Source organism: Peromyscus californicus, unplaced genomic scaffold (genome assembly GCF_007827085.1).
Source record: "Peromyscus californicus insignis strain IS unplaced genomic scaffold, ASM782708v3 Scaffold_14__1_contigs__length_90479793_seg_1, whole genome shotgun sequence".
NCBI lineage: Eukaryota > Metazoa > Chordata > Mammalia > Rodentia > Cricetidae > Peromyscus > Peromyscus californicus.
Genome location: NW_026294435.1, coordinates 758,521 through 830,609, shown reverse-complemented (window position 1 = coordinate 830,609; position 72,089 = coordinate 758,521). Strand labels below are relative to the sequence as shown.

The 72,089-nt window shown below is 37.0% G+C and overlaps 1 protein-coding gene across 6 annotated transcripts; it reads right to left on the bottom strand.

Moving 5' to 3' along the window:
* Window positions 1-37,455: 37,455 nt before the first annotated feature.
* Dsel (dermatan sulfate epimerase like) lies at window positions 37,456-65,308 on the bottom strand. 6 transcript variants are annotated; one of them, XR_008217776.1, is made up of 4 exons: window positions 65,195-65,308; window positions 59,933-64,407; window positions 49,680-49,760; window positions 37,456-41,372 (listed from the first exon to the last, which is right to left on the bottom strand). XR_008217776.1 is itself a non-coding variant. In XM_052736445.1 (3 exons), the coding sequence occupies exon 2, from the start codon at window positions 63,563-63,565 to the stop codon at window positions 59,942-59,944; it is 3,624 nt and encodes a 1,207-aa protein (XP_052592405.1). In that variant the 5' UTR covers window positions 63,566-64,407; window positions 65,195-65,308; the 3' UTR covers window positions 37,456-41,372; window positions 59,933-59,941. The 6 variants fall into 6 exon arrangements, 5 of the variants coding, with proteins under 5 accessions (XP_052592405.1, XP_052592404.1, XP_052592403.1 ...); XM_052736445.1 differs by lacking the exon at window positions 49,680-49,760; XM_052736444.1 differs by lacking the exon at window positions 37,456-41,372 and having other exon boundaries at window positions 41,379-49,760.
* Window positions 65,309-72,089: the final 6,781 nt, after the last annotated feature.

The window sequence follows — 72,089 nt, the reverse complement described above, 5'->3', positions numbered from 1 at the left end:
GTGTGTGTGTGTGTGTGTGTCTGTGTGTGTGTCTGTGTGTGTGTCTGTGTCTGTGTGTATGCACATGCATGCACATGCCATTTAGATAACTGGAAAAAAACTCAATTTAATAAAACTGTGGTCAGTGGTGAATGCAGAGACCTACAACTGGGCAAGGTGATGAGAATAAATGACAGTTGGATTCTCAACCCTAAACAAGGCATTTATACCATCCCCTATTTTGGGGGACTATGGGGATCCAGGAAGAATCCACAACCAGCTGATATTTTAAACTTTGATAATATGAAATGAATCTACATATACAAAACCCCTTAGTCCATACACTTTATTCTTCTGAGTCAGTTCTCTCTCTGCACCGCTTCTATTCTGCTGTCATGCCTAGCTTCTTTCTTGCCTGATTTCTATCTACATTTATCTGCTGTCCCCTCTAAATTCTACCTTAATTCTCTCATATTACTTCTGCCCCATCTAGGTTCTCATCCATCTAGTTCCTTCCCATCTTAGCTCCTCTCCCATTTCCCTCTTTCTCATCTTGTTCTTTCTCATCTTTATCTTCCCATCTGGCTCTTCCTCATCTTCCATCTTGTTCATCTAGTACTCTCTTTTAGTCCTTTAATTAATTCTTCCCATCTAGTTTGTTCCTCTCCAGTTCTTACTCATGTAGTTCTTCTGTTTTCTTTTCTCTTTTCTTTCTCATCCTCAAGTTCTCTCTTCAGAATCCTCCTCTCCTTCCTTATACCTCTCAGTCCATCCCAAGTCTATCAAGAATCTAGTTACAAATCCAAGAAATAGCAATCCTCTGGCAGAGGAAGGTCACCAGGCTTGAATTCTTACAGGGTCATAAAGGCAGATGTGTTTTCCTCAGGCAGTGACTACAAGGCTTTCTTTTACAACCCAAAGAAGGTCAATTGAGAGCTAATGAGTGGTTAGTATATCAAGAAGGGAATTTATGTGCTCAGTCTACATTCCTAGAAGTAGTTAGATAAGAAGTTAGGAGTTTATAATGTTAGTAATAGAAAAAGAGGGTCTCAGATTGTACAAGAGATAAAACTATCTGCTTGACCTAGGAAACAGATGTCATTTCCATAAGAGTTCAGGAGATTGTTTGACCTTGGAAGCTTGATAGGTATTTTAGATAAATACACTGTTAGGAGTTCTCAGAAGCACATATAGCAGTACAAGAAAATCATTGCAGGAACAAGCTAATATATATATACAAAAGCTAAAATATCACCAAGACTTCTTAAGCCATGGCTTGACCTTTGGAAAAGTCCTTGACTTTTCCAAGTAGTAGCCTTTGTGATAGTAGCTGAATTCCATTACATTTCCCTGCAACTTCCAGCACCCTGTAAGGTTAAGGTAACATTGCAGATGAGGTGAATGGAAAAATGCAAAAGCCTGAAGATAGATAGAAGGGCTATAAAGGCCATTTTATGGGCAAGACACAGACATTACAATAAAAATCTCACAGAATCTGTGGATATCTGTACTTTGTCAGTCAAAAATTGAATATGAAAAGCATTCAGGCACAATGGATATGTGGTCAGAGATCCTAGATTTCTCGGCATAACTATTATTTACTGATCTGTTCAGTGTGGGTATGCTGAGCACATGTCAGACTGCAAAAGCCAAAGATGGCCCTGAGAGGAAGTGAGCTGGGTAGGGAACCTAACTTGTTTACCAAAAATAATGATTGGCTCTTGGGATCAGGAAAGATGATGTAGGTGCATGGCCTCCTCCTGATCATCATGCTGAGCTATGCCAGGAGCGGCTCGGGGATACCTGACCTTTGTTGTGATTGGTAGAAGGAAAGCTGACTTGTGGTATGGTGATTTATAAAGGGTGTGCTGATGTTTAATAAATGAGTTCCTGCTTGACACGGCTCCCCACTGCATCTGATTGTCTCCGGGTACCAGGTACCGGGAGGCTGGGTGACAGGCTGGTGGCGTACTACCCCTCCTCAGTCAAGGTGTGCTGCGGGTGATGGGCCTAATTCTTTGGTGGGGTCAGGTGAACCCATAGTTCAGGAAGAGTGGGAATCACTACCTTCAGCTGTATACTTACTGATGCCTTCACCAGGCTTCAATGGCTAGACCAATCCAATGGTCTCATTGAAGGCCATGCTTAAACTAAATGGGTCACAAAACAAAACCTACAATTATGAATCTGGGAAGTGGAAAGGTAAAGGTAGAATGGAGAATTGATAGAGAGGAAAGAAGATAAGAGAGGGGGTAGGAAACAGAGTAAGCAGAATGCATTTTATACTTATATGAAACTGTCAAAGACAATAAAAAGGTAAACTTTTAAAAAGATACACAATAATATGGATATATTGATATTGAAAAACAATGAGAACATCCTATGAAGTTATTCATATGTATGTATATGTATAAGTCATTAAATATAAAAAGAAATTATCAACTCTATCAAATATTTAAAAATACATTCTACAATGTACTAGCTATAACTTGGATTGAAATAACCCCCACAACTAACTGCATCTGTGAGTCCATAGATGACTGGATAACTGAATGTGTGATTTTAAGGAAAAACATAGCTGGAGAATGTAGGTCACTGACATACACTGTATGTGTGGAGACTCCTGTTTTGGGTTTCAGGAGGTAAACATCCTCTTCTGTCACATGCATCTGGGATCATTATAATCTGCTGCACCACAAAACCATGTCCTGGAGTCAGCTGACCACAGATTAATATCTTTCAATTACAAACAAAACAAATACTTCTTTTGAATCATTTTCCTGAGGTTACTCAGTAACAGTGATAAAAAAGGACTAACAAAATCTTTAGCCTCTGATTGGTCATCACAATGTGGTCAATGACTGTCTCCCCAAACTCTCACTTGTGTTTGCATGGGTGTGCATATGTTTTTCTATGTGTGTGCTCACATGTGTGCACAAGAGAGAGAAAGAAAGGGGGCATAAAGTTGTATGGTCAATGTCACAATTCAAGTTTGACATCTGTCTATGGTTATAATGTGTAATAGATGTCACTGAAATGATGCTCATTCTGTTCATTCAATAGCCGTTTTCTGTCATAAAACATACAGCTATTATTACAGTTTATTAGCAGTGAATTTCCACTTTAAATTTTAACAGTTGCCAACAGGAAACTTCACATTAAACTAGTATCAATGAAACTCTTCCAGAAGTATAACTAAACTTCCTTCCATTATAATTCCCTTTTCCCACATATAAAAATAATGAGCAGCAAACTGCACCAGGAGAAAATTTTAGGATACTCTTAGATGACATCTGCTAGATAAGTATTTAAGGCACTAATATTTCTGGAAATACTTAACTGTGTTCTCAGATCTGTGAAATTCTGACTGCATAAAGGTTAGTGAAACTTCTGTTACAATATTTTTCTTTTCACAAAATGTTATATTTTTAATTATCCCTCGTTAAGACTGGCCAATGGTAGCTAGATGTGGTGGTGCAAGCCTTTAATCCCAGCACTCTGCCAGTAGAGGCAAGCAGATGTCTGTGAGTTTGAAGCCAGCCTGATCTACAAAGCAAGTTTCAAGACAGCCAAGGCTGTTACACACAGAAACCGTGTCTCAAAGCACCACCCCCCCAACACACACTCACTTACAAAGACTAACCAAAGGATAGCCCATATTTTGTAAGTAAGAAATCCACATAAATAACTATTACTAAATAAAACAAGAAATCAACATTAGGAAAACAGAAAAGACTTTGTCAATCAAGTACAGGACACTCAGACTTTTGGTCTGGATAGATAGAAAGAGCAAGTAGGTAACTAAACATCAAAGGATCTCCACTTACTATGATGCCTGGTAATCAGTGCAGCACTTTTACCACCTCAGCTCCCTAGTCAGATCAGATTCCTATTGAATTCTATGAATTCTAAAATGTTGATAATTAAAAAACATAACCAAGTTCCTTCCTCTCAATCTCTAAGATGCTTTTTTTTTTTTTTTTTTTTTTTTTCGAGACAGGGTTTCTCTGTGTAGATTTGCGCCTTTCCTGGAACTCACTTGGTAGTCCAGGCTGGCCTCGAACTCACAGAGATCCGCCTGGCTCTGCCTCCCGAGTGCTGGGATTAAAGGCGTGCGCCACCACCGCCCGGCTAAGATGCTTTTAATAAATAAAATGGAGTTGAAGTTTCCTTTTTTATCTTTTTATTTAAAAAGATTTCTAGCTGATTTGGTGACCCACACCTTTAATTCCAGCACTTGGATCAGAGGCAGGCAGATCTCTGTGAGTCTGAGGCCAGTCTGATATATATAAATCAGTTCTAGGAGAACTAAATCTTGTCTTTAGAGAGAGAGAATAGTTGTATTTGTATGGGTATTTTGCCTGGTGTATGCCTTGTGTTACATGTGTTCAGAGGCCAGAAGAGGAAATCAGATCCTGTGCTATGGGAGTTGCAGACAGTTGGTTGTTAGCCAGTATATGACTGCTGTGAACCAAACCTGTGTCCTCTGCAAGGGCAGCAAGTACTCTCAACCAATGAGCTATCTCTCCAGCTCTGGCATTTTATTTTCTTAGGCATTCATGTTTCTTTTATATTTTACCTGCATCAGATATTAGGAAGTGGAGGTATTTGGTAATCCATTGGTATGGAATGATGAATCACTTATTTTGAAAACTATAACATGTTTTGAAAATTAATATTACATGGTTGTTTTGTGATTTGTGTATGGGAACTTATTTATTTAGTTATTTTACTTTGCAGTGCAAGGCACTGAATCTAAGTTAAGCAATCCATCACTGAACTATATTCCAAGTTTTGACAAATGTAATTTTAAACATCACTATGAATAATGGGTAATACTAATTGTCAATTTAACAGAATCTAGATTCTAGTATAAAACCCTCTTGATATGTCTGGGAGGAGTTTATAGATTGAGTTAACTGAATCAAGAAGACTCACCCTAAATATGAGTAAGCCAATTTCATGGGCTACAGACACTGAATGAATAAAAAGGAGACCAAGTGTGGCACCAGAATTAATGTCTTAACTTTCTAAATGTGGATGCAATTGGAACAGGTCCATTGCTCTACTGTCTCCATGATTTCTCTGATAAAGACTAGACTTTCCTTCTTTAACTTTCATTTACCAGATATTTTGTGACTAGGGTGTGAATGATATATTACATCTTTAACAATACAAACTAAAATATCTAGGAAATTTTAGATATCCATAATTACATGGACTTATAGTGAGATAGAAACTCATTTACATTGTTTTTGTTCAGGAAATCATTTCTACTTCTGAGAACTGCCATCAAAACTGAAGAACAGAGTAAAAGAGAGACTTCAACATAATTAAGAATAGAAAGCGATATCCTAAGAATATGGAGACATTTACTCACAACCAGATATACCAAGATTATAGAATGTAAGAGCAGATAATTTAGATGATAAAAAGCATGGAGCTATAATCCCAAGATCTAACAAATGCATTTTTAAGGTTCACTAGGAATGATAGTTAATATTGATTGTCAATTGAACAGGATGTAGATTCACCTAGGATACAACCCCCTTTATATATCTGAGAGGACTTTCTAGATTGAGTTAACTGAGCTGAGAAGACTCAACCTAAATGTAATATTCAATTCTGATTTATTTTAGAAACTAGAAATATTTGAAGCTGTGATTAATTGAAATTGGTCAGTTTAGTTATTTTTAAGACAAATGTTTATTTAACTATTACTTCATAACCACTTACCTCCAGAGTTTCTACCAATTTATTTTTCTCATATATCTGAACCTGGGAGAGAACACAGTTGGTATGGCACATCTGTGTTCCACATAGCATTAGCAGAGGCAACTCAAGAATTCAGGCATGAAAGATAATTAGCCCACATAATGGAAAATATGGGACTGAACTGGAGCAATGGGCTACGGCCCTTATCCCAACTGAGCACCTCAAAGCATAGCAGTTGGGTTCCAAAAACAAAACTTGTAAGGAAGTAAATAAAAGATGCTGATTTGTGATCTAGATGTAGAACTCTCACAGCATGTTCCTGCTATATTCTATTTATTAAGGCCCTCTCAAAAGACCATTTAGGATTATGACATCAAGACTTTAAATAAGGATTTCAAGTTGAGAATACATGATGAGCATATGAAAAAAGAGTTATGGTGGTACCATATTTCCAAACATGATGCTAATCAACCTCTGATTTTTTCTTTCTTTTCCCTTTGTCTTCTTTCTTGCTGTATTTATCCCTTTTTCATTGTTACTTGCATTGTATATATATATACTATATATATATATATCTTTATTATTCATAGAAACATGACTGAAGAGCCAATTGATCTAGAGGTGTTACAGTTTATAAAATATCATTATTCCTACAAAATGATTGATAGGTCAAAAGCACCTGCTTTGCTTGATCTACACATACCCAAAATATCTCCCTGTGCTTCTGATCCAGTGTCTTTTTCTACATTTTCATAGGTTAGGATATTATCTGCTGTTCTTTTACATCCATTCAGACACCATAAAAAATACTGCACAACCTTTAGAAGTAGTTAATCGGATTTGGTGTTGACTCTGTTGTTCTTAGCACTATGAGGGGGTTTCTTGTTGTCTACTTTTGTTTTGTTTTTGATGAGTGGTTTAAATTTGCTTTGGCACCTATAAAATAATTATGGATAGACATTCTCCATGCATTAAATTAATTGTCATATGGGAAATAGTATTTTACCTGACATTTAACTTCCTGGGTAGGAATCAGGATAATCAATATTTTAATCAGTTGGCTAGTATTGTCCTATGGTTTACTGTGCTGTGATGACAGAGTTCTTTGTTGATGGCAATTTTGGCATTGCCAGAAACAGATCAAGGGTGATCTGGCAGGTAACTGTTAGAATTTAGTTGCTGGGCCTATGTATAATTTCTTAAATTACTCCACATATGCTACTTCATCCATGCACTTACTTGAACCTTCTCTTTCAGCTTTCACACATAGTCATCCATTTGTAGCAAGGCAGGATTTATTGTACTTTATTGGTAGGTCACATGAGGGTCTGACATAGACAGTTATAAACCATATTTTTGCCTATAAGTCCTGTTTTCATTTTTTTCCATATTTAACTGAGGTTAGCTGTGACTTGTTCTGTCTCTCTGATCTTCCAGTGTTCACCCCAATGCCTAGCTCAGGTTTGATTTTATTAATAAGAACTTTTAAGATTCATGCTACATCTGGTGCCCAACTTTCATGGTATGAATTCATGAAAAATCTGCTTGCCTGTGGCCTTGTGGGTCCCAGCTCAGACCCGAGCTACCCTCAGCCAGTTGTGGTGAAGCACACTGGTTGAATTTGCTAAAGGAGGCAGAGGCAGGAGGATCCTGAATTTGAGGGCGGCCTAGGAGGCTTGCTAAGGAGAAGCTTCGGCCAGGGCCCAGGCACAAACGGTGACAGCGGGACCATGGAGGCTGGTCCGAATTGCTGGCTTCTTCTCATCGTGTTGGTGACTGTGGTGATGCTGCTACCTGGGACAAATAGTTTACTGCTGTTTGTTCAGAGAAGAATTGCCAGGACCATCGTGTTACAAGAAAGCATTGGCAAAGGTCAGTTTGGAAAAGTTTGGCAAGACAAATGGTGGGGAGAAATTGCTGTGAAGATATTCTCTTCTAGGGAAGAACATGTGTGGTTCCAAGAGACAGACATTTATCAGACTGTGATTGCTCCAAACCACAGAGGAGGAAAAAAAATCTGCAGGGAACCATGACCACAACTAACAGTGACTTTGAAATCTTCAAAAAGATGATGGGACTCCACAAAGATGATTCCACATGGACTATGGTAAAACCATTAAGCTGATTAACACTACAGAAAGATTGACTCTGGACTACAAACTGTTTAGGATGATTTCAAGATGACTAGCTGAGATGATCCAGTCGAACAAGGACTTGTGACAAGCCCTGAACTTTCCTGTTATGCAAGGACAAATGATACAGGACTTGACAATTAACCCAAAAATTTTCTTTTCAGGATTCCCTAAAGATGTCTTCGCCCCTAGAAAGCAGGAAGTAATTTTAAGAAAACGACACCCACATCCCTAAGAGGGGGGATGGGAGGTTTTTGGTCATTTGAGTTATGGATATTGTCATTGTTTATGATGGTTAGTTACAAGTTGTTAATTGTTAATGGTCAGGAAAAACGCTAAACAAGGAGATTAGATTCAGAGGTTTTGTTTAAAAAAAAAGAGAGAATATAGATTTGAGGTAGATGATTAACTCTACTCTGAGAAAAAGTTAAAGAAATAACACTAAAAAGAAAAAGGGGAAGATATAAAAATGACAAAATGTATATTATTGAAACTTTTATGAAAAGAAAAAAGAGAGAATTTAAATATGATAAGAAAGCCAATTTTTAAATCTACTTTTAAAAAGAAACTAGTTTTAAATAAGATAAGTAATAAAATTTTTTTGTCTGAGTTTATGAAATGTTACTGGACTAGGCATTGTTATATATTAATGGAGATTTTTTATCTGAATCTGTCAAATGTTAATGGACTAGACATCATTAATGTAATTCTTGACTGTATATATTGTATATACTTATTGGATACAGTTTTTCTTGTATTAGTTTTAAGCTTTTTTTTAATTTTAGACAAAAAGAGAGGAAATGTGGTGGTATTGTGTTCCCCAAAATATTGTGTACCCTAATAAACTTATCTGAGGTCAGAGAACAGAAAAGCCACTAGATACTTAGGATAGGCAGTGGTAGCACATGCCTTTAATCCTAGCATTCCAGAGGCAGAAATCCATCTGTTCAAGGATACAGCCAAGCATGGTGACTCATGCCTTTAATCCCAGAAAGCGAGCCTTTAATCCCAGGGAGTGATGGTAGAAAGCAGAAAGGTATATAAGGCGTGAGGACCAGAAACTAGAAGCATTTGGCTGGTTAAGCTTTTAGGTTTTGAGCAGCACAGTTCAGCTGAGAGCCATTTAGATACGAGGACACAGAGGCTTCCAGTCTGAGGAAACAAGATCAGCTGAGAAGTTGGCCAGGTGAGGTTAGCTGTGGCTTGTTTAGTCTCTCTGATCTTCCAGTGTTCACCCCAATACCTAGCTCAGATTTGATTTTATTAATAAGAACTTTTAAGATTCATGCTACATTTAACAATGAAACTGTTGCCAGGTCTCTGCAAAAGTGTGCAAAGTAGTCTTGGGGAGACTCTATGATTGGCACTTTGCCTACATTGTCACTAGTATATTGTGATTAAAAGAAATCTTTGCTTTTTCCAATATCTAATAGTATTCCAGGTATTATTTTTCAAAATGTACATAATACTGTCCTGAAGAAACAGTGATCTAGATAAGGTGAAATGAACAGCAACAACAACAACAAAAAAACAATGCCTATGGTTAGCACAGTGATTATTTTATTCAGTCTTGGTATAAACTGTACATATCACTATTCCCCCCACATCATTGATAAGTTCAATAGCAGAGTTGACCATATAGCTCACATAGCTGTGTAAAAGTGCTACATCAGGTTTTTAGTTCCACTAAACACTGAAAACCTTATGTTGCCTTAAGTCATTAATATTAAATAGTTTAAAATATGTAAAAAATGATTATTTTAGTTGCAACTTTTTCATGTTAAAATAAACTTGTTCATTTTTATGCAGGCTTTGAAAATCATTTTCAAGATAAACCATTCTCAAAATTTGGATTAAGATCTTGCTCCAGACTTCCCTTTTGGAACAATGGTGAGTGGCCTTTCTTGCCCCGGACCCCATCCCTGGGCACCAGCCACTCCAGGGAAGACCTGCCCAACTTGGCCCCAGGTTCTGGCCACCAGGCAGGTTCCCTGCTAGCCCCACCAGGAAGGATCCCCTTCTCCAAGACCCCTGGCAGACCCTGCAGTCTCCAAGCCCTGCCCCCACGCCCATCCGCCTGAGCCTCAAGCCTCTTCCTGAGACTTAGAGGCCGGCCCCCAGCTCCCATCTTGCTCCGGACTTCCCTTTTGGAACACTGGTGAGTGGCCTTCCTTGCCCCGGACCCCATCCCTGGGCACCAGCCACTCCAGGAAAGACCTGCCCAACTTGGCCCCAGGTTCTGGCCACCAGGCAGGTTCCCTGCTAGCCCCACCAGGAAGGATCCCCTTCTCCAAGACCCCTGGCAGACCCTGCAGTCTCCAAGCCCTGCCCCCACGCCCATCCGCCTGAGCCCCAAGCCTCTTCCTGAGACTTAGAGGCCGGCCCCCAGCTCCCATCTTACTCCGGACTTCCCTTTTGGAACACTGGTGAGTGGCCTTCCTTGCCCCGGACCCCATCCCTGGGCACCAGCCACTCCAGGGAAGACCTGCCCAACTTGGCCCCAGGTTCTGGCCACCAGGCAGGTTCCCTGCTAGCCCCACCAGGAAGGATCCCCTTCTCCAAGACCCCTGGCAGACCCTGCAGTCTCCACGCCCTGCCCCCACGCCCATCCACCTGAGCCCCAAGCCTCTTCCTGAGACATAGAGGCCAGCCCCCAGCTCCCATCTTACTCCGGACTTCCCTTTTGGAACACTGGTCTGTCTGAACCAAGTGTGCGGATAAGGCCAAGACCAAACCACAAGGAGATGGGCAGACGTCAAGGCAGAAACATATACAACAAAATGAATAGCAATACAGCATCACCAGGCCCTAGCCCTCCTTCAACACCTAGACCTGAACATCAGAAATTGGAAGAAGCAGAAGAAAACAGCCTTATGAATGACATCATGAAGAAGCTAGAGGCTTGTGTAGAGGAAAAGAGAAAAAAATGTGAAGAACGCTATAAACAACTAGAGGAAAGGGCAAACAAATTAGAAGAAATCAATAAAGTCCTGGAAGAAAACAATAAAGTACTGAGAGAAAATCAAGAAAAATCAATGAAACAAATGAAGGAAACAGTCCAAGACCTGAAAAGGGAAATAGAAAAAATGAAGAAGACACAAACAGAGGGAATGCTGGAAATAGAAAATCTGAGTAAACGATTGGGAACTTCAGATGCAAGTATAATCAACAGAATGCAAGGGATGGAAGAGAGGATCTCTAGCGTTGAAGATACAGTAGAAGAAATACATTCATCAGTCAAAGAAAACACTAAAGCCAAAAAAGTCATCAACCAAAATGTCCAAGAAATTTGGGACACCATGAAAAGACCAAACCTAAGAATAATAGGGGTCGAAGAAGGAGAAGAATACCAACTCAAGGGCACAGAAAATATATTCAACAAGATCATAGAAGAAAACTTTCCCAACTTAAAGAAGGAAATGCCTATGAAGATACAAGAAGCTTATAGAACACCAAACACACTAGACCCTAAAAAAAGTCCCCTCGCCACATAATAGTTAAACAACTAAACGTACAGAATAAAGAAAGAATATTAAGAGCAGCAAAGGAAAAAGGCCAAGTGACATATAAAGGCAAACCCATCAGAATAACACCCGATTTCTCAATGGAGACTTTGAAAGCCAGAAGAACCTGGACAGATGTAATGCAGACACTAAGAGACCATGGATGTCAGCCTAGACTAATATACCCAGTAAAACTTTCAATCACCATAGATGGAGTGAACAAGACATTCCATGACAAAGCCAGATTTAAACAATACTTATCCACAAACCCAGCCCTACAGAAAGCACTAGAAGGAAAATTCCAACCTAAGGAAGTCAGATACACCCTCGAAAACACAGGCAACAGATAAAGCCACAGCAGTAAACCCCAACGTATAGAAGTACCCACACATCACCACCAAAAAATAACAGGAATAAACAATCACTGGTCATTAATTTCCCTCAATATCAATGGACTTAATTCACCTATAAAAAGACATAGGCTTACAGAATGGATATGAAAGCAGGACCCATCTTTCTGCTGCATACAAGAAACACATCTCAAATTCAAAGATAGACACTACCTAAAAATAAAAGGCTGGGATAAGACTTTCCAATCAAACGGTCTTAAGAAACAAGCGGGTGTAGCCATCCTGATATCCAGCAAAATAGACTTCAAACTAAAATCAATCAAAAGAGATCAAGAAGGGCATTACATACTCATCACAGGAAAGATCCACCAAGATGAAGTCTCAATTCTGAATATTTATGCCCCAAACACAAGGGCACCCACATGTGGTGGTATTTTACTTGTAATGAAATGTGATTTTAATTGTATGTTAATAAATAAAGTTGTCTGGGGGTCAGAGCTATTAGAGTCATAGCAAGTGCATGGCGGCGGTGGCGCACGCCTTTAAGGACCTGGAGGGCGGTACATTCAGGCAGTGAAGAGGCAGTCCCATGTTTGGGTTTACAACCAATGAGAAGGCAGAACAGGAAGACTTTAAAGACAGACACACAGGAAGTAGGTCCTTTTCGGAGAGCTCTCTTGGCTGGAGAGGATCCCTGAATCAGGAAGGGTGAGGCTCTTAGCTCTGACCTCTTGGCTTTCTTCTCTGAATTGGCTCTGTGTTTCTTATTTTATAAGACCGTTGGTTACATCTACATTTGGCGCCCAACGTGACAAGAATCCATTAAAAACCGCTTAACTTGACTTGGCGTCAGGTCACGTTTCCCGCCAGGGCAGCCGGCTCCCTAGCCCGGGCCCAGGTCGGCTTGGCCTCAGGCCGGACTAACTTTGAGCTACTTGCTTAAAGCCGGTGCTACAGACAATTCAGGCCTGCCCTGCCGAACAGGGCCCCTGCCTGTAAAGCCAACACACGTGGTTGGAGCTTAAGGTAGCCAGAGCCAAGGCTTGACTAGGCTCAAGCGGGAACACGTGGCTGAATTCAAGTTCTTAGGCAGAACTTGTGGCTACGGTTCTGGCGTGTTCTCTCTCTCTCGCTCTCTCTCTCTCTCTCTCTCTCTCTCTCTCTCTGGATTCACACCTCGGACAGTAGGAGGCTGTTTTGAAATTCCCTTGGATTGGTACTGTTCTACGAGGACTTGGTAAGTCACTTAACATATCGAATATTTTAAAGGAAACTATTTAAAAGAGAAATTTTTTCCACATTTAAAAAAAATGGGTTTTCTGTGTTCATTGGAAGAAAATTGGGCTTTGTTTGCAATTTTAGACAGTCTGACAATGGAACAGCTATATGAGAAGATTAATGTTGACCGAATTATGCTTTTTATTACTATGCTTATTCTCATTTTACTATTTAAAAAGATAGTCAATTTAAGTGCCAGGATGACAGCTTTAGAAAAACTTGATAAACCTGTAAAAACTCAGACAGAAGAAACTAACAGTGAAGTTGCTTCAAGATTGGATCATAGGGTTACAGAAAGAAAGCCTGTTTTTACACAGTCACCCTTAGTTTGTCCAGTAACCGTACAGCAGTTGCCTGATCAAATGACTACACAAAATATTTGGGCTCCAATTGAAATGTTAGATTTACGAAGGTTTAAGGAGGCAATAGTATCTTACGGCATGCATTCCCCGTATGTAAAGCAAATGTTAAACTCTTGGTCAACATATAATAGGATTGTACCACAGGATTGGCGGGAGCTGGCACAAGCTGTTCTTGAACCCAGTCAAAGGCTTCAGTGGCTAACTTGGTTCAAGGATGAAGCTAAAAACATAGAAAAACAGTGGAGGGATAAAGGAATACAAGTCTGCCAGGATCAGCTTATTGGAGAAGGTCAATATGCTTCAGCACAAGCACAATGTTTATATGATGTCCAAACCCTAATTTTATGTCGAACAGCAGCCTTGAATGCATGGGACAGAGTTGAGGAACCAGGAAAAAAAACTGAGTCATTTACAAAGGTTGTACAAGGCCCAAAAGAATCTTTCACAGATTTTTTACAAAGACTGGCTTCAGCTGTAAAGAGAATGGTCCCGGATTCAGAAGCTAGTAAGATAATAATTGAGTCTTTGGCCTTTGAGAATGTGAATGCAGCATGCAAAACAATAATCAGGCCGTTAAAGGCAAGATCTGCACCTTTGGAAGATTGGATTAGAGACACAGTTAATGTTGAAGCTCATAAGCATGATGATACGTGGGTAGGAGAAGCAATTTCAAGAGGTTTGAGGAATGTTAGATGTTTTGGATGTGGAAAGCAAGGACATTTGAAAAGGGACTGTAAACAGGTCATTCCTAGAAACAATGTTTCTTCAAGGAACAATGCCAACAGACTGCCCCTTCCTTCTGGAGTATGCAGAAGGTGTGGTAAGGGAAAACACTGGACCAATGAGTGTAGATCAACAAGGGACAGACAGGGTAATCCTTTGCCTCAGTCTTCGGGAAACTCCCAGAGGGGCCTCATGCAGGCCCCAATAGCAAATCCAGTTCAAACCTTTCCTGCAGTCATAGAAGAAACCCCTACTCAGAGCAATTAAATAACCAAATGCCTATTGGAATAAGTCATGCTTGTCAGGATGATGAAACAGAGAGAATAGAAAATTCAGGAGAAAACATAAAGAAAATTTTTTGGCAAACTTCTATTAATGAACAAAGACCAAAATTATCGATAAAAATAAATGGTGTTTTGTTGTCTGGTCTGGTAGACACAGGTGCGGACGTTACCATAATTGCACCAGAATTTTGGCATCCAACTTGGCCTCTTCAGGAGGTAAACATTCAACTGTTAGGAATTGGGACATTATCTCAGGTGAAACAGAGTGCAAGAGGGCTCGAATGTTTCTTCAAGGAACAATGCCAACAGACTGCCCCTTCCTTCTGGAGTATGCAGAAGGTGTGGTAAGGGAAAACACTGGACCAATGAGTGTAGATCAACAAGGGACAGACAGGGTAATCCTTTGCCTCAGTCTTCGGGAAACTCCCAGAGGGGCCTCATGCAGGCCCCAATAGCAAATCCAGTTCAAACCTTTCCTGCAGTTGTAGAAGAAACCCAGGTCCAGAAGGACAGAGAGCAAAATTAAAACCATATGTGGCTAACATAGCTATGAACCTGTGGGGTCGAGACTTGTTACAACAATGGAATACTCAGATTAACATCCCTCCAATCTCAGAAACAAATCATAAACTAGCACATGTTTCTGAGAGAAATATTAGAAGGCATTATTCTGAGTGGTCACCAGCCATCCATATTATACAAGAACAGGGCACAACAACAGATGATCTTCCAAAGACATCAACAGCTCTACCTTTAAAATGGTTAACAGACAAGCCTGTATGGGTCCAGCAATGGCCTTTAACAACAGAGAAACTCCAGGCTTTAGAAGAGCTGGTAGAAGAACAGTTAAATGCTCAGCATATTGAAGAATCAACCAGCCCTTGGAATTCTCCTGTATTTGTTATTAAGAAGAAATCTGGTAAATGGAGAATGGTAACAGACCTTAGAGCAATTAACAAAGTAATTCAGCCAATGGGCTCTCTACAATCTGGAATTCCTTTGCCTACTCTGTTACCAAAAGGATGGCCTCTCATAGTTATTGATTTAAAAGACTGTTTCTTTTCAATACCCTTACAAGAAAAAGACAGAGAAAGATTTGCTTTCACAGTGCCTACTTACAATAATTCTCAACCGGTTAAAAGATTTCAATGGAGAGTCCTCCCACAGGGAATGTTGAACAGCCCAACTCTGTGCCAATATTTTGTACAACAGCCATTGGAAGTGATATGTAAAAAATTTCCTAAATCTATAATTCATCATTATATGGATGATATTTTACTAGCTGACTCAAATGCAGATACTTTAGAAAGAATGTTTGAAGAAGTAAAGAAAATTTTGCCTTGCTGGGGATTACAAATTGCTCCTGAAAAGATACAAAGAGGAGATTCTATTAATTATTTAGGATATAAAATAGAGCTACAAAAAATTAGACCCCAAAAGGTGCAAATTAGGAGAGATCGACTACAGACTCTTAATGACTTTCAAAGATTATTTGGAGATATTTCTCATCTAAGAACTATTGTTGGGGTAAAAAATGATGAACTGCATAATTTGTTCAAAACCTTAGAAGGTGACAAGGACTTAAATAGTCCAAGAGAATTATCACCTGAAGCTGAGAAAGAATTGGCCTTGGTAGAAAAGAAAGTGCATGAAGGACACGTGGATTGTATTGATCCGAAGCTGGATTGCATTTTGGTTATTTTACCTTCTAGACATTCTCCTACAGGAATATTAATGCAGAGGGAAGATATTATATTAGAATGGATATTTTTACCAAATAAACCAAATAAAAAATTAAAAACTTATGTGGAAAAAATCTCTGACTTGATTTGGAAAGGAAAATTGAGACTTCGTCAATTAACAGGAATAGACCCAGCAGAAATTGTCGTACCTTTAACTAAGGATGATATTGAAAAATTATGGACAGAAAGTGAACCTTGCAAAGAGCTTGCAGTAATTTTTTGGGAGAAATTAACAACAAATATCCCAAAAGCGATAGAATTGATCTTATAAAGAGAGCTGATTGGATCTTGCCTCGAATTGTACGGGAAAAACCCATATCTGGAGTTCATACATTTTATACAGATGCCAACAAACAAGGAAAGGCAGGTTACAAATCAGAAAATTTAAGTAAAGTGGTTCAAAGTCCTTATAATTCAGTTCAAAAATCAGAATTGTATGCTATTCTGTTGGTATTAATGGATTTTTCAGAACCTCTCAACATAGTAACTGACTCTCAGTATGCTGAAAGAGTAGTATTACATATTGAAACTGCAGAATTTATCCCTGATGCTTCAAAATTAACTTCACTATTTATTCAATTACAAGTTACAATCAGGAAAAGGAGTCATCCTTTATATATAACTCACATTCGATCCCATACTGGTCTGCCAGGCCCTCTAGCACAAGGCAATGATGAGATTGATAAATTATTGATAGGAAATGTGCTGGAGGCCTCAGAATTTCATAAAAAACATCATGTCAATAGTAAAGGTTTAAAAAAGGATTTTTCCATAACCTGGCAACAAGCCAAAGAAATAGTAAAGAAATGTCCTACTTGTTCCTTCTACAATCAAATGCCATTACCAGCTGGATGTAACCCAAAAGGTACTCAAAGGAATGAAATCTGGCAGATGGACGTGTTTCACTTTGCAGAATTTGGAAAACTGAAATATGTACACCACACTATCGATACTTATTCAGGATTTCAGTGGGCAACTGCTTTGAGTTCTGAAAAAGCTGATTCTGTAATCACTCATTTGCTCGAAGTTATGGCCATCATGGGTATACCTGCACAAATCAAAACTGATAATGCTCCATCATATGTCTCTGTTAAAATGAAACAGTTTTTTGCTTATTACAATATAAAGCATATTACAGGCATACCACATAATCCTACAGATCAAGCAATTGTAGAAAGATCAAACAGAACTCTAAAGGATATGCTAAATAAACAGAAAGGGGTAACAAAAACCCCCAGAAACAGACTTCATAATGCTCTATTAACTTTGAATTTTCTTAATGCCAATGAGAAAGGAACAACAGCTGCAGAGAGACATTGGTTAATAGAAAAAACTACAGAATTAAATCAGCCTATATACTTTAAGGATGTGCTGACCTCAGAATGGAAACCAGGGTATGTGTTACATTGGGGACGAGGTTTTGCTTTTGTTTCTACAGGAGAAGATAAGTTGTGGGTACCATCAAAATTGGTAAAGGTTTGATTTGAACAAGAGAAACCTCTTAATTAGAGGAGGTGATAGTTCTTCAACCAGCATGAACATCCAATTTAAACTAACTTATACCAGTAACACATGTCTTTTCATTTAATCAGATAATAACTTGCCAAAAAGGAACATCCCCAAAATTAGTCTTGGGGAAAGGTTTTTGTTTTTGTCTTTTAGGAGAATGAAGGTTAAGGAAACTGAAGAACACTGGACAAATGAGACAACTGAGAAAAGGGACAAATCACCTATCCCAGGAAACAGAGTGAAATGGCGTATGGGTATATATTATCTAAATTTTTTTTATGTCTTCCTAAATGTTTGTTTCTGCTTTTCTCTAAAAATTTAACACTATTGGTCTTCTAATAGTTCCAGTTCAATTAAAAATTTAAAGCTGACTTTAGAGTTGGAGAATGGCTCTCTCCTTCTTTAAACTCAAGCATGTTGTTAAAAGGAAAATGCAAACCCCCTGTATCATGCCAGAATAAAAGAGCCATCTTCTGCTATGGGACAGGAGAAAAGCCAAATTAACTAAGGGACTATTCTATTACTAATATCAACTCTTTGATTCTATTCTGATTCTTTAAAACTTTTCTTAAAGTATAAATTTTATATCAAAATCTACAAGATTAATATATATAGATATATAGTTATATATACATTTTAAACTTTAAGATATGAATGGTCATATAGAGTACTAATTAATTCTAGAAAAAAGGCTTCAATTAGTTGCATATATATGTCTTTGTGTTCGAGTCTCTTATCAGTTTTCTGCAGGAAATCACGGCCAGGCCTAACATCAACTGAAGTCTCCAGGAAGAAGTTGGGGCCCCACACCAACAACAATTCCACGTGGACAATAATAACATCATTAAGCTGACAAACATCATCTACAGATCAGCTTTGAACTACAAGGTGCTCATAGCAATTTTGAGATGACTAGCTGAGATGATCCAGTCTCAAAGACTACTTGAATAAAGACTTGAGATAAACCCTGAACTTTGGCATTATACACAGACTGGATAATGAAGGATATGGTTACCTTTCCTAGAATTTGACAATTAACCTAAAATTTTCTTTCAGGAGAAAGATAACTTCGCCCATACCCAACAGGAAGCAATTTTAAGAATACGACGCCCACATTCCCAAAGAGGTGGTGTGGGGTGGGTGGTTTTTTGGTCTTTTTAATGGGTTTTGGGTCTGGGATAATTTTCATTGTTTAGGGGAGTTGGTTACAAGTTGTTGTCAAGGGTTAGGAAAAAGGCTAAGCAATGGAGATTAGATTTAAGGTTCTTGTTTAAAAAAAAAAGAGAAAGAAAGAAGAAAAAGACAATTACTAGTTTTAAATACTTTACATTGCATTGGATTGTTTTATATTGTATACAAATTATATATATTGAAATTGATGTTGTTAGAAAATGCTATATATATATTTCTAATTGTACTTATACCATTCATTTAACAATGCAATTTTCTGATCCTTGAATGTTATTATTAACAACTATTAGGATATAAAGAAATGAAAGTTAGTAGTTAGACATTACAATAGAACTTGTAGTCATATTAGATATGTTTTAAAAATTGAGCAGATATATTTTAGACAGGTCATCTTCAAACCCTTCAGAGATCTACAGAATATGGCATTTAAAATGTTTTAATAACTTAGAAAATTTTTCTTTTTTGTTATGATTATGAGACATGTCAGTTCCTGGCAGTACCAATCTACTTCAGGGAAAATATGGGCATTGAAGAAACTGTGTATGGAGTTAACTTTCATTGTGGCAAAAGTTAGCCACTGGACAACAAAGTATCCTTGAATCAACTGCTGACAAAATGGACAGACAGGACATGAAACAAAGGACTACTGATTCTTGCCAAAACAAGTGTGGTTATGGCTTTATCAAAAGGCATCTTCTGAGGCCAGGACAATATGGCACCATCCCTGAAGTGGCCTTCGCAATTTGGAAAAGGTACAGTGCCCTTTTCTTCGAAGGCAGCTGTACAGGCAGTGGGCCGATGGCTTCTGATGTGCAATGGAACAGCAGCTGAAACAGTTATTCTTGAAGAGTAACTAAGCTCACGCAATAGTAAACTGGCATTTGACAGAGGGATGTGGAGAAGAACGGGATGCTAAGATGAAGCCATATATACACAGCCAAGAAGAATGGACAGCTGAATTAAAAAATCAACAACAATTTCCAGAATTTAAAATCCTGAATCATGACATGACACTAGTGGAATTCAGGTGTTTCTGGTACATGGACTGCTCTCACCCAATGTGAGGTTGAACTGTTGACCTTGTGTACATCCTACTTCACAAATGAGTCTGTCAGATATGCTAAGCCTATAGGCTGAAGATGATGCCCCAACACTGTGGAGAAACCTCAGGTGACTGTCCAGGCAGCTGGCTGTTTCTGTCAACTCACAAATTTTTTGGAAGTTGCTTGCATGCACTTTCTGTTTTTATTTTTGTTAGCTAATATTATTTCCTTCTTGGGTCTCTGAGGGAGTTGAAGATTAGGTAGTTATAGTTGAAGGTTAGTTAGTTATAGTTGAAGATTAATTAGGATAGAAAGTGAATTAGATACATTTTGGACTTAACAAAATAGGATAGATAATGAAATTATTTTCTCTGAATTTGTCAAATACAAATGGACTAGACATTGTTTAGACATTTATTACTTGTATATATTGTATATAGTCATTGTACTTTTGTATATAGTTTTTCTTTTGTTAGTTATAACCTTTTTCTTTTTTTTCCTTTTTATTAAAATAGAAAAGGGAAAATGTGGTGGTATTTTACTTGTACTGAAATGTGATTTTAATTGTATGTTAATAAATAAAGTTTTCTGGGGGTCAGAGCTATTAGAGTCATAGCAAGTGCATGGCGGCGGTGGCGCACGCCTTTAAGGACCTGGAGGGCGGTACATTCAGGCAGTGACGAGGCAGTCCCATGTTTGGGTTTACAACCAATGAGAAGGCAGAACAGGAAGACTTTAAAGACAGACACACAGGAAGTAGGTCCTTTTCGGAGAGCTCTCTTGGCTGGAGAGGATCCCTGAATCAGGAAGGGTGAGGCTCTTAGCTCTGACCTCTTGGCTTTCTTCTCTGAATTGGCTCTGTGTTTCTTATTTTATAAGACCGTTGGTTACATCTACACCCACATATGTAAAAGAAACATTACTAAAGCTTAAATCACATATAAAACCCCACACATTAATAGTGGGAGACCTCAACACCCCACTTTCACCACTGGACAGATCTCCCAAATTGAAACTTAACAGAGAAATAAAGGACTTAACTGATGTCATGACTCAAATGGACTTAATCGATATCTACAGAACATTCCATCCTAACAAAAAAGAATATACCTTCTTCTCAGCACCCCATGGAACCTTCTCTAAAATTGACCACATACTTGGCCACAAAACAAATCTAAACAGATACAGAACAATTGGAATAACCTCCTGTGTTCTATATGACCACCATGGTTTAAAGTTGGATTTCAACAACAACAAAAACTACAGAAAACCTGCAATCTCATGGAAACTGAATAATACCCAACTGAATCACCAATGGGTTAAGGAAGAAATAAAGAAAGAAATTAAAGACTTCCTAGAGATCAATGAAAATGAAGACACCACATATCCAAATTTATGGGACACTATGAAAGCAGTACTAAGAGGGAAATTCATAGCACTAAATGCCCACATAAATAAGTTGGAGAAATCTCACACTAGAGACTTAACAGCATTCCTGAAAGCTCTAGAACAAGAAGAAGCACAGTCTCCCAGGAAAACTAGACGCCAGGAAATTATCAAAGTGAGAGCTGAAATCAATAAAATAGAAACAAAGAGAACAATACAAAAAATTAATGAAACAAAGAGTTGGTTCTTTGAGAAAATCAACAAGATAGACAAGCCCTTATCCAAACTAAGCAAAAGACAGAGAGAGAGCATCCAAATCAACAAAATCAGAAATGAAAAGGGGGACGTAACAACAGACATTGAGGAAATCCAGAGACTCATCAGGTCATACTTCAAAAACCTCTATTCGACAAAACTGGAAAACCTAAAAGAAATGGATAACTTTCTGGATAGGTACCACATACCTAAGTTAAATCAAGACCAGATAAACTATTTAAATAGTCCAATAACCCCTAACGAAATAGAAACAGTCATTAAAAGTCTCCCAACCAAAAAAAGCCCAGGACCAGATGGTTTCAGCGCAGAATTCTACCAGATCTTCAAAGAAGAGTTAATACCAATACTCTCTAAATTGTTCCACACAATAGAAAGAGAAGGAACATTACCAAACTCCTTCTACGAGGCCACAATTACCCTAATTCCTAAACCAAACAAGGATACAACAAAGAAAGAGAACTACAGACCGATCTCCCTCATGAACATTGATGCAAAAATACTCAATAAAATACTGGCAAACAGACTCCAAGAACACATCAAAACAATTATCCACCATGATCAAGTAGGATTCATTCCAGGGATGCAGGGGTGGTTCAACATACGAAAGTCTGTCAATGTAATACACCATATAAACAAACTCAAGGAAAAAAACCATATGATCATCTCACTGGATGCAGAAAAGGCATTTGACAAAATCCAACACCCCTTCATGATAAAGGTATTGGAGCGAACAGGAATACAGGGAACATACCTAAACATAATAAAGGCAATTTATAGCAAGCCAACAGCCAACATCAAATTAAATGGAGAGAAACTCAAAGCAATTCCACTAAAATCAGGAATGAGGCAAGGCTGTCCGCTCTCCCCATACTTATTCAATATAGTACTTGAAGTTCTAGCCAGAGTAATAAGACAACATAAGGAGATTAAGGGGATACAAATTGGAAAGGAAGAAGTCAAGCTTTCCCTATTTGCAGATGACATGATAGTATACTTGAGCGACCCCAAAGATTCCACCAAGGATCTGATACAGCTTATAAACACCTTCAGCAACATAGCAGGATACAAGATCAACTCAAAAAAATCAGTAGCCCTCCTGTATACAATGGACAAAGAAGTGGAGAAGGAAATCAGAGATACATCACCCTTTACTATAGCCACAAATGACATAAAATACCTTGGGGTAACACTAACCAAGCAAGTGAAAAACCTATATGACAAGAACTTTAAGTCCCTGAAAATAGAAATTGAAGAAGATGTCAGAAAATGGAAAGATCTCCCATGCTCATGGATAAGCAGGACTAACATAGTAAAAATGGCAATCTTACCAAAAGCAATCTACAGATTCAATGCAATCCCCATCAAAATACCAACACAATTCTTCACAGACCTGGAAAGAATAATACTCAACTTCATATGGAAAAACAAAAAACCCAGGATAGCCAAAGGAATCCTGTACAATAACACATCACGATCCCTGACTTCAAGCTCTACTATAGAGTTACAGTAATAAAAACAGCTTGGTACTGGCATAAAAACCGACATGTGGACCAATGGCATCGAATTGAAGACCCTGACATTAATCTGCACACCAATGAACATATAATTTTTGACAAAGAAGCCAAAAGTGCACAATGGAAAAAAGAAAGCATCTTCAACAAATGGTGCTGGCAAAACTGGATATCAGCATGTAGAAGGCTGCAAATAGATCCATATCTATCACCGTGCACAAAACTTAAGTCCAAGTGGATCAAGGACCTCAACATAAATCCAGCTACTCTGAACCTGCTAGAAGAGAAAGTAGGAAGTAGTCTTGAATGCATTGGCATAGGAGACCACTTCCTAAATAGAACACCAGTAGCACAGACTCTGAGAGAAACAATCAATCAATGGGACCTCTTGAAACTGAGAAGCTTTTGTAAAGCAAAGGATACGGTCAACAAGGCAAAGCGACAGCCTACAGAATGGGAAAAGATCTTCAGCAACCCCACATCTGACAGAGGACTGATATCCAGAATATATAAGGAACTCAAGAAATTAGACATCAAAATGCCCAACAGTCCAATTAAGAAATGGGCTATAGAACTAAACAGAGAATTCTCAACAGAGGAAACTCAAATGGCCGAAAGACATTTAAGGAATTGCTCAACATCCCTAATCATCAGGGAAATGCAAATCAAAACAACTCTGAGATACCACCTTATGCCCCTCAGAATGGCTAAGATCAAAAACACTGAAGACACCTTATCCTGGAGAGGATGTGGAGCTAGGGGAACTCTCCTCCACTGATGGTGGCAATGCAAGCTTGTACAACCACTTTGGAAATCAATATGGTGCTTTCTTAGAAAATTGGGAATCCATCTCCCCCAAGATCCAGCTATACCACTCTTGGGCATATACCCAAGGAATGCTCAACCACACCATAAGAGCACTTGTTCAGCTATGTTCATATCAGCATTGTTTGTAATAGCCAGAACATGGAAACAACCTAGATGCCCTTCAACTGAAGAATGGATAAACAAAATGTGGTACATATACACAATGGAATACTACTCAGCAGAGAAAAACAATGACATCATGAGGTTTGCAGGCAAATGGATGGATCTAGAAAAAATCATCCTGAGTGAGGTAACCCAGACTCAGAAAGACAAACATGGTATGTACTCACTCATAGCAGGATACTAGATATGAAACAAGGATGACTTGTCTGCTACTCACATCACCAGGGAGGCTACCTGGAAAACAGGACCCCAAGAAAGACACAGGGATGGCCCAATGACAGAGAAATGGAATGAGATCTACATGAACAGCCTGGACATGAGTGGGGGTAATGAAAGGCGAGGGTCAAGGGAAAGAGAGCTCGGGGGAGCGGGAGATCCCAGCTGGATCAACAACAGAGAGAGAGAACAAGGAATAGGAGACCATGGTAAATGAAGTCCACATGAGAATAGGAAGAAGCAAAGTGCTAGAGAGGCCCACAGAAATCCACAAAGATACCCACACAACAGACTGCCGGCAATGGTCGAGAGACAGCCCGAACTGACCTACTCTGGTGATGGGATGGCCAAACACCCTAATTGATGTGCTAGAAACCTCATCCAACTACTGAGGGATCTGGATGCAGAGATCCATGACAAGACCCTGGGTGGATCTCTGGGAGTCCAATTATCGAGAATGAGGAGGGTTTATATGAGCAAGAATTGTTGAGACCAAGGTTGGATAAAGCACAGGGACAAATAGCCAAATGAATAGAAACACATGAACTATGAACCAATGACTGAGGGGTCCCCACTGGATCAGGCCCTCCGAATGAGTGAGACAGTTGATTGGCTTGATCTGTTTGGGAGGCATCCAGGCAGTGGGACAAGATCTTGTGCTCATTGCATGAGTTGGCTGTTTGAAACCTGGGGCCTTTGCAGGATTGTTTGGCTCGGCCTGGGAGAAGGGGACTAGACCTACCTGGACTGAGTCTACCAGGTTGACCTCAGTCTGTGGCTGTGGAGAAGGCTTTGCCCTGGAGTAGATGGGAATGGGGGGGGCTTGGGGGGAAGGTGAGGGGGATGGGAGGGGGGAGAACAAGGGAATCCGTGGCTGATATGTAGAACTGAATTGTATTGCAAAATAAATTAAAATTAAAAAAAAATTTGGATTAAATATAATCAGAAATAAAATTCACTGATGATTAAAATGAATACTAACCTGTTTAGTTTAATGTATTTTTAAAAAACACTCTACCAATTCCAATCCACAAGGTTTGTGTCACAAATAAGCCACAGCAGCTTCACATAATCACAATTGTTGGGAAAAGTATGAGTTGTCCCACTTGACAGATTATTTGTTCTGTAGTGAAGCTCAGAAAAATCAGAAAAAGAGCCCTGAGACTCAATTGACAGAGATTGATTTCAAATAACCTTTCAAAGTTATTTAATGCCTCTGATGTTTCAAAGCTACTTCAAAAGTCTACTTCCAAAGCTAACTGATCACTGGATTAGCATACCAATTTGACAAAACACTAATGACTTTCAAGTCAAATAATGTCAACTTCCTAAGTATTAACCCTGTTGAATATTTTTTGCACTTCAAATATGTTTGGATCATTCAATATTCATAATGATGTTGTTGGTCCCTTCAGAATATGTAAGTATAGTTTAAGAAATGGATTTTTGCTTTATCTTCTGTATATTCCTTTTTCTGGTCCTCCTTTAACTAAAATTCATCTACAGCCACATATGATTAATAAGGATCCTGCTTTAATGACACTGCCATTGAGCATAGCTGGCTTCTTCTTTTCTCTAATTTTTCTTCACTCTGCCCCCTTCCCCCTTTTTTCTATACACATGGTTAGCATCTCAAGCCCATAACTTATCCAATACTATGTCATTAATTTTATCTCATCTCTGATTTGTTCTCTTCTCCCACTTCCCTGTTTTTTCCATTTTTATGAAACTAAATATAGAGGACAGATATATAATAATAAATTTGAAAAGTATCAGAATAAGGGAAACATAGAAAGATAAATGTGAACAGAGAAAAACAAAGCCTTTGTTTTCTTGATGCTTTTCTAACTCAATAAAAATTTATTTTATCGTTGGTCTAAGAAGCCATGATATTTTATCAGCCACTTAATTCTCAGTAACTGATGGAAACAGATGCTGATACCTACAGCCAAACACTAGGCAGAGCTCCTGCTGAAGAGAGGGAGGAAAATTGTAGGAGTCAGAAGGAGTAAGGGCACCACAAGAAAAGCCACAGAAACAACTAACTTGGTTCATAGAGGCTCATTCAGTCTGAACCAACAACCAGGGAGCCTGCATGGGACTGAACTAGGCCCTCTACAGATATGTGACAGTTGTGTAGGTTGGTGTACTTGGGGACTCTTAATAGTGGGAGTAGGGACTGTCCCTAATGCTTTGGCTGGCTCTTGGGAACCTCTTCCTCTTAACTGGATTGCCTTGTGGAGGCTTTATACAAAAAGAGGTACTTAGCCTTACTGAAACTTTATATGGCATGCTTTTTGAACAGAAATAGAGGAGGAGTGGATTGAGAAGTGGGGTGTGGAGGGGGTTGGGGAGGATATAAAGCAAGAAGAGTGAGGGGAAACTGTGATCTAGATGTAAAATAAATAAATAAATAAATAAATAAATAAATAAATAAATAAATAAGATAATAAATTTTTTAAAAATATTTTAAAAAAAGAATTTAGAGGCTGGATATCTTAAGGATCTCTTTCAACTATGATGTTAATCTTCTTATCACTTCTAAATTTGTACACATCTTGGAAGCAGTTACTTTGTTTATATAACTAGCTAACCTTAAAGTAGTAATGAAAGAGAAAACTTTAAAGTGAACTTTTGTTGAATTGCAATAGTATGACTAGTAGAAGTGATAGTTAATTTTTAATGTCACATTTACACATAAAGCATTAGGAAATCATATTTTATCTGTAAAGGCATTTTAAGAGAGTGTTAATTGATGGAGGATGATCGACTTTGTTTCCGTGTCTTTCCTGCCACAGTAGAGTCTAATCCCTGAAATATGAAGAAAAATATACCACCCCTCCATAGGTTACTTCTTCTCAGGTACTTGGCATTAATAAAAATAACTAATACAAATTACTATCAGTTGTAAGGGGAAAATAGAGTAGATAAAAACAATTATATTTCATTGTATACATGTATGAAATTATAAAAAATAAAAGAAAATTATTTCTGTGCCCACACTATAAAAACCTTGCTAAGGCTATGGGTCTTTAGGAATTGTTTACAGGCATCTGCACATGCTTACTACAGAAGCTGAGGCTCTTTCTATCACTGTAGATGTACACTGGTAGTTTTTCAGTTTGTAGTTCATAGTTTCTTAAAATATATAATCAAAATCAGTTTTCTAACTGCCTCTTGAATTTCTCACTGATTTGAAGAATAAGACAATCTTCAGCATTCATTATTTCAATTCTCAACTCTTCAGACTTATTATTTAATCTTCTGTAGTATTTACCTCAAATATTTTAGAAAATACATACTTCATATACACAGAGTTTTAGTAACCTGTTTGATTAATATCTTTTACTGAATGATTCATAAGTGAATGATCCTGATATGAAGTCCAGTGTTCAATTAAAAGATTCATTACCTCTTCTAAAATTCATTATGTTATAACTCTCTATATAAATCCAAAATGGCTTTTATATGAATATTGCCTACCAAAACATTTCTGGAAGGTAGCAACAATATAATTTCATATTGTTGGGTTATTGTCTGGTCTGATCATTGAAATAGGCTCAAAAATTTATTCATGATACTTTTAAAAATGCTAATTATTGACACCTAATTGATGATTTTAGACTCAGTTTTAATTTTTCATATTCAAGTAGATTTTTGAATTTATAAATTTCACAAAAATTTATAAACTATATTTATACATAAACTATAATTTTCTCTGAAAAAGTAATTCCAGAAGTTTAAAATTGTCAGCAACTCAGTTTTTTTAATAATAGTTTCCTACCCATTATTATGCTTGGTGTTTCTATTGAATGATGATCTATCATTAGAAGAGTATAGAGCGGTAGCTGTTTGTTTACTTTTAGTGAGAACATAATTTGCTGAATGCTCCTGGGTAAATACTTTGAGATCAGTTGGGATACTTGAATATATCTGTGTACCCCAAATCCTAATATTACACTCCTGTATACATGTGAATTTGCCATTCTTTAAGAAATATTACTAGAGAGATTTGTAATTATATATGTGTATATATTATTACATGTGCATGTACACATATATAGATAGGTATATATTTGAATATATATAATATATATATAAAATTTGCTTTTGTTTGTAATATTTGATTTTTTTACTATAATCTTATATATTCATGGAAATACAGAAGACCAAAACTCTACTTGGCAATGCAAATAAATCAAATAATTAAATTCTTACTTTTTTTATAGTATATAATATAGCTTCCCTTTCTAGGTAGAAGGCAGGCATAAATCACAAAAGGATTAAGTGCTGAGAAGGCATATACAATTTGTTTTGTACAGCACATTGGAGACAGCAGACAGCAATGCTCAAGGAAAATCAAAAACCAGAAATGTTTCATGTGTAAGAGAACTGGGACTCTGGGACTTCGAAGATAATTCAGAAATCTCCAAGTGTTAAGGAAGAGCAAAGCATCTAAAATAATAGCAAACAAGCAAGCAAACAAGTGCAAATTGAAGGTAGTACCAAATTAACTACTAAATCAGTCACCTGTCTCCATCATTTTTAATTTTTAAAAATATTTCATACAGTATATTTTGATCATACTCTTTCCCCTTTCCCAAGTCCTCCAGATGCCCTCTACCCACATAACTCTAAGTTCTTTATTTCCCTGTAAACAAAAATAATTAAAATTCAAAAAACAAAAGAACAAAGGACACAAAAAACACAGAGTTTGTTTTCTGTTGGCCAACTATTCCTGGAAGTGAGGCTTGCCCTGGAATGGTTTCAAAGTCCCAGCAGGCATCAACTGAAAATAGCTTTGTGGTTAAGGGTATGGCTTTGCTTCCCTCTTCCATGCTGAATCATTCAGTCTCTCCTCTCCTCTCCTCTCCTCTCCTCTCCTCTCCTCTCCTCTCCTCTCCTCTCCTCTCCTCTCCTCTCCTCTCCTCTCCTCTCCTCTCCTCTCTTCTCCTCTCCTCTCCTCTTCTCTCCTCTCCTCTCCCTCTCCCTCTCCCTCTCCCTCTCCCTCCCCCCCCTCTCTCTATCTCTCTCTCCCTTCCTCCCTCTCTCTCTTTCTCAGTTTACTTTTGAATTTATTTTAAAATTTAAATTACTATACAATTGTATCATTTCCCCCTTTCCCTTTCTTCCCTCCAACCTTCCCCATGTACATAACCTTTTGCTCTCTCACAAATTTATCCTAGATTACTAGAATGACAGAGTTTTGGTTTTTGTAATTGCTGTTTTGTTTTGTTTTATTGAGATAAAATATTCGCCAAAACTAATATGGAGAAGGGGTTTGGCTTCTAAGTTACAGTCCATCATCAAAGGAAGCTGAAGCAAGGCTCAAAGCAGGAACAGAAACAGGAACTCATGGGAGAAGACAGCTGGTTACTGGCTTATTCTATTGCTGGTATTTAGCCATCTTTCTTGTACAACCCAAGACCACTTGCCAAGGAATGGCACTGTCCAGAGTAGGAAAGGCCTTCTCATATCATTCAGCAAAGAAGACAATACCACAAAGATATGCCCATAGGACAATCTGATGATGTACATTATAATTAAGGTTGCTTCCTCCCAAGTATCTTTGGTTTGTGTCAAGTTGTCAAAGCCTAACTAGGACAATATCACTATAAGCCATGACCTTGTCCTTCTTGTTTATACCCAAGATCTCATGTTAAGATTGTAATTTAATGCATACTATAAATTTAAAAGTTCCACAGAATTCAACATAATTCAAGTACTTTGAAAAATCAAGTTCTTTTTATAACTTCCAACTCTACTGCGGGATCCTATAAAATTAAAAACAATAATAATTGATAATAATAATAAATAATTCCTTACTCCAAGAGAGAAGAGCTAGTAACAGTTACAACCATATTTAAGAACAAAAAAATTAACAATTTAAAAAGCCCAATGTTTATCCACTGAGGCAGTCTCCCAGAAGAGCCAACCTTCTAGAAGGCCCAACAGGACAACCTGACCAACTTGTTTACCATCTGGGCCCAGATCCAGTGCTTCAAGTTGGCCAACCCCAACACCTCTTCCATCTATAAGCTGCTGGATCTCAAGTAGGAGCTAGTGCTTCAGAATCAGATCATGGAGTACATCATCACCACTGAAGATAAAGACCTGAAGCATGACTGTGACATGACTGTGACCAAATTAGTCTTTAGTCTAGGCAATGATCCAGTATTTATGGTGTGTCAGAGACCAGATGCCTTGAGCCAGACCTGTGTAAAACTGTGTAGACCACTTAAAGCTGTATATATATATATATATATATATATATATATATATATATATATATATATATATATATATATAACAGAGTAGTACTTGTGCTTTGGAAAGAGGCTGAACTATTTTCATGTCAGACTGACAGCAGAGGCCATGTTGATATCCTTGTTCCATGCTGCCACAGGGAGAAAATGCACATTGCAGTCCTTGGTCCTGCTGCAGCCAGGATGTATAGATATCTGTGGCCCATGTTACCACCAAAAGCCAGGCAGATGTGGTATGTGCTGCCACCTGAAGCCCTGTTAGTGTCCCTTGCCTGTATTGCCACTTGAGACCATGCTGAGGTCCATGGTATGTGCTGATGCCCAAGGCCAGATGGATGTCCATGATCCATGTTGTTTCCAGACACCATATAGAAGTCTACAGTCTATGCCTCCATTGACTGTAAATGATAAGGAAGCTTCTTATGCAGAGGTATCAATGACTACAGACTCACTATTGAGAGAGACATTGGAGGCATCTGTGACACACCCATCTCCCAAAAAAGTAACAACCTTAGACAGGAACACAATAAAGTGAACTCATAAATATGATAAGGATGCTAAAGTGTAGCTCTCTAGAAGAGAGGGCTACTTGAAGGGTTGAGGGTGGGAAGGACTCACTTTTCTTTAAGGAGCTGGCCAACAGAAGCTTGACCATGTTCCAGTGACTATGAACAACACAAATTATACTCATTCTTTGTGTGGGCAGGTGTTTTTTTTTCCCCCAGTATCAGATCTTTATTGGAGGGGGGACACAAAAGAACCAGGCCTGGGGAAGAAGCATGTGCAGAGAAGAGGGGGGCAGAGAACAGAGAGGAAGCGGTTTTTTGGGGTTACAGAAGTTGGGGGGCAAACCTGGGAAGATTGGGATGTAAGGGTGATCAGTATGAATTATGTGAAATTCCTAGATACTCATTAAAATTATTATGATAAAAAAGACTGTCAATGTCCAATGTCTGGAACTCACTCATAATATTCTGGGCTCAAGGGCCTAAGGAAGTTCCATTTCTCTGGTTCTGTCATTTATAGCATAAGCAGATCGTCTGGTAAGCTCTCAATAGGTAGCTCTGTGACACATCTATCATTGTTCTTTGTGGTTATCTCATGGTCCTGATGTCTTCTATATCCTGGGGTCTCCTGTGTAACTAAGGCTGCATTATTATGAATGGCTTTTCTTGGTCTCTATTCAGGAACTCCAACCCTATAACATGGTGTCATGACTCAGCTTCTCTCTATGACCCCTTTATGCCTTCAAATAAGTACTATATGTGAGACTATCAAACATTACCAAGTTTAGGTGACAGTTTGAGATGTTTCTTTGGACCACAAGATCTGTGTGCTGATCATGATTAAGTAATGCCCAGGATATTTTGCATCCATGATACTGGTCTCTTACTAATCACAACTGATTTTTTTCATCTCCAGCTAATCAGCAACAACTGTCCCAGTAAAGCAAAGGCTTCAGTTCCTCAGATTCTTAACCTAAAACATTATATAAATGGTCCTGGTAAAAGTCTTTGATGCTCTCCAAACTCCATTACCCAGGCCTCAATTTTCTGCATCTCTTTCAGCATCCTCTGTCTTCCAACTCCTATAACAACTCATTAAGTTCTGAGTACTCAAAGACTCTGTCTAGCTTCAAAACACTTCCACCATCCTCCTCTCCTGCAAAAGAATAGTTATGTCCATCACAGCAATATCCCACTCTCCCATATCAATTGCAGTCCTATTTTTTTTTCAGTGCTAAAAACAGTGGTCAAAAGCAACTAGGAAAGTAAAGGGTTCATTTGGCTTACAGCTTATAGTCCATCATCAGAGAAGCCATGTCAGAAACTCAAAAGCAAGAACAGAGTGGAAGGAACCATGGAGCTGCTTACTGATTTGTACCCTTGCTAGTCAGATTTCTTAAATGATCCAGGAATACCTGCCCCAAAATGGTGGTGTTCACACTGGACAGCAGCTTCTCATATCAGTCATCAATCAAAATGATGCCCACAGACATGGCTGCAGGCCAATTCTCTTTGATGGAGCCAAGTCCTCAACGGACATTCATTCTTACTAGGATTGATTCTGTGATCTCTCTCTCTTTCTCTCTTTCTCTGTCTCCCTCTCTCTCTCTCTCTGAGAGCAACATATTTAGAACGATTTTGACAACAGATGGAATGAAATAGTGATATTAACTGTTAATTATGTGACACTCTCATTTTTAAAACTGAGTACATCATTGATTCATGGAGTTCAAATCACTTAAAACTTCCTGCACATGAGAATTCCATGAAAAGAACTTTGATACTTAGAAACCTGTAGAGCCACAAAAAGGTGTTTGATATTCTGTATCACTAGGGTTACATTGAAGTATATACACATTTTATGTGGATAGACTGAAGTGAAATTATGGTACAATACAATAAAATTATATTAAAGAGATTAGAGAGTCAGGATAGGTCCATCTTGTGAATGTGTATTTGGGGAAAGGTATAGAACGCCTCCAATATCCATGAGTCAACAAACTGGTTTTTAACAGTATAATTTATAGGTTTTATAAACACACAGGTGTACCTTAGACTCTTCTGCTCACACCAATTCATTAGTATAATTTGTTTATTCATGATGAATATTAAATGCTCATAGGTCAAAATCTTTTCCTCAAGTTTCTGACAGATAATTGTCTTCAGTTTGCTGAAGCAGAAATACCTACATCTGGTATATCTTTTCCACATTGGAAAGGTCTATTATAAAGACAACAGCCAGACTGACTCATGAATTTAATTCTTTGATGACAATGTTTGGGATACCACATTAATCACTTGAACAATCTGCATATGTTTAGATAGAAATATCACAATGCTTAATAAAATTATCATTCTGGGTTTTCAGAAAATTCTTTCTTAAGATTTTAATTTAGAAATATTTACTTAATTAGGCTTTCCAAAACTGTGGTACCCCGTTGACTTCTGATTTCCAGTTTAGAGTGAAATGATTAAATGAAATTCAGAACTTCTGTGCTTATTTTATGTTGTTTATTTATAATATTTGTTTACTGTTTGGAAATATTTGCTTCTGTGTTAGAATTTATAATGTTGAAAACAAAGTTTAGTATATATTTGAAAATGTAATTTAAACTATCTGAAAATAATATAATTGCTATTATATAAAACAAATAGCAAAATAAAATTTTAGAATAGAATTTAAAGATAGGCTTAAGTATTTTCATATTGTGTCACTTCAACAAAACATTGGTAATTCATTTATCCAATTCAAAGTCTTTTCCTATACATAAAAGTTTCAGAAGAAAGATTATATCACTGACAAAAATCATTTGATAAATATTACTCTTCATCAATTTGTGTCATACTGTCAAGATTTAATTATTTTATATTCATGTTATTACATAATTTCATTTCTTTCTTTTTTGATTTTTTGAGACAGGGTTTCTCTGTGTAGTTTTGGTTGGTGGTGATTAAAGGCATGTGCCACCACCACCTGCCGTCATAATTTGATTTCTAACTGATCAATAATTACAAAATCACATGAACAGAAAATATCTATATACATATATGTATATATATATTTATATATGTATATATATGTATATATATATTTCTAAGGACTGTGTTTAGCATGAATAGACTTAGGGTGCTAATATGCAATTGGATCAATTTATATATAATAATGCTAAAATATTTTAAATAATGATACATGGTGTGAAGCAGATTTTGTCTTTTGTTTGGAATGAAAATGAGAAGTTTTGAGCTTTTTAGAGCACTAGTGAGATGTGATAGGAAGTCTTTGTTTGAGAAGAGCCCATAGGATGAAGTCACTAATATACAAATCTAAATTTACCCTCAGAGAGTAGTCAGCCCACAGGATGAAGCCAGTTGATACATAAACCCACACTCAACCACAGATTGCTCTCCACTCCATATAAAATTTCCTTGAAATCCACCCTAAAAGACAGGAAACTGATATATCACAATGATTTTAATTAGTGTTTCTTTAGAGGCTGTGAAAAGGCATTGTCTGAGTTTGGACCAGACCCTATAAAGTGAAACTACCAGGCTACAGAGACACAGATAAGTCTAACTGACAACAAGGAGCAAGCAGAGGAGACAAGTCATAAGCTGAGATAATGGTTAGACCAGTGGATACATATGAGACTCCTGAGTAAGTCCTCAAAACTTCTGAGACAATAGGGAGTATATGCATCAGAATTCAAATAAATAATTTCAAAAACGGATAGCATGATTATTTCATTATAGGAAGATTATATAAGCTGATGATTAAAGTTAATAAATATCTATCTTGAATAAATAATAGATTATTAGAGGCTGAGTTAGAAATCAAAATACTGAGTGTAATTCTAGATTATTCTAATTAACACAAAACACATCTTTCAGCCTACACTTCTTTCCCTATGAACAATCTTACATTAGCTTACAACATGATAATCATTTTTCTGAGTTCATTACACATGCATCTCAATCAAAATTTTAGCACCAATGATACCTTCTGCTGTTAAAATTCTTTGGTATCTTGAAGAGAATGAGATAAGTGAATAACGTTAAGGAACTGGCCTGAAGTTGTTCTATGATAGCACATTCCAGAGGCAGTTTTGAACTTAGCAAGTCCAGCAGTGACCAAATGGAAGTGATCTATGGCACATCTTTCTGTGAGAATTCATTGATTATTTATCTCTCCAAACTTTATTGCACTCCACTGGCATGCATAACAATATATTTCCATAATACTTAGCAAAATCTCATCCCTGAGTTAAAAAAGAACATCCCAATACCAACACTGCCAATACTCATGTATCTTTTAATTAGATGTGTTGCACACATACTTGTCAATGTATAGAACATGACATGAAATAAATATTAATGTATTTACACATATTCACATTTTATTGATCCTCTGAACATTTTCCATTGTTTAGAGAAGTCTATATTCATTCTGAAAATATGTAAGCTAGCTTTCCTTAAGATTCACAGTTTGAAACTAACAATGGTATACAGAGTGTTTGCAAAATAACCTCTGATGTGTGCTAAAACATTCCCTAACAACTTTTGAGGTAGATAAAATGTTACATAATGTTACCATGCCTTATAATTACAATGGACTTTTAAATGTTTTATATTCAAATGTGACGAACTGATTTGGGTGTATTTGTGAAATGAATAACTTATTTTATTGAAATCATTAATTTGGTGGGAACCAGAAGTTATTACTCTTGACTTTTGCTATGGTTTCCATAAAGAGGAGTTTTCCTTTAGCCCTGATCATTTTCTCAACTCTTCTCACTACAAGAACAGGGAAACATGCTGTCTAAACTATAGTCCCATTTCTCTTAGAAACCAACCCCACCAAATTTCCCCTCACATTAGAGGTTTTTAGGAAACTTGGAGTTGAATGTGAAAATTTACCTAAAGTGAGTGAGCATGTTGTCATACTCTTCCAACCCAATCTTTCTCCCTAATTTAGCTCATTTTATTCTCTGTTCCTCTGTTTTCCTACAATACGATCAAAGCTTAAACCTGGAAGAAGTATAATGTTTTTGGTATATCCTAGTCAATATATATCCTAGCCAGCATATATATTAGCCTCAATTTTTCACTACATTAATGTGTATAGACATGTCAATGTAGATATGAAATGTGTGTACATATGTGAGAATTGTGAAATTAAAATATAGGTAACAAAAAATTGCAAAATTTGTATGGTTCCAAATTGTGCTATCATTAGAACAAAATGATGGATATAATAATGACTCTCCCATCAACAGCCTAATAATTCATGACAAATAGAAATAATATTGTAATGAATTTTTACACACACATAATTCACCTGTAAAATATTCACATTCTAACCCTTGAATCTATGTACAGCAATTGCATAACAAGGAAGAATTAATGTTTTCAAATAATTAAGTTTGGCATACTGATCAGTACAATTTGACACAATTTAGGCTCACCTAGGAAAGCTTCAAATGAAGAATTACTTCAAGCAGATTGGTCTATGGCCATGACTATGAGTAACTGACATGACTGATGACTGATATAGGAAGATTCAGTCCACTGTGAGTAGTACCATTCCTAATAAGGAGAGCCTGGGTTATATAAGAAAGCTAGCAGAGCAAACCAGTAAGCAGTTTCTGCTACAATTCCTGCTTGAGTTCATATGGTGACTCCCCTGAATGATGGATTGAGACCTGGAATTGGAAGCAAAATAAGTTATTTTCTCCCCTAATTTGTTTTTAGTCAATGTTTTATTACAGCAACATAAAAGCAAATAGAAGTCGGTCTTAATAAATTGGTTTTAAAATGGGAGATTAATCTGGATTATCTGAGTTAGCATAATGTAATAAAAAAAGATCCTTAAAAATGTGAGAGTAAGGCAGAACAGGAAGAATAAAGAGGTGAAAATGTAAGAAAACCTTGTCCCAACACTGACGTCTTGGAAGATGAAGGAATGAGGACAGGAGCCAAAGCTGGTGGCTCCCTCTAGAAACTGAGAAAGACAAGAAAATAGAGTCTGTCCTAGAGATTAGAGAAAAGAATTTGGACCAGTAGACTTGTTTATTGTAATCAAGAAGGCTCATTGCAAACTCCTGATAGTCCACTGAAGATAATCCATAACATATTAAGCTTGTATTTTTATAAGCAACTAAAGTCAGGGTGATTTGTTACAGCGGCCATGCTAAGTTACATGGGTATGTGTGGCAAAAACTCACAAAAAGCATGAAGAGTGTTCTGCTTAGATGCTGAATAAATACTGCCCAGAATTAAATGACATTCATAAAAACAAATTTCTTCTCATTTTTATGTATGGTTTTAAAACTTCCACAATTATAACCTTTACCATCTACCATATATTAGAATGCTTAAATTCAAGGGTCAAAACTTTTCATATAGATGCATAGCTCATGAGGTCTTTAGTAATCTTCATGACAGATTTTTTAATTAAATGACATGGACAAAACCCAATTCATGAATCATACAAATGTTTAAATTAAACATTATGATTTAATAAACTCTGCTGAGGACTGTCAAAAGCTATAAGAAACATGAACACTTACTTTTTAATACCAGATGTGAAGCAGTTTTTCCTAAAGTAAAGTCATAATACATTAGTGTCTCAGCATTATGACAGTTGGCACCCTGGAGACTGTCTTTATAAAGTCCAGAGACAGACTAAGGAAATTAATGATACATTTGTGTGAGATTCAACTTAAATATATAAAGTGCAGTAATATCCCTAGAACAGAGTCACATTTCCAAATTCACTAAAATAATACAATAAGGAACAAAAATTTTTACATTGACTCTCCTGCCTGGTGAAATCAGCTGATCAGGGAGTTAAACACAGTTGTTCCTGCCATAAGAGTTTAATCAAGAGAATAAAGAGGAACATAAATTTAATCTGGGGTCCACATACTAAATAGAATGCTACATTGAATTTGTACTTGCCAGACATGAGTTAAAGTACTCATTTGTTAAGTCATGCACCTGAAGTGCTCCATCCATGTACAAAGCATACCTTTTCCTAGTTTAAGTAATAGCTTTCTAAGGAGTAACAATAAATGTGCATATAATTTAAAATAAACAATTTCTGTGTTTAAGGCAATGCTTACATAAAAATGTCTAAGAATTGCTCTTGAAAGTGGTAGACCTAATGATGGTTGCGTTCTGAATTTGTGTTGATAAATTATGAGTTTGTCTGACATGTGTACATACATAGCAAAGTTTGTTTTCTTGGAACTTTGCCAGTACAGTTATTTTCAAGAAAGCTATTCATTCATAATTTGAGTTGTAAAAATAGGAATGATTCATGTCTACCACTTTCTTGTCAAAAGTCAAATTGTAAATTGATTTTTATTTAAAGATTTACTTTGAGGTCAATAATTTGGAAATATCAGAAAAGTGACTCTATCGCCAGTATATCTTGGACATGTATTATTCCCATGGTGTCCCTGAACTGAATCAAGAGTTCTCCTGCTCTCTACTTGTAGCTCAGTTTGGCAGTAACAATCACAGAATTGAAGGACTTGCTTGTCTGCTTCTTTCCTGAGTAAATTCCTTGAAGATAAAAAACAATTAAAAAAAAAACAAAAACAACCTAACTCTAAGTGTATAAAATTATAAAAGGATATATTCCTAACAAACATGTCTTGAATTTTAGATTTTTTAGAACTGTGTTCTGATTTCATTGTCAAGGACAAATTATGAAGTATTTCTACAGAATCTATACTGAGTTGTAAATTACACTAGAAAACATGAAGAAATGGTATATATTGATATGATACAAAAATGAAAGCTATCATGTCATTCATTCGGACAGACAACACACATTTTGATAGGAAGTTCTCTTGGTGATGTTTGACCTACTATATAAACAAACATGGAAGATAATAAACCAGTTTCACACACTCTGTTAAATGTGTAAAATGAACAATTAGTCTGGTGTCATAAGCAAATCATCTCAAATTTTCCATAACTGGAAGAAAACAAAACAAAACAAAAAACAAACATGCCTTGATGGATCTTGATACCACATACCTGTGAGAAATTATCAGTAGGCACAAGCTTTAATAGAAGAGATTGAATCTTGTTTTTCCACCAAAAGTTTCCTCAGCATGATATCTGAGGATGTAAAGGTGTTGCCACTCATACCTGACTACCTGAGTTCAATCCCTGGAACTGACAAAAGGTGGAAAGAGTGAAATGACTCCACATTGTTGTCCTTTGACCTCCACACATAGGCTGTGGTGCCCCCTACCCCCACACACAGCACAACAATACCCAAAAGAAACTAAAAGGCAAAACTACCCTTCAAAAGAAATTATATGATAAATAGCTATTATAAAACCCATCCGATGTTGATGATAAAAAAAATAAGTCACAGAAAGGTATTTGTTTTGCAGAAAAATCAAGTTGTAAAGTCAAATTGAATTCCAAAATAATGACAATACATATTAAATTATAAAGTTTAATAGTCTTCGGCAAAATATACTGTGTTAGCTCTTAGCCTTGTCATCTTAAAATTTAATGAACAGAAGGAAGATAAATGGCATAGCTTAAAATTTATAGACAGTATCAAGCACAGAATGATAACTAATGCAACAAAAACAAAGCAGGAGATAAAAATGGCTTGGAACATCTGGTAAGCTGTGTAGAATCCCAGACAGATTGCTATAGAACTCAAACAAATGTCTGGCACTTTTCATATCTTGCTGGTATAATTTCAGAGAAGTGGAAACCTCTTGGGAGTAGTTCCTTTAAAATTAAAAAAAAATGACTGGAGACTATAATTGGATGTGCAAATATAATTTGATTAGCAGGATTAAGTTCCTAAGACTCCTAACATAGAGACACACAGACTATTAAGATGGATATTATATTCCATTCCTTTACAATTCTATATCAGTTTTCTATTTTTGTCAAGTATTTTCTTTCATGATTATGACTCAAGTAACCAAATTCTAAATATGTCCAGGGTCTTGGCCTTCAGGGGCACAGTCAACAAGGGCCAGCGAGTGAAAGAGGAAAGGTAAAGGTTGAGTCAAAATTTTGGCTCAAGTGCTAGTGAGTTTGCAGACTGAAGGTCAGTAGGTCACAGATGGGCTGATCTGCAGGAGCAGTGGGGGAATGGCTTTTCTTTGAAAAATCAACAGCTTCATCAGTTGGAGGCAAGGAAAGAGTATGATTGAAGCTTTTTGAAACTCCAAAGCCCACCCTCAATGACATACCTTCTCCAACAAAGCCACACTTTTTTTTATTTAAGAAATTTTTTTATTCATTTTACACACCAACCACAGATACCATTCTCATTCTTCTTCTCACTTCCCACCAACCCTAGCTCCCCATCCCCTCCTCTGAAAGGGTAAGGCCTCCGAAGGGGAGTAAGCAAAGCCTGATAAATTCAAATGAGGCAGGACCAAGGCCCTCCCCCCTGAATCAAGGTTGAACAAGGCGTCTGACCATAGGTAATGGGCTCTAGAAAGCTGGCTTATGCACCAGGGATAGCTCTTGATCCCACTGCCAGGAACCCCCCAAACAGACCAAGCTACACAACTGCCTCCCCCTGCCTCTTCCAGTCCCATGCAGTTTCCACAGCTGTCAGTTCATGAGTTCCCACAAGCTTAGTTCAGTTATCTCTGTAGATTTCCCCATCATGGTCTTGATCCCCCTTGCTCATACAATCCCTCCTCCCTCTCCTCTACTGGACTCTCCAAGCTCTGCCTGGTACTTGGCTGTGGATCTCTGCATCTGCTTCCATTAGTTACTGAATGAAGGCTCTGTGATGACAGGGTATTCACCAATCTGATTATGGGGCAGGCCAGTTCAGGCATCCTCTCCACTATTGCTAGTAGTCTATGCTGGGGTCATCCTTGTGGATTCCTGGGAATTTCCCTAGCACTAGGTTTCTCCTCAACCCATAATGAATACTCATTCACATTTTGTTAACTAACTACCAATTTTGGGAGGCCTTTCTCATTTGTGTACAACTAATGGGGAAATTTCCAAATATAAAAAAATGCTTCCCTTTCTTATTTTTGTTAGAGAAAAACAGGGGCTGGAAAATCTGTTAGCTCCCAGATAAAAGAACGACACTGTCTCAAAAATATTGTGGAAAGTGAATGAGGAAATACCTGACATCAACCTCTGGCCTCTACAGACCTGTACAAGAGAGAGTGTGCTTGTATCCCCTCCACTAGGAAGCACAGAAGAATAAGTACTGGAAACCAGAATTGTCAGTCACAAGGGCCTATTTTCTTCAAAGGAAGGACATGAATGACATGTAGTCAACTGTAATGCCAGAGTGAAAAGTGGTCAATCAACCTGGTGATTCTTCCGCTATTCTTTTCAGTCAGCTTCCACTTGAATTTCCCCAATATCCTGAGCATTGTGTAGGCTCTAATCCTGCAATGAATAGAACACATTCCTATGAAAGAGGCCCCATTTACTTTACATTCTCCAACAATAGAATCTTATGCTTAACACATAAGGCCCTAACCTTACCTCTGTTTATTAGTCAATAGAATTCATTCTTATTGTAAAGATGACAGATTACAAGTTCTATTTTAAATGTTTAAGACAAGTAAATGACAAGGTCAATCTCTGGAAGATTTCAACCCAGTGCTTTCATGATGGCCCCTAGTTTCATTTTTCACATCCTGCAAATAATCCCCTGCAGGGTGTGAGGCTTGGGGGAGGGTAAGGAGTGTGCTGACAAAAAACACACATACACAGACATAAATATAAAGAAAGCCACTAACATACAGAAGCATGCTGCTGTCCACAGACCAAAATTCACATGAAGTGTTGAGAACAGCTGTATGAAAACCAGGAGAAATATGTAAAAGAGGTTTTATAAAAAAAAGTCTTAATTATTACTAGACTATCCTATGATTAAAAAAAATAAGAACCCCTCATCTTATCAGAAAAACATAGTATCACATATGTAAGTTTCTTTTTAGAAGTATTTTCTTGGGCTGGAATTGTAGCTTAGTAGTAAAGTACTTGCCTGAAAAGCCTTATATTTATTCCTCAGTATCTCTTCAATAAGTAAACAAGTAAAACTAAGCTATTATTTTTCCCATTTAAGTCTATACTTAAATTCCTGGATAGGGCTTTGCTTGCTTGCTTTTATATCTAAATAAAATAATTTAGGGCTGGTGACATAGTTCAGTGACAGAGTATTTGCCTATCATGAACAAGACCTCATGTTAAATGCCCTGTACTCTAAAAACAACAAAATCTCTAGAGTATCTACTAAGTATCTGATAAAATATAAATATATTTATTTTTTAAGTAACACATATATACATTTCAACTAAAAAAGATATTTGTTCCAAATAAATGCTTTAAATTTTGACCATGATTAAAAGTTAACACGTATCTATGATTTATTTGATTTTTCTACACTCCACTTATTAATCCCAATGAGGGGAGGAAAAAGACCACCAACCTAAATCATCATGGCCAAATTAATCAAAGAAAGCAATTAATTAAAGTAAGCTTTTTTATTCACATGCATAGGCATGCCCCTACTCCCCAGTCCATAAGGTGGGGTTCAAGAGGTCAGCACTGGATGTGAGGAAGACAAGGCTTTTATAGCTCAGGGTTAAGGGGTTTTCAACTCGGAGGTTTGGCTGGCAAAATAGGAGGTATTATAGGAGTAGAATGTCAGCATAACAAATTAGTCCCTCCTGAAACAAAGACATGGTTGCAAGGTGGGTAAAACAAGGTGGTCATATAACCTTTTGAAACAATGGTAGGGTTTGCAAGATGATTATAGATGACTTTTTGAAACAAAGACATGATTGCTGTTTCCAAATAACCAAAGTGAGAACCATTTATAATTAAGGTTATAGATGGGGCATACCCTAATCCTAGAGAAACAGAGGTTTACTTGTAAACAGGAATGAACCTAATTTGTCTTTACTGTAAGATGGCTTTTAAGTATAAGATGGAGGCAGGCTGGTTCTTCATACTAAGTACTGATTTGCATCACTACTAAATAAGTATGCAACTTCACTATAAAACTCATGTCTATATATACTCTTGTTGAAATAACATTTTATTATGCTTTTTAATTTAAAAATAATTTAATTATAATTTTAATCCTTCACTATGGTGCTTTTTATGTCAATCTTTATTGTGAGGGAGATCAAATATTACCTACCTTATGTTCAAATTAACTATACATTACAGACTTGTACTTTACAATTGTTTTTAGTGTTTGTGCTCCTTGTGATTTTTTTTCTCTTCATGAATTCATGCTATCAGGACATATTAGTATATATTCTTCCACTTCTCTTTTCCTTTATATTGGCAAATTTTGCTATGCAGTGAAAATTATTAGGACTTCGTTTTATATAATCAAGTTTTTCTTTAAAATAACTGTTCACAGATTGCAAAGTCTTTTCCATAGCAGTTCAAAACTCAGTTTTGTTATTTTTCTTTAGATAGACACCTAAAAGTCACCTTGTAGAATTTTTGAATTAAGGATATCTAGATAGCTGAACTCATATGAATACCATGTGTAACCCAGGCTCTGGCACTTCCCTGTCCCTATCCTTGTCATTATCCAACAAGCTTTCTGGTGGGCATGATAGTGGCCAGATGTGGTGCAAGACTGGCTTCAAACTGCTTGACCACTAACCCAGAAGTCAGCTGTACCCTGCCTTCCCGAGTGATAGACAGAAAAAGTCAGCTATGCCTTCCATTCCTTCAAAAGTGAGACAACCAGGAGGTCAGCTGTGTTCTTGCTTCACCAGATTGAAAATCCAGTTTCTACTAACTTTTGATTACTTTCCAGCATCTTCAAGTATTTATTTGATATTATAATTAATATTTTAGAGTTTAAACTAGCTGTTATCTGTAAGAAGTTTATTTATTCTGTACTTAGTTGTCCCACATCAGAAGTGAAACTCAAGTCTGTAAACTTTGCGTCATAATTAGAAAGAGTTCACCATGTCTATGTTTAAATAGGTTTCCAAAAATAATCAGATAATTCTAACCAAAAGAGGTTTCATCTTTTCTCAGATTTTCAAAAATAATTTTGACTAACCTTTAACTCCCCCTCCAACAATTTTATCCCACTAAGGATAATAGCTGGGCAGAAGATAAGGCTTGGCAGTTAATAGCTTGAACTGCTCTTGTAGAGTAAATTCTCTACACCACATGGAGTAAGTTCTCAACATCCACATGGCAGCTCACAACCATCTGCAACTTCAGTTCCAAGTGTATGTCTGATGTATCTGTCTTCTCCCACAGATACCTGAACTCACATGCCCATACCTACACAGAGAGACATACATACAATTTTTTCTTTATCTTAAAAAAGAATAATATTAATGTTTTTGTCATTGGCTGAAAATTATTACTTTGGTTTTTAACAATCTCTTATATAATTATTTCCAAAGTATACTGTAGAATCACAAGTCTTATAACCAGTGTTGCAGTGACTATAAGCAATAATTATAATAAGCAATACTAACAAATATTTATCTTTATTGAAAATTCAGGAATAATATTAATTATTCAATAATAATTTATGTTAGGGAAGAGATACATACATCTCTATGTAGGTCAATTATTTAATTTGTAGGGTGTTATTTTTATTTCTATTAATGACCAAAAAAAAAAAAACCCATGAAACATAAGTCATATAGTTAAGAGACCTGGCATTGTTTCTGTTTCTTTAGTATTTAACCAGTTTTTACTGAAAGTGTGCATATTTTAAGAATACTTGTTTAACTGGAGTCTGTTTGAAGGTGTATGAATCTCAATGCCTAATGATCTATAAATGGGATGAAGAGTTCATTAGCATATCATACATCTCCCAAAGTGTCTGAAAGACTTTGACTCATCTTTTATCTGCAGGTTTTCTCTGTTTTGGAAAAGACTGTTAGGAGCTGTATCCTGGGATCGTAGCAGTACAGTCAAAAGGAGAGCTGATGAATATTACCCAAAGGGTGCTGTTAGCAAGATAACCCTGACATTTCAAGAAACTTGAGAAACAATGGGAAAGAAATATTTTTAATCTATTTTGTGGCTACTATAAACAAATTCTGACAGAAATGTCCAAGTTTAAAACTATGGATGGTAGATTTCCAGCCTTACAATTCATAATGCATGCCTATCATTTTACAGAAACTCTGATGTTCATGAAACATTTAGATTTTAAAATAAAAATTTGTAATGTAAGATAATGTAAAATAAAATACATGTAAGACCACTTCACTATTATGTGTCTTTAATAGTAAACATTGCAGCAATTTCAGAACTTTTTGTATCTATCATGTCTTTAAGCATATGTCAATAAGAAAAACCACTTGGCTATCCCTGTAGAATTTTTACCTAGTTAGACAAGATCAGAAGATTCCATTGAATTATTGTACTTATTATTTAGTAAACGGAAAACTCCTGATTAGATGGTATAGTATACAAATTAATAAATACTCTAAAAAATATAAATGGAAAAGTTAAGACAAATGAGCTTACTTTTCTAAATAAATAAATACCTTTTATCTGGAAAGCTGTCAGCCAGCAAATTTGTTACATATAGCCACTAAAACTTGGCCAGCAACTCTTTAGGGAAATCTAAAGGCATAAATCATGCTTTCCCCTGAAGTGAGAAAACTAGAAATGGAGGCAAATATTGAGAGAGAGAGAGAGAGAGACAGAGACAGAGACAGAGACAGAAAGAAAGAATCAGCCAGAATGGCAGTAAACAATTCTTTACATAAAGTTTGGTCAGATCTCTGCTATATTCTGAACCCACAAAAGGGATCCTAAACACTAGACAGGACTAGACTGGAATAATTTTCTGTTAATGTAAGCAACAGCTTATGTAGAATTTGAAGCTTCAGTTTGGCAAAATTAACCTTCCAAAAAGGCTAACATCATGTAAATTTAATTCTAAAAGAATAGGAAAGCTGGGCGGTGTGGCGCACGCCTTTAATCCCAGAACTGGGAGGCAGAGTCAGGCAGATCTCTGAGTTCGAGGCCAGCCTGGTCTACAGAGCGAGATCCAGGACAAGCACCAAAACTACACAGAGAAACCCTGTCACAAAAAAAAAAATAGGAGAAAATATACAGAGAAATTTTTATGGACAAAAATGTCCCCAATTATATTAAAAGCATAAATTCAACAGATTTAAGAACGTACCAATAAATGAAGATAAATGAAGTAGAAGAAATTTAAATTCTCTGGGGGAATTAACTCTGTAGATAATGTGTTTATGCCACAAGCATGAGGATATGACTTCAATCCCCAGCACCCATGTGTAAAACCAAGTATGCACCTGTAATCCTAGCCAGGATTGGGTGGGAGTGGAGTCATGAGAATCACCTAGACACACTGGCCAACCAATTTGGCCAAACAGCTAGTTTCAGGTGTTAAGTGAGAGAGTGGGTTTCCAAAAATGGGGAATGTGGATCCTTAATAGTAATGACACCTAAGACGGAGCTCTTGTCTCCATGTGTATGCTTACATATGTGCACGTGCACAGACATATTTACACATGTGTGTTTATGAAAACGTGTTATGTGTCTTGAACAAAACCATCCTCTGAGCAGAATAACCTCCATTTTCATAAGACCAGCTGAATTTCCTTTCCAAAGACCATCACAACTAGGCTTGTTGATTGTTGATATTGATAGGAAGGAATAAGGAGAGTTAAGGGAATGTGACCTGGGAATCCAGACACCACATAGAACCAGTTGTATGCAATTCTGCCCTTGTTACCTATGACCTGAGAATCTCAGGAAAAGTCTAGAGCATGTAGACTGGGGAGGACTAGGAAATGGGGCTCTATCTACACAACCATGGTAGCACCATCACCCACGGTGAGTTTAGAATTTCCAGACAATTGCTTTGTGGTTACTCACACTCTAGCTTATAATGTCTCATTTATGGTTCATAAGCCTCCAGCGGGAAAGTGCTGTGATGGAACTTTAGTCTATCATTGAAACCATAGGATATGGGAGGGACTGTTACTTAGTTTCCCTGAGGCAAAATATTAAGACAGTATGAAAAACTATACCTAGCAATATTATAATCAAATAGTTGTTGACCTATCAAACTTAAAAGAAACATATTCAAAGTAGAGAGAAAAGGAGCCTTTGTGTGCAAAGAGCAGTGATATGAATCTGTTGACTTCCCTGAAATCCAGTGTTATATAATATGCTGAAGGAGCTGAATAAGAGGGATGGGTGGAGCTGCCTCCTGCCTTTTTGGAAGCAGAGAAAAAATATTTTATTTGTTGCCTTTGAGCTGTCCAGGTTCTTCCACAGGAAAACAGATTGGCTTTCATCACATTGTCCTAAATCTAAAGAAAAAAGAGTGGCCACATATTTACAGTGACCTGTTTAATAAGAATTGTCTCTGAGGTCAAAATTAATTAAACTGGATGTTAAAAGGACAATGCTTATGTAAACATTCAACCCTGCCATTTCTTCCCTGTTTTTAACCTATGGGACTGAAAATAAAATAAAAGTAAATTTATTAACAGAAACACAAACATATGAAGCAAAACTTAGGCAAAGATCATTGGAGAGTATTTTTTAACAATATAATTAGAGAACAAATATATGTGCGCAGACATATATGTGTTTGTAATAATACACACAATTTAAAAATTGTCTTAGCAGTCAGGCTAAAGTGAGCTGGTCAATAAGAACCCTATGTTAACTAATACATAGAACACAGTATACCCCCACATTATATATTTTGTCATGAATAAGTGACACTTTCTAACCATTGACTATACACAGAACCATTAAGTTGAATTCCCAAAACACTCCAAGTACTGAAATTATTTTTATTATAAACTTATCAAAATAATAACTAGTGCTTCTATATTTGAAAACTAAGCATTGTAACTTTAGAGTACAAAATAATAAAAATAACTGAATCAAAATAATGAAAACCTTATATATCAAAATATAGAAAATATATGTCATCTGAAGACAACTATATATTGACATCAGATACCATGCATTTCTCTAGCTAAAGAGTCATCATCTAAGCTACCCCATTCATGAATCAACACCCAGTGACTACAGGATTGTGTTTCAAGCATCCCCTGTTGTAAGAACAGAATATTAATAAGGGCATTAAGTGCAAATATCAAGAGGTTCAATTACATACTTGTACTACCATTTTCCATTTACAATCCTTAAAGGCCAGTGTTTCTTCAACATTTGCTGCTAACTGCATAGTTTTAGCCTTTGGTTTGACAAAGGACTGTGGAGTGTTATCCATTGGCCATGCCTACTAGTATTTCACTTAATCAAAATTTTCATTTCCTAACTCAAAAAAGGAGCAAAAAATTTACCTGATTCTAGAATTAAGTAGAATTGCTAAAAATAATTTCTGTAATTGAAATAAAATTACAATTCTATATTTCCATAATTTTTAGAAGTATTTTATAAACGTATCTCTACTTAAGGTCCATTCCATTACAACTGACATATATCTTAAATCAAAGAAAATGTACTTGGATTATTCGGAACTCAATTTCTAGGTGTAAAAGGTACTCCCACTTTTTTTTGAAACTTTTAATATCGATTGAATCACTACTCACTCATCAGAAGTATTTTAAAGAACCACTATTTTTAAATAAGAATTTTCTACTTTAGTTTATGATCTCATTTCAAGACTTCTCAAGTTTTTAGGTTAAGTGGTTATTTGCTTAGTAGTCATTCTATTTCTAAATTTTATACTTAATCTTCTCAGAAGGCACCACAGCTAGGCTTTGAATTCCAAACTTTTACTACATCTCTTATAGAGACTGTTGCTACATGACCACAGATGCGCTGTCCAGTAGCCAAGCAAGAGGCTTAGTCATCCCTTATGTCCTACGTAATCCATGTATTTCCTGACCATGTAATTTGCACACAGCGTGATCACATAATCTATGTACACATGTGGCATAGCTACATAAACCCATGTGTGCATGTGCGGGGGAATCCATAAAAAGCAGGTCACAGACTCCTCCCCCCTCTTCTTCTTCTCCTTCTGCACATGTCTTCCAAATTGGCCTAAGCACATTCTCTTCTGCCTCCTTCCTCTAATAAACTCTTATAGTGGGTTTTTCATAGCTCATGGCTTTTCTCAAATGGGTAAACAGCGCCACTTAATGAGTAGCATTGCACTGCATAAAACCAACAGACAATTATTCTAATGAAAGAAACTGCAAAATAATGTGAATTTTCTATTTTCAGAAACCATTGTTGTTGATATTTGACTTGTTTCTCAGAAATATGAATGTGTGAATGTTTTTTCCTGTGCATAAAACATTAGGAAAATATAATTCATGTACATATAAATATGAACATTAGATTGACTATCTTCAAATTACTAGTATTTAATCACATTGACATAATCACATCTATTTAATATAGTTCAGGATAACAAATCCTATTTTGTTCTAAATAAAAATAAAATTATTTTATAATCACTTAATAAAAATTGTCCTATGAATTTTTTGGGGGTTTTGTTTTTTTCGAGACAGGGTTTCTCTGTGTAGTTTTGGTGCCTATCCTGGATCTCGTTCTGTAGACCAGGCTGGCCCTGAACTCACAGAGATCCTCCTGTCTCTGCCTCCCAAGTGCTGGGATTAAAGGTGTGGGCCACCGCCGCCCAGCATCCTATGAATTTTTTTAATCCTAGACATTTTACAAGCTTTGATATCTAAATGGTGCTATAATACATACCTTGTTATATGCCTCCCAATCTTTTTCTATATGGCACAAGATCTTTAAATGTAAATTCCATGCCCAAAGCAACCTGTGATGCTAGTACAGAGGAAGTATAAAATATCAGTCACCTTGCTCTCATCAAAAATACACACTTACATTTCCAAAGAAATAAACAATGATTTGCTTTTTGTTATATCCACAAAAAGTGTTTTTGTTTTTTTTTTTCTGTTACGTTATGAAATAAAACACAATACTGAGGTCACTTTAACTTAATTTTATATACTAGATTTATAGTGTTTATATTTATTGGACTATGGCATACTTTTAACAAATTAATGCTCTTAATTCTTTGAGATTTTTTTGTTATTTTATATTATTTATATTAAGAAATATTTTATTCATTTATTTTGATCATATTCAACCCCCTCCTTCTCCCAGATCCTTACCCACCACCCTACAGACTCAATTTCATACAAGCTCACACACACATTGTTTCTCTCTCTCCCTCTCTCCCACCCTCTCTCTCCCTTTTTCCCTCTTTCCCTCCCTCCATCATTCTCTCCCCAATGAGTCCAGTTTGTCTTGCCCTACTACTCCTGGGGATGGAACCTACCTTGGAGTGCAGTCTACATACCAGGTCTCACACTATTAAAGAAAGCAGCAAACCTCAGCTAAAGGTGGGACTTCATGCCCATGTCCCTGCCTCTGTGCTTTTTTTTTTTTTTTTTTTTGGTTTTTCGAGACAGGGTTTCTCTGTGTAGCTTTGCGCCTTTCCTGGAACTCACTTGGTAGCCCAGGCTGGCCTCGAACTCACAGAGATCCGCCGGCCTCTGCCTCCCGAGTGCTGGGATTAAAGGCGTGCGCCACCACCGCCCGGCTGACCTCTGTGCTTTTTTAAAAAAATAAAAACTTAGTTGCTCTTGCTGTAGTCTAGACAGTAGCTATTTCTATTCTACCTTACTGACTCTAAAACAAAAGAAATGTAGCTTTAACCTACCCTTTACTTTAGTATAAGTTGGTTTGTTTTGAAGAAAACTTGTGAGTTTGGAAAAATAGGTCTGTGATGTTTGGTTTGGAATTACAAACCAAAGCCACTACTGTGGCGACAACTCATCTTTTCATATTTTTATCTTTTAAAGCAGAATCACCAGCAACCAATTCATCCCCACATTTTTCCTTGTACAATTTGATAGTAGAGACACGTTAAAAGTTGATTCTACATCAGGTCAAAACAATTATTTGTACAGGACAGAGAAGGGAATGCCTGAAATAAAATCACCTTGGGAGGGGAGTATGGGCTGTTAATTCAGGTTCAATAGAAGTGCCTAATAGTTTTCTGAAGAGAAAAGAGAGAGTTGATTTCCATACAATATGTAACTCATGCAGATACACATCCCAGGTTAAGTGTCAATGGCCCAATGGACTGTGCTTCTAAAGAAACAAAGAAAAACTAAGCTAAGAAAGTGAATTTTGATATACTGGCCTTTTATGTATGGCCCAACAGTATGACCTACTTAGAAATTGTATGAGTGTGATGCTAGATTTAGTTTTGTAGTACAAGTCATCTTTAGTGACACTTGGTAGCAGGGAAAATTATCAAAATTCTGGTTATGAAGTGTTATGGCTCTTCATTTTATATTTTATAAGTAATCCAGAAAGTTGAGAGCTTTGATTAAATCACAGAATATTAGTGTTTCTTTTCTTTTTTTTTTTTTTTTTTTTTTTGGTTTTTCGAGACAGGGTTTCTCTGTGTAGCTTTGCGCCTTTCCTGGAACTCACTTTGTAGACCAGGCTGGCCTCGAACTCACAGAGATCCACCTGGCTCTGCCTCCCGAGTGCTGGGATTAAAGGTGTGCGCCACCACCGCCCGGCTTTCTTTGCTTTCTATTTCTAGTTTTCCCCATTGATTTCAAAGTGAGAATATACTGTAAGAAGAAGTAACTTGCAGCTTAAGATATGCTTTTTTAAAGGGGTCCAGTGATCCCCAAGTCCATGAGGCTTACTTTTATTTTATTTTTGAACGAAGTCTTATTATGTAGACCTGAATAGTCTGAAATTCAGTATGTAGACCAGGATGGTCACAGAGATCTACCTGCCTCTGCCAATTGAGCGCTGACATTAGTCATTACTACTTCTATACCAATCACAAATTCAGTCTCTACTTTTACCTCCTTCTAGATAAATTTTATTCAGATACATAACTACATAACTAGCCCCACTTCCTGACAGAGCTAATCTAGACAGAGATCATATCTTCTAAATCCATGGCACTGCAAAAGGAATGGATACCTCTATTATTCTGATGGAGAACATTGACAAAAAGGTTTGAAAGGTACAAAATACAACCCAATAGCACCTTATAAAATAGTAAAAATATGTAAAATCTAAAGTTAGTGCAATATCAAATAAATAAAACAGAAGACAAGGATAATAGTTAATTATCGGATAGACATATAGCACATAAATTCTAATTAAGAAGTAAGGTTTAGATACTCAATATTAAAGATGTGTTTTTAAAAGGTAGGTTTTGAGATGAATGAAGAAAGGCAGCAACAAAAGCACTTTGAACAAATTAGGCAAGTAAATTTGAAAAATCAAGAGAATAGATTCTTAAAAATAAAATTTTTCCAAATATAGTAAATCAGAAATGCAGGAGCTAAATAAAAAAAGCCCAAGCCGGGCGGTGGTGGCGCACACCTTTAATCCCAGCACTCGGGAGGCAGAGCCAGGCGGATCTCTGTGAGTTCGAGGCCAGCCTGGGCTACCAAGTGAGTTCCAGGAAAGGCACAAAGCTACACAGAGAAACCCTGTCTCGAAAAACCAAAAAAAAAAAAAAAAAAAAAAAAAAAAAAAAAAAGTAAAATATCCATGTCATTTTATAGATGAGTCTGAGCTGATATGTGAATATTAGATTATTTCAATTTATATTCTTTTAGAAAACATAAATGTAGACCATCCCCAATTTACTTTATGTGATGAGTACATTGTTGATTTGAAAAGTATACAGGTTAATTACTACTATAAGTATTTATGCAATTATCTTAATAACTAACTATCACAATACAGCAACAAATACAATAAAACATTCTCAGGCTGGTTTTATTATAGAGACTAAGGTAGGTCTAATCTTAAAGAAAAAGTATTTTCAGTTATTACAGCAAATTAACAGATAAACAACAAAAATTATGACTAAGGGAAAGGCAAAAATATTCAATAAAGATTATCTTGCACTCATAGTAAAGTCAAATTACAGACTAGAAATAGTAAACAACATCACATCTTAATAAGGAACACCTGTGAAATACTCTTAGAATGGATTATAATCAATTGTGAAACACAAGAAGCTGTCCAGGAGCATCTACCTTTACAAGAAGCCATAAAAATGAAGCATATTAAAATGTTGTAAAATTCAAAAGAAGAAAATGTTATTCTCACTAAACATACATGGTTAACCATATGTTTCAAAAGAATTTAGGATTACCAAATTAGTAAGAATATTTCATTAGATCCCTGACAGAATATAAACAACAAAAATCATCAACTGAATTGAATTTTTTTTTAATTTTAGCAAAATTAGGAGTGCATAATTAAAAATAAATAGCATCCACTATAACAACAGTATGTGGACTGTAATAATCTAAATTCTGTCAAAAGACTTACAAATAGAAAAAGGAAATACATGTAATGTATATGAATAAGGACTAATTTAGTATAAAATTCCATATTACCAAAAGTAATGTAATGAACTTATTACTAAGATGCATTATTTTTAAATATCTTGTTTTATGGAACTTTGAAAACTTAATGCTAAAGTGAATGCCAAATAAATGCTTAAAAAGAAGCAAAACAATGAGAAAGGAGAAAATAATATATTCTAGTTCATCAGATTATGAAGCTATCAGTAAGTGTAGTAATTAATACAGTATGGTATCATCTTTGGTTTAACCCAATGATGATGCACTTATCACATTAACCAAGAAAGGTTTAGCAATTTGTGTATATGCAATCGTTGTGTAAATATACATGAATACATATACAGACATACACACATACAATTTTCACATAATTTTAAACTGTCGAAGTTCATGGATACTTAGAAAATGGAGAAATTAAAGTAAATATAAAACAGTTTTCAACGTAGACAATCACAATAATATATTTAAAAATGAAAGAATGAACATAAATCTAACATTGACATTATACAGGTTATACTTTTGACATAGAATAAATTTGAGATACTGAATCCAGTGTACCTGAATTCAAAGGGTTCTATGCTTAATATACCACAAAAGTAAATAAAAAATGTTATGAAAAATCTCAAAAGTCAAGTGACAGATACTGAAGGCAAACTTTGAACAAGATATCTCTTGAAGTTTGAATATGTGAAATTATATATCAAAAATAAACATATTAACCATGCAATTGTGATTTTGCATGCTTGTGAAGCTCAATAATATATTAAATTATAAAATGTATTGTCCTTGATCTACATAGCTTAATTCTGTATGTTTAATTAATCTGAAAATATTTAAGTATTTTTATCATTGGAAAAAGTTATATTATACATGGGCTTGCCTTCTTTTGAGCACATGAATCAATTATAAACACTCTTTTCCTTTCTTTCTCTTCTTTAGAGAATTCTAGATGATTACTAAAACGGCATATTTTTCTATTAATTTTCATCCTTTAAAATATGTTCCTATAGACTTTAAGGAAGTCACAGCTCGAAAAGTTTGACTAGAAAATGGGCTTAAGTAAATTATATAAATAAATTTTAATATAATTTTTCCTCTTCAAATTAAAAAAGATAAAGGAAATATTGAAGCAAAACTGGTGAAAACTTACTCTACCCATCATAAAGAGAGAAACCTTGTACCTACAAGTTAATGAAGCTTTGTGAGGTTTGTAATGTATACTGTAGCTAGAGTTTTCCTTCCTGGCCCACAGTCAGGACAAATCTCTGTCACCCGCCAGTCCCACAGCTGCTCAAACCCAACCAAGTAAACACAGAGACTTATATTGCTTACAAACTATATGGCCGTGGCAGGCTTCTTGCTAACTGTTCTTATAGCTTAAATTAATCCATTTCCATAAATCTATACCTTGCCACGTGGCTCATGGCTTACCGGCATCTTCACATGCAGCTTGTCATGGCAGCGGCTAGCTGTGTCTCCTCCCACCTTCCTGTTCTCTCAGTTCTCCTCTCTGTTAGTCCTGCCTATACTTCCTGCCTGGCCACTGGCCAATTAGTGTTTTATTTATTGACCAGTCAGAGCATTTGACATACATACCATCCCACAGCAGTATACACAAACATATTTGTTTTTATTGTGTTCAACAATGAGATATTTTAAATAGTTGTGTAGTTGTTTTGAAACTGAAAGTAATAACTGCAAGTGTATGCACATTTCAGTTTGTTTTGACAAATCTAGAGATTTGTGCACTTAAACCAACTGTAATTCTGTTGCATTTTAGAAACCAATAAATTATGGAATCTGAAAATTTGGAACATTTGAAATTTAACATCAGGATTAACACACCTGAATTAAGACATCACATCCCAAAAGAGGCAGAGAGATACAGAACTAGTTTAAGCATTAAATAAGAAAGCAACTGCAAAGTAACAAGTGCTCAGATTATAGCATTTTTTTGAGTTTTATCCACTCTAATGTTTCAATTGCTTTTAAAATAGTTCATATTATAATGTGAACATAATAAGAATAAATGCTTCCTGCCTTCTTCCTTTCCTCTCTTCCATAAATTCTTTCCTCCCCTCATTTTCATTTTTTCTCTTTTCCTTTTTATCATTGTGCACAAGACAAAGAATAAAAAATGTAAAACCTTTTTTCTGTATTAAAAAAATCATTCATATATATTGGGTCAACTCTTAGTCACGGAATTGAAAGAACCATATACTTCAAATTAGTATAGGCTCTCTTAAGGGAGGATATTTGAAAATACTGATTGCATGGTCAGCTTCAAGGATGCAAGGTCGATGGTACAGTTTTCACATTACATTCCCTGGACTTAGATTTAATGCTGGGTATTATTGCTATCTGGAGGCACTTGTGGTTGTGAGAGTATTATGGAAAAGAAAGGAAAATGAATTAAGATTCCTCTCTGCTGCTACTATTAGAAAGTTCATGCTCTCCTCAACCCGTCCTCTCTCAGCATTTTTCTTCATCAAGAATCCCTTGATATTAAATGTTTGAGCCATTATTACAATTACATATTAAATTAGTTGGGCAGGGGTGTTAAATAAGTACCAATGGTTTTATTCAAATGAATGAAATATAAACTATGGCATTGGAAAAACTGCCTATGTCAGTATTTGAATAAAACACGTAGCAGTTTTAATATAAGCAAATCATTTGACATGAATTTCAAATTTATATATAATATACATACCACATAGAATTATAAGGGTTGTACATATGTTATATATGAAAACTCAATGATTTTGTATTTATATGCCAAGTCATAATACTTAAGTTAAAAGGTCTTCACTGTGACTGTCCTTTGGTGTACCAATTTGAGTGCCTCAAGTAACATGCAAGAGAATTTTTCTTAGTTATTATTTCTGAATGAAAACTTACCATGGCATGGTGGCTGGGTATAGAGCACACATGAGCATCATAGACATATCCTTATTATTTAAGATTATAGACAGTGTCTTAGAATAAATTTAGCAGAGCAGGAGGGCTGCCCATCACTGAAGTGGGGGGATTCTGAGTCTATTAGGTGAACTTGTAGAAATGGGTGTTAATAATAAACATGCCTGTATTATCCAACTTGTGTTCATGGATCCAAAGACTTAAAGAGTTGCATGACAAAATTATTCCAAATTGCCTTTAGTTATTCATTTTTAGAGCAACTGGGGAGTCCTATTTATGATCTTTAGTTTGTTTTCTTTCCTGCGTAACTGGAAAAATGAATGAAACACCAAAAAATAAAAAACATGAAATTCCTATGTCTACAGACCTCATTAAATCTACTTTGAAAATTGAATAAACTAAGCACATTACTTACATTATATATAACATAAACGCACATAATTGTATAGAAAAATAACAAAGAAAGTTACAAATCTACAAAATTGCCTGTCATCAAAATTTAAGTCATTTAGATCTTGCCAATTATTTAGATTTTTTCCTGCAAAAACAATGTAAAATAAATAGAAACACTAGACAATTTAGCCAAAATAAACAAGAAATGGTTCAATATTCAATGTCCTGGAATATTTTAGAATATTAAGCATCTTTACATCTGGGTGATATTTTCTTCTACATTTTTTCTTCATCACTGAAAGCTCTCCTAGTTACGATCAGAGATTGTATGTAAAACTGCAGTATATTACTCCAAATTAAATGATGGGCTTCATACATTAATCAGAATGTGCATACATTATGATGCAGAAAATTTTCTGATCAATGATATCAATTGAAAGTTCAGTCAATGAGATTATAACATGACATAATTCAGAATATTTAAGGTGAGTTAGTATGCGAGGGACAAGAAAATGGTTCTTTGAAGATATTTGCAGAGGGTAGCTTGACAGGTCCTGACATCTGTCAAAACTTGATAAAAGATTGGTTTATTCTTAGGAGATAGTTAATTCTTATGCTTGTTTAAAAAAACTAAGTGTGTTATTATGTGTAATTGAGGTCTAATATGTACATGTCATTGTATCCTTTTGATAAAAATTATACATTTAAGCATATTCATAGACTTAACATCCAGTTTTTTCTAAAAAAATTGAACTCTAAATGACGTTTAGCTTTAGGATGGGTTATTTTCTATTCATCTAGATCAAATCTGTACTTGTTAGAAATGTTTGAACACTGCATTACTAATTTTCCCTACTTTGCCAATTGATAGTCTAATTTCTCAATAATTCCAAATTATTTTTAATGAGTTGTACCAAGTAAGCTTAAGTATGAGGACATGGATAAAGGTGTGGCTTTTACGACAGGACATTTTAAAAGGCTCTTATTCTTCATAAGCAATAAAAAATGATAATCTTATTTGAAAGTTGGTAATAAGTTTAGAGGGTATTCAAAACTAAGATGTACCAGAGGTGTCACTCACCTTAAGTACTCAAATTGTAAGGCAGCAGGGCTTAGGTATGAGCATTTTCAGGCAAATTCAGTGGTCCCCTTTCCCATACACAATACTCCTCTGAGGGTATCTGCAAAGTCTTCTTCAGATTTTCATTATGGAAATAACTAAGAAAATGAATGATGTCTCATATTTCCTCTGAGGTGAGAAAGTTTAGCTCTGAATTGGTCTATGGAGCTGAAAGCTATGCTCCACTGTGACTTATCAGTAAAACATTCCCATATCATTTCTTAAAATTACTCACTTCATTTTCTAAATATTTTCTTCTTTCCCTTTCCTCCACATAATCTATTGACTACCTTCTGTACATGGGTGCCTTTGTGTACAATATTCAAAAAAAAAAAAAAAAGCAGAAGTAGCTCTCATTGTCTTCTCTGTGCCTGTATCCATTCTAATTCTTATTTTAGTATGATGTAGTGCTCTTTCAACCCAGAGCTTTCCTACTAAGATAATATTCTAAAAATTGAAAGCAATGAGACTCTGACCAATAATGGAAATAGTGTTATCATCCATGTAGCAATTTTATGTTTGCTGACAAACCTGAGATAGAGTAATCCTCCTTCAAAATAAAAATGTAGATTTGAGTCTTCAATCTATATTAATTTCTATTCATTATAACATGAGAGGAAAATTATGAGTCCTATGGGGGAAGACCAAATGTGGGGGACATGTAACAGTCTCCACTCATGCCATAATAGAAGAAAAGAAATGAGAGCTAAGTTAGATTCAGCTGGAATGTAACATATCCACAGCTTTATCACTCTAAAAATTATATCATTTAGATAGAATAACAAACTATTGAAGGAACCACTTTTATCTAAGTCAGAGTGGCAGACTCCAAATGTTAGAGAACTTGTGGAGACTGTAGTTGAAACATCAGGAAGAAGATTGCAATCCGCAGATTCTCATCTAATCCCAATGCTGCCTGATAATGTTCACCCAACACATTGTAATTACTCTACTGGCTTTTAATAGCACAGCATTTTTGATTTCTGAAACTACCAAGTAAAATGAACCACATTTTATGTTCACTACATTTATTTATAAGATGCAGATGGTAAAGGGAACAGATGCCCCTGACATCATCTCTCAATTGGCTTCAATTTATGCAGACACTGGCAGCCTGTAAATTCACTCAGAGGATACAGGATAAGCCAGGCAGCTTTCTAATTCTATTTCCAGCCCCAATCCATACCACCACCACCCCACCCCACCACCACCTGAGACAACAACAACAAACTCACCACTGGCAGCAAACTGCTGCTCCTTTGAGTCATAGAATGGTAATGCCACAAAACTAAATTTGATTATAAATCTGTGTCAGTCTTTAACACAAAATTAATCAGCAGAAGAGGTTGTTGGGACTTCCAAAGCTAGGAGTTTTGTAGTTACTAACTACTGCCTGTTTTGTTGACAGTGACAGAAAAGCTAGATAGAGTGGAAATACTGTGATGGTGAACAGCCATATCTCCAGGGAGGCAAATGAGCTTTTGAAAAGAGTAGCATTTCCAAAACAATTCACTGAATTTCAGCATCCACTGTTCAGTCTTATTTCTTGAGTAAGAAAAGAAAAAAAAAAAAAAGCCTTTATTCTATATTTTCTAAAAATTCTAATAGAAACTTTCATCGTTTCCTCAGTGATTTCAGTGAACACTATACAAAATAAAAGAAATTCAATTTTTTTATTTCATTTTTCCTTTGTGCAGGATAAGTAATTGAAGACCTTTTCAAAAGATAAGGAACCTTTTGTAGTCTATCTTAAGAGCAAGAGATGACTGGGTAAAGCAGCAACTGCAAGGCCTTTTGTAGTGTTTGAGGTCCCAGGATAGATTAGCACAGTTACCAAAGAAGGCGAGTTAAAAGTACATTAAAATCTTCCCATCTTCCCAGACCCCCATAATATATACCTCTGTAGAACAACCATTTTAGCAGAAACAAATTCAGAAACCAAGGCAAGGAAAGCAATAACATAAAAATAAATCCTGCTAGGCCAAATAGGATGCCTATTTTTAAAAGTATTTCTCTGTGCAAATAACAGACTGAACACACACACTCTCCCCACACATACACAAGTGTACAAGAATAAACAAAGTTATCTAGTTAATATCCACAAAGTAGGTTGGGACTCATTAGTGCAAATTTTTGCTGACCTGCAGCATTTAGTCCATAAACTTTGGATATCCTAGACGATCCATCAGTGTCCAGCAGATATTTTCAATTAGTTTGATTTCATCTCTAGGCAAGTTTTGTTTCCAAATATTAGTATTAGATGGTGATATTTCCCCCTCATAAGGAAGATAAAAAAGGTTCGTGGAAGTGGCAAACAGTATTTGGTTTAAACTAGCAGGAGACAAAGGTATTCCAAGGAAAGCAAAAATACTTTCAGTAGTCTTTTGAGGAAAATGAACAATATCTTCAAACTTGACCAGCTGGTAGCTGGTAGGCAGCAAATCTGTATTTATTCTCAAAGCAGCTGCAGTGTTGGCTAGCCACAAATGAGATAGTAAGGAGACAGTATTTGATTGGGATGTTTCTAATTCTTTCTTCAGTGATTCATACTCAAAAGCATAGCCTGAATTTAAGTTACATTTACTTTTACCTTCCTCCATTTTAAACAATTTTGCTAAATGCTCTGGTACATTTTTCAAAGAATAAAGACTTGGTTTACTACCATATAGCATTGAATAGATCCAGGCTCGAGGGTCTCTTACTATGTACAATGCCCGCATCGAAGTTCCTAAAACTTCCTGAAAAAAATGAAGCTTCAATGTCCAGCTACCACTACTTAAACTAAGCACAGGACGAGCACTTGGGTAATAAACTAGATGTCTTCTCAAAGCCCTAATATATTCAGCATCTCTATCAAAAGCTCCTTTCATTCTACTTCTTTGCTCTTGCAAAGACTCTCTCCTTTTCAATTTTCGTTTTTTGTCCTTATTAGCTGCAAAATATTGGACCAGTTTATTCCTACTGGTTTCATGTAGATGAATGTTTTGCAAGTGCAGTTTTGTGTCGTGGACCAAAGACAGCAGCCACCCTCGAAGAAGACGGAAATGTCCAGTATGGATATCTGATACTTTCCATTCACAAGCATCTACAAATGAGTCAATTTCAAGTTCAGTTTCGGGAATATCAATGTAGGCTGTAGGGATTCTGATGTAGAGAAAATCACTACTGTTGAAAAAAAGCTGTTTGAGAATTTCAGCTCCTGAACCAGGGAGTGAGGTAATAACAACATCAGGCAGATCTACATGCTTCCCTTCAGAAATTATGGTCTTCTCATTTGCCTTGGTTTCAGTCCTTGTCCATTTTGCACAAATGGGCTGAGTGCAAGTGCTCCACACATCCAGAAGCTCAATAAACCACAAGGCAATAACAAGCATTAACACACAGCGCATTAGCTTTCTAAAAGAAAGGTAGAACCACCACTGAAGAGTTAAAATAATCAAACTAATACACAAAATGAATCCAATTGCTATATTAAATTTAAACCCAAAAGGGAAAATAACACTATCATATCTTACAGGGTTTACTATTGCTTGAGTCCCCAAACCAAATCGGGTTATTTGGCCTTGATTAGCCACACTGGCAAAACCACCAAATCCCAGGTAATCGAATCTACTCTTCAGGTTTTGATAGTCAGTTACAACAGAAACACTATGTTCAGTATTATTGACATTTAGAGAAATCTGAAGTCCAGAAGTGGAACTGTCAATAAATCTGCAGCTGGAAACATTGATATATGGACCATAAAATACATAAGCAATTCTTGTGATTATGGATTCCATATGAAATGTAACATTAACAAACTGAGTCCACCTTTTCTTAAATTCAGCAGCTTGTTCTGCTTCCTGTATATTAGCCACAGGAGTGTTGCCATGATGGTCAAACCAAAACATTTTATAGTGTGCATCCCACACATCCATCATGGCACCATTATACCTATTCATAAACCTGTATGGGATGTATTTAAAATCAATATCCAAATTATGAAAGAAGGCACTGACCAAATTTATTGGGGAAGTTTCCTGCCTTTCAATGTGGTCAACAACAAGTAGAGTTTGAGAATTTAAGAGAAGTAAAGCACGATAGACACTTTTTAGTCTCATTGCTGAAGAATAAGCAGACACTGCTTCCCCACTCACAAACATCATTTCTCCATGTTGTGAAGCAGTAATAACTTCCCCAGCTGCATCACCAACCTCTTCACCAGTCCACTTGAGCCACTGTGCACATTCTCCCAGTTGACCTTCCCAGGGCTTATTACACTGGCTTGATGGTGATGGGGCAAACACCAATACATTGTTAAGGTGGCTCAACTTTGGTCCATAAAGAGCCTCAGAAACAAATACTTGCCCATTGGGAGCAAAAGTAAATGAATTTTGATCTGGATGTTCATGACCTGGGTTAAAGCTTCTCCATCCATCAATCCAGGAATAAGGCTGAAAGTGAACTATGTCATACACAGCTCGTCCTCCCAGTTTCCCAGATTTAAAAGACACAAAGGTATTGGTCTGTGTATTTGGCAGTCCAGCCCCATAAGTCACAACACCCCAGTTAGGAAATGTGTGCATTTTAGCTGTGCCAAAGTCAACAGGAGGCTGTGGGGTGAGCTTTGGATCATACCAGATGTATTCAGTATGAAGAGTACTCCACCTTTGGGAAGTGGAAGGAACCATTGGTCCATCCTTAGGTCGATGTTTTCTAATTTGCTGAGCTAGCCAATTTCCAGCTCCATTTCTTAAAATGAACTTATCCAAGAAAACAAGCTGGCTCTCTGGACCATAAAACCAATTATAATTGGAATCCGCTACACCTACAGTCCTTTGATAGCCTGGCAAAAGTGTAGCATAATAAAACCAAAAGTGCATTTTTAACCAGTTATTATTCAAGTTGTTGATGTTAAAATGGCGTTGTGCCAAGAAAACATACTGTGTAACTGATTTTGAGGTATAGCTTCCATAGGCTACACCTTCATCCAAAGAGCCATCTACAATATGATTCAAGAGAAACATAGTCTTTTCCATAACATCAACAACATCTTGTTTCCATATGTTTGTCTTAGATCCTTTATCTACTCCAGCAACCAAGGCCCCTATGAGTAATGCTATCATATTTGTAGCTTGGTGGTTATGAAGAAGTTGTTTGCCCCATGATCGAATCTTCGAATATTCATACATTTCCTCAGTAACTATCCGTATTTTTTCTAGGTATTTTTGTTTTCGCTGATTACTTAACAGATTATACAAAAAGTCAAAGGCAGTGGCAAAGCCTGTTAAAGAATGACCAACTGGAACTTCATCCCCTGGTGCATTCTCAACTAGCCAGTCTTTATAGTTAACCATCCTGTCCATGTATTCCAAGACAAATTCAAAGGCAACTTTGTCTTCTGGACATAATAAACAATACAGTGCTAAAGGAGGAAGATTATTACCATATATTTCATTCCACTTGGCTGCAAAATCAGCATGCTTGGGTGGAGGTAGGTAGTATGTTGGATTAGACAGCATAATTGTCACTGCACTTTTGATAGCCCTAAAAAGATGTAAATGGCTTGTACGAGATTTTTGTCTCATTGTTTGTATATCCCCAAAATCAAAATACAAATTTGGATGAAGTTTTTGGTTGGGCTTGAAATCTTGTACTTTATGATTCTTAAATTGTTGTATATCATCTGTGAAAACTGCCCATCCAGAGTAATTGCTCACAGATTCTTCACAAGTAGAAAAACTAAACACCATCAATATTAAAAATAGGAAATGTCCTGTAAACATTAACGCCATGATCCATCAGGAAGATCTTTTCCTTAGGCATACATGTTAAACAGTGTTTAATGTGTTTCTCATCTTGTTATTATAACATATATTAAAGTCCTAGATAAATCAGACCTTATACCTCATAGGCTGTGAAATCCAGATGACATTCAGTTCATCCAAAGCAAGGAAGGTTGCTATGAAAGGAAAACTTACATCACATCTCTGTGTCCCCGGCAAAGTTTGGCTTCCAATAAAATAAAACTTCAAGAAATATGAATGCCTCCAATGTCTCCATAATGTACAGAAAACAGCAGTGTAGTCAGAAAATACCATGAATCCAGTATTTATTTCCTTTATGTAAATCTAATTAACATATAAAATCAGAGAAGAGGAGAGAAAAAAAATCCCAAAATTCAAATAAAGTCATTTGTAGAATGTAGCACAAGAAACCATCCTTCATGATTAGCTCACCACATATTCATGGTGTTTCTGTTTGTTCCCAAAAAGAAAATGATAAAGTACTGTCATTCTCAGAGTGACCAAACTTCATTATTGTTTCTCTCAGAGTCTTATGCACTGTGGTTTGTGAATTGTTTCTTCTTCCATTTCAGGGAGGAAAAATTCTGAACAAGTGTTCAAAGTCCTACATGGTTGATAAACATGATCGAAATTTCTGCCTTCACTTCAAACATCTTTTTAAAGTATTTCCAAATCTTCCTTTTATCAAGTTTATCTGCACCTCTAGAGGAATCTAAGCTCTTCAATCTCTAGGTGCTTCTCTTCAAATCATAACCACCAACTGGGAAAGAAAATTTCCCTTTCAGCAACACTGAAGACTGTTTTCTGTTCCTTTTTCATGTCACTCATCTCTGGGTGGAAAAAAAAAAAAAAAAACAGAGCAAATTTCAAAGGCTACCGGTATCCTGAGAGTGGAGATTAACTAATGATTTAAACAGTTTGAGTCATTTAATAAAAATGTGAGAATCAGTTAACACCTGATATTATTTGCCATTTAACTTTCCTAATGTCCCCCACCCATATTTTCATACTCATTTGGATCCTAGTTAATATTAGCAGAGAAGAAGCAACTACAAGACATACTTCATATCTCAATGTGTTAGCTTTCGCTATTTAAACATGTTTCTATTCACATGTCATCATCATGAAAATGAATAAAATATTCTCGTTATTTTGGTTATGAAAAGTAAAAGTCAAAATGACCCTTTCAAATTATGGTTCAAAGTTTAGCTTTTAATGAATCAGAAAATCACTTACGAGAAAAGTCATTTTTCTGAAGACAAATTACGACTGACAGGGCAGGAGGCTGAGAAAAGGAAACGTTGACTCAGTTGCTCACCTGTAGCTGCCGGCAACATCCTCACCACGAGCCACCAGAGGGCGATCAGACTCAGGTTTAAGGAACAGGCCTCTCCTTAGCCCGTCTTGGATTTGGAAGAACCTCACTAAGTTTCAGTCTTAGACAAGTCTCCTTTCTGTAGGAAACAAACACTTCTAATAGTCTCCTGACCTTCCTCGCCTGTTGCATATTTTAATTCGTGTCTTTAGAGCGCATCGCCCTTCTGCTCAGCTCCCCACTTTCTGATCTGTGACTGCGAAGTGGGGACTAGAGACATCTAGATGGCCAAGCCGGCTTACCTCAAGCCTGCGACAGGGTCTTCAAGCTGAGCTGGGCCCCAACACAGGCGAAGGTAGGGAGCTCAAGAAATTGCTGTTGTCAGGAGGCGGGCCTGCAGAGACCAAGAGCTGCGCAGGCGACGCGGGACTGCACAGGCAGCTGCCGGGCGGGGTCTCCAATGCGCACCTGGTCTCCTCAGCTCCGGGGTCTCCTCGGCGCGGGGTCTCCTCAGCTCCGGGGTCTCCACAGCTCCAGGGTCTCCTCAGCTCCGGGGTCTCCTCGGCGCGGGGTCTCCTCAGCGCGGGGTCTCCACAGCTCCGGGGTCTCCACAGCTCCGGGGTCTCCTCAGCTCCGGGGTCTCCTCAGCTCCGGGGTCTCTTCGGCGCGGGGTCTCCACAGCTCCGGGGTCTCCTCAGCTCCGGGGTCTCTTCGGCGCGGGGTCTCCACAGCTCCGGGGTCTCCTCAGCTCCTGGGTCTCCTCAGCTCCAGGGTCTCCTCGGCGCGGGGTCTCCCAAGCGCCACAGCCCCCCCGGGCGCGAGTCTCCTCAGGGCCAGGTCTCCACACCCGGACACGCCCGCCCTGAGGAACGCTGGTCGCTCGCTGGGGCGGCTCCGGTGGCAGAAGACAACCCGCGGGCGGCGGGCGCTCAGAGGCGCGGTGTTCAGCTGCGCGCCGCGACCCAAGGCCCGGATGTCGCCTGGGCCGGCGCTCCACCGAGCCAGCTGCGGTCGCCCGGTCCGCGGAGGGCGAGAAAAGGCGACCAGGGCCGGAGGGCGGGGGCGGGGCCTGATCAGAGAGGCGTGTCTGGGGCGGGGCGTGTCTGGGGCGGAGTCTTGGGGGAGGGAGAGCGGCGCATCGCCGGGCCTGCGAGCCAGGGCGGGGTGCTACAGAGACGGGTGAGGCCCAGCAGAAGGCCTGAGCGCTGCGTGCACTGCGCCAGGAGGCGGGCGGTGGCTCAGGGGACCCCGCGCTGCAGGAGCTCCTTGGGAAGGAGCTCCGAGTGTGAGTCTGGTCGGCTTGGCAGCCGCTCTAGGAACAATTCGACTAGATTTGGTGGAAGTTTAGAAGCCCCTTTATTGAAGATCTGTCTGGGCTTACTTATGTTCTGACTTTCTGGTTATCGGACAAAGACAACTGTAAAACATCTAAATGTGGCAGAAAGGAATTGTAATTACAAATAATCAGAGACTCTTGGGGGATGGGATGGGTGACGACAGCGGAAAGACTAGAGTGATCAGTTACCCTTAAGAGCTGAGAAAGGATTGGATAAGCACTTCTTTGGGACCCTGAGGCACACTGGCTGAGATTGCTGTCATAGAAAAACAAAACCAAAATATCCAGATAAATATACTGGGAGCAACTTCAACAGCAAAATGAACTAGTCAGCTCTACTTATTGAAAGCTTCTGCTGGAGTGTAAATAGGAACAACTATGGGGCAACACGCATGATGGAATCTGATGAAAGAAGTAGGAATCAGCAGTCAGTAAAAGCCCATATAGAGAACCCTTACTGCCATACTACCACCACATATGTGTGTGTAATTTGAAGCTTGGAAATTCAATTGCAAAACAGGTTGGGCTATGGTTTCTGTTGTACTCACTTGAGCATTTTCCACAGAGTTTAGATTACACTTGGACATAGGCCAACGGACAGTCTGGCCAATAACTTGGCCATAATAATACAAGGAGCTGTCAAGCTTCACAGATGAAAATTTCATTCCTAGTTGGGGATTAGTTACACTCCAGTTTCCTTCTAACCCTTATTATTGACTAAAATGCGCATCTGTATTCATGGGGGAGGTGAGGGAGGAAGCAAGGTGCTTGAATAACATCCTGGTAAGAAGCAAAGATAACTTTACCAGCAGAGTTAATTTGAGAGCCTGTAATTATAAACAAAACACACTTACTTTTGTCCCAGTTGGAACTCTGCCCCAGTCCAATAGCCAAAGTAAGTTTTGCTTTGGCCCTTCAGTAATTGTATGTATTCTGTGGCTTCCTCAGTGTCTACTACCCAATCACCCCCAGGTAGTGGCTGCAATTTTTTTTTCTGAATGGATTTTTCTTATCCTGGTCAGAGTTTATATCTTTAAATTCCTTATCAGTTTTCTAGACCAAACTATTTCAACAGAACGATATTCATTTTTCTTGTGTGGGTTTCTAAATTGTTCTATGGATTACTGTCTCACTTGGTTCATTACTCTGCTCTACATGAGAATCTACCTGGCCATGGATAGCTAGTACTTTTGTAACAGCTTGGTTTAAAATGAGTTTATCTTTTAACAGTTTAGCTTGAATGAACTTATCACCTTTACTAAAAGTTGCTCTAAAACGAAGGTCTTCCTTACAGACAACTTCTCACAAACAGCTGGTTTGTCTTCATGGTGCCAGATTACAGAACACTCACTGCCCTGTCTTCCTTATGTGAAAGTAGGGAGTTCTGACATCATGGACATCAGACTCCATTTTCTACCAAGAAGATCCAAGAAGTCAGTGTTCATAAAAACAGTTGGTAGATGTTTCTTAAAACAAGATATATGCACAAAGTAATTTCATCTTGTTGGTTGCACAGTGCCCTGTGATGTGAGGGCTACCAGAATCAGGAAGTATTAGTGTCAGAAAAACAGCAGTCACACAAAGTTTTCATCCAATCATTGTATTTTCTGATTTATTATCATCAGAATGCTAATTTTCACTTCACCGATAAATGAATCCCATGCATAGATATTGAGTTGTTTTTTTTTTTTTTTTTAATTTCCGAGCCATACACACATCTGGAACTAAGCTGTGGGGATGTAGCTAAGTTCCCAGCATTCTCAGATGAGCTTTCAGGATGATTCGTTTTGAACACGAATCTTCTCACAGTTCTGACGTCTGAGTGTGCTGAAATAAAACAGTTAAACGATTCAAATCCCTTGCAGAAAGGCTGGTAGGTAAATGGCACTATTAAAAATGAAGAGAGTCTTGTTTCCTATGAACTAAAAATGGATAGCTCCAATTATGACTTCCACGCACATGAAGATGCTACAAAGTTAGTTAATTATAAATAATGCATCCAACCATAGAAGAAATGAGGTATAGTCTATGTTATTGTACATTAAAATCCTTCATGAATGTGGCAAGAGACACATATACCAACAGCTGCTAAATTCAGAATCCTAGAACAGTATCTTATTTTAATGAAAATGAAGTATAGTACAGGGTATTGCTCTGGGGATTCCTTTCTATATAAAGGGATCTTAAATCTACATGAGATTTTATGCAGTGATTTCAAATACTTATGAAAATCCATTTTCTTTATTTGCATATCTTTTAACCAATTTTCAAGTACCCAACTTAAAATAATAGAGACAGTGTTTTCTAGAATAGATGCCCTGTCCCCCACCCTGGTCTGAAGTCTTTCTTTTTCTTCATGTTCTCTGTATACCTGTTCCTCCAGCCCTTCCTTCATTCCTCCCTTCCTTTAATTGTTTTCTCTCCCCTCTTCCCTCTCTGTGCCCTTCCACTTTTTCTTTCTCTCTCTCCCTCTGACCCTGTCTTCCTACTTCCCTGCCTCTGCTTTTCTCTCTTTCCCTCCTTTCTATTCTCTGTACATCCCTCCCTTGATATATTTTCCAGAGCCCAGCACTTTGGATTGAGCATGTTGAAAGTTGAGCATATATCACTACCCCCATTTAAAATGGAAGAGAGAATGATGTAAAAGTCTAAAGACAGTAGCTAAATTTAGAAGCTCTTTTTCTTATGTGTTGTGATATTTGTTTCTGCATAACCTATAGTTGTGTATTTGTCTTGAGGGTAACTTAATTATGCAGTGATACATAGGATTGGGCAGTTAGCCAACCTTTTAAAAAGATTATTAGAAATAACTTTATTTCTAAGATAGGTCAATTCATGTTCTTAGATTTACAATGTAAGTTAAATAGTACACAGTCATAAAGAATAATAAAATGCAAACAGTAAAACAAACCAGTGACTACATAAAATTCCTAGGCTGGAATATTTTTTGCCCATATCTATTATTTTGATGGACTCTTAATAACTGGGATCAAGAATCCAAGAATCATTTTATGTTCACCCAGCACCAAACTGTTGAAGGAGAATTGTTCACACCGCTACTCCACAGTGCCAATGAAGCCACATTGAATCAAGGATGTAGTCAGTGATTAGATGCCAGGATTAACCATAGAGATGTTAGAGATCTGAGGAATTTGGGTAGAGAGGGACAGGAAGAGAGAAGAAGGGGCTGAGGGGAATTTCTGGGGCATTTGGATCTGGAAAACTTGGAGAGTAGGGTCAGCCAATCACCCTTCTGCTGTACTGTGGATTTATCAGGTTTTTAATCTCAATTTCTGACTCCTGAATTTTTATTAATACTAGTACAATTTAGGTAAATATTGCACCAAACCAGGCACATATTCAATGTGCAGGCTTTCAAAATACAAACACTGGGACCTTAGGAATGGATTTGCTATTCTTCTATTAGAATTGTCTTCCTTGATAAGCTTTCAGATTTTGAAGATTGAACAGATATTTTGGACCACTTACCAGGGCCAGGATATGGTAGATTGATCTGCTACCAATATTTGAAGTAGTGTTTGCCATGAGTGAAGGGATTTAGTATCAGTGACTGCATAGAAAGGGGTACCAAAAGTCAGTGGGCCAACTGTAATAGGCCACACCCAAACTACAGATTTAAAGAAGAGAGTAGCATCTTGAAATACTCTGTTAGCAATTGTTCTGAATACCGAAAGTGTCAAAATGACAGGAGTTTTGGCTGCAGAATTTCTAATGAAGATGTGTGATTTGAGTGTGCTTACCCAACTGCACAAGGATCAGTGTAATGGCAACTAGATTTATAAAAATAAAAAACAAACAAAACAAAAAATTCCTTACCAAATCCAAATTCTAAGAAAAGAAGTTTTTCCTTTAAGTTAAAGTTTTGAATTTGTAAATGAGAAAAAAAGTATATGGCAATTACGTTTTCTTACACATGATTTTGCTTTTTCTATGAGGGAAAAATTCAATCAAGTTTTCAAAGGTATCACAAGGTGGATTTCCAGGCCACTTCTTTCCACTGTTCTGTTTTTTCAACTTCCTCCGCTGTGGGAGCACACACACACACACACACACACACACACACACACACACACACACACGTTTCTAAGTATAGGGTACTTTTGCCACCTGGGATGCATTTAACATCATGTAAAGTATTGTTTAATTATTATAACTGATGTGGTATGGATAGGGTGCTGCAGGCCTTTAGTGAGTACTGGCCAGAGTTGCTGTTAAACACCTTATAATTCAACAAGCAGCCTCTAATCCCAATGAAAAATCATAATGTAGCCCAGAATGCCAATACTTCAAAACTCTAGAACTCTATCCCAGCCCACTGATTCTAAAAGATTATGGTGTACAAATTGTAAGAAGTTCAGATAGAGTTCTGAATTATCCTCCGAGCATCCCAATTACTACCACCTTTCATAGCAAAGCCACCTGATGTGGTCTGAATGCATGTGCCCTCCAAAACTCATGTACTGTATAACTACAGCAAAGGCAAAGTTTTTATTTCTTCTCTTTCTCTCTCTGTCTCTGTGTGCTGTGTGTGTGTGTGTGTGTGTGTGTGTGTGTGTGTGTGTGTATACATGTGTGCAAACTTTATTGTGTGAAGGTTTGGAAGAAATTCCATCTTAGGGCAGAAAACAAGCAATCACTGAATCTATTGGAACTACATTGTTGCATGGACCTGACTCCAGAACTCAGAAAAAAAAAATTCTACTATGTATAAGTACTAGTCAATGGTGTTTTCTTAAGATACCAGCTCTTACTTCATTTGTTCACAGATGGCTTTCTGTTATTTTCTAGGCATTAGGTCTATTTCTCTCCAATTGTCCTAAAACACTTCAAAACCTAGGCATTCTGTCTCTACAAAAGTGTGGGCTGTGTTTGAAGAAACATATCAGTTATTAAAAGTACATGCTCTCTCCAGAGGATTTACCAGCACCCACGTGAATGAGCTCACAACCATCTGTAACTCCAGCTCCAGGGAATCCAACAACCTCTTCTACTCTTCTGGCCTCTGTAGGCACTTAAACTAACACAAACATATGCACGCAAACACACACACAAACACATAAATAATTTATTTTAAAGTGTAGGTTATAACTATAGGCAGGACTGACAATAAACTAATAAGTATCAAATAACAGTGAGAGTGGTGTGACATTTAGGGTTATCAGAATTGCCTTTCAGATGTTAATAAAAGTATTTTCTTTAATCATTCTATCACTATACCCTACACATCTCTTTTATGCTGCTGTGATAAAGAAATACTCAGACAAAAAGTAACATAGGGAAGAAAGAATTTCTTTGGCTTAGAATTCCAGGATATTGTCCTTTCATTTCAGGGAAGTCACAGAGGCAACAGTTTGAAGCAGCTAGTCATATCAGATCCACAGTCAGGATCAGATAAAAAAATGAATGTGTGCATGTTTGCTTGCTTATGCTCAACTCAATTTCTCTACTCTTATACAGTTCAGGATTCCCTGCCTGGTGAACAGTGCTTCCTATAGTAGATTGAGTCTTCCAACATTAATTAAAATAGTCGCCAAGAGACATATCCCTAGGCCAAGGCAGTGTAGCCAATCTCTCATCAAGATATTCTTCTTAGTTAATAATTCTTGGTTGTACAAAGTTGGCAATTAAAGCTAACTCCCACACCGGGCGGTGGTGGCGCACGCCTTTAATCCCAGCACTCGGGAGGCAGAGCCAGGCGGATCTCTATGAGTTCGAAGCCAGCCTGGGCTACCAAGTGAGTTCCAGGAAAGGCGCAAAGCTACACAGAGAAACCCTGTCTCGAAAAACCAAAAAAAAAAAAAAAAAAAAAAAAAAAAAAGCTAACTCCCACAATTAGAAAG

Bases quoted from the DNA above. Each gene is read 5' to 3' on its own strand.
- Dsel (XM_052736445.1), bottom strand. From the start codon at position 63,565: ATGGCGTTAATGTTTACAGGACATTTCCTATTTTTAATATTGATGGTG.